The 60,948-nt window shown below is 38.9% G+C and overlaps 3 protein-coding genes across 4 annotated transcripts; 1 reads left to right on the forward strand and 2 right to left on the reverse strand.

The window, feature by feature from the left end:
• Positions 1 to 37,572: 37,572 nt before the first annotated feature.
• LLPH (LLP homolog, long-term synaptic facilitation factor) lies at positions 37,573 to 40,928 on the reverse strand. Of its 2 annotated transcripts, none has more exons than XM_020287540.2 (3): positions 40,802 to 40,928; positions 39,792 to 40,003; positions 37,573 to 38,206 (listed from the first exon to the last, which is right to left on the reverse strand). In XM_020287540.2, the coding sequence occupies exons 2-3, from the start codon at positions 39,994 to 39,996 to the stop codon at positions 38,028 to 38,030; spliced, it is 384 nt and encodes a 127-aa protein (XP_020143129.2). In that variant the 5' UTR covers positions 39,997 to 40,003; positions 40,802 to 40,928; the 3' UTR covers positions 37,573 to 38,027. The 2 variants fall into 2 exon arrangements, with proteins under 2 accessions (XP_020143129.2, XP_020143130.2); XM_020287541.2 differs by lacking the exon at positions 40,802 to 40,928 and adding an exon at positions 40,568 to 40,795.
• Positions 40,929 to 42,518: 1,590 nt separating this feature from the next.
• FHIT (fragile histidine triad diadenosine triphosphatase) lies at positions 42,519 to 43,305 on the forward strand. The gene has a single exon (XM_076007463.1). The coding sequence runs from the start codon at positions 42,519 to 42,521 to the stop codon at positions 42,963 to 42,965; it is 447 nt and encodes a 148-aa protein (XP_075863578.1). The 3' UTR covers positions 42,966 to 43,305.
• A 3,688-nt stretch (positions 43,306 to 46,993) lies between these two features.
• Positions 46,994 to 57,878, reverse strand: TMBIM4 (transmembrane BAX inhibitor motif containing 4). The gene is made up of 7 exons (XM_012782408.3): positions 57,528 to 57,878; positions 54,962 to 55,070; positions 53,821 to 53,926; positions 52,937 to 52,970; positions 51,012 to 51,129; positions 48,165 to 48,210; positions 46,994 to 47,258 (listed from the first exon to the last, which is right to left on the reverse strand). The coding sequence occupies exons 1-7, from the start codon at positions 57,622 to 57,624 to the stop codon at positions 47,052 to 47,054; spliced, it is 717 nt and encodes a 238-aa protein (XP_012637862.1). The 5' UTR covers positions 57,625 to 57,878; the 3' UTR covers positions 46,994 to 47,051.
• Between the last annotated feature and the right edge of the window lie 3,070 nt (positions 57,879 to 60,948).

Here is a 60,948-nt window from a genome sequence, read left to right on the forward strand (position 1 = left end):
CTGATCCTCTAACAGTCCCTTCGGTAAGTGGTATTAGCCCCATTTCGCAGATGAGGAAAATCAAGGCTCCCAGAAATTTCTGCAAGAACACACTGTAGCTGTTTTGTGGAACCTAGACATGGACTCTGACTCACTCTAAAACCCATATTCAAATTGACTTGATGATTTCGTATCTGTGTGAATTGAAAACTGTTCATATAAAAATTGGCCAGGTGTGAAGGCTCACACCTGAAGCCCCAGCACTTTGGGAAGCCAAGGCGGGAGGATCACTTGAGGCCAGGAGTTCCTGATCAGCCTGGTCAAATCCAAAGATGAGCCTGTAGAGACCTCATCTCTACAAAAAATTTAAAAATAAAAAATAAAAACTATAAAAAGTATGGCCTCTAGAAAATATGATTTGGGAGGTTGAGGCAAAGGGAGAAAAAATGCCTTATCATGAGTTGAGGCAAGTATTTAATAGATCTCGGGTTTCAGTAAAAATGTTGAATGCTTTAAAATCCCTGCTAACATGTTTGAGCTATCTTTATTTAAGCATCTACATTGCCAGATAGCACCAAAGCACCCTATGACAAAGAGAAACAAAATTCATAGTGCAGAAGGATGACATTAATTTTTTTCCTTAGAGAAAAAGAAATCAAATTTCTTTAAATGTCTTGAATACATGGTGTAACAGCATGTGCCCCAGATGAGAAAGGAATTTTCACTTTCAGGAGGAACGTGACCACCCACTGCATAGGTGATTTTATCCCTGTCCTGAGGAGTTCTCTTCCAGCTCTGCCTTTGCAGGGTGGATGCTCCTGCCTTGTTTTTGATGAAGTTGGATTCCAACGGGCTGCAGTTCTTGTACTGTGTGCACAAGGCCTGTTAAACTACAGGATTTTTATGAGTATGACCTTCAATAGACCAGATTAGTGGCTACTTGGTTAACCATTTGATCCAAATATAAGGCAAGTTCAAAGATGATGGAGATTGTTAGCAACCTGACAAACTTTGGTTCCAAGAGACCTTCGAGATAGAGTTCCAAGAAGATTTCTTGGGATAACAGCAATGCTAAGAATAGCCCCAGGTCATTAATTTTCCATGGTTTAGGATACAATGTATCTGACTGAAAGGCTAAATGGTAAAGATGTCACTTTGGCCTTTTGATCCTCTATACCCTATGCTACAGCTTGACCTTCAAAATGCTCCAGAATCTGGCCCCAATACCCCTTTCTACCTTCAGATTACATCCTAACCTTGAACCTCTGCTCTGCCCTTCCTCATCTTGCACATTCACCTGTGTTTCCTTTTCCTAAAATGAATTGTGACGAACAACGTATAAATCTCTTCGATACAAAAAACTGAAACTCACTCAAATTAGCTAAGAAAAGACATTTAATTGTCTCATAAAAGTAAAAAGTATTCTATTATCAGACACGGTGGCATGCAGGGACTCTGCTAATATCAATAAGATTTGTTCTTTCTACCTTTTGACTCTGGTTTCCTCCGTGTTATCTCATGCAAGCTCTGCGCTCACGTTGGCAAGACAGCTGCCAGGACTCTAAACTTACAGCCTATCTTCTCGACAACCTCAGTGGAAAGGGAGATTTTTTTCTTAAAGCTGCTTTGTCAAAAGTTCTGCAATTGAGGTTTATAGATCTGACTGGGTTCCATGTCCCCACCTAAATCATTCACTATGACCAACGCCAACGCTCTGTTCAGTCAGGCCTGGGCCACTGGCCTATCCCTTGGGTTTCAATAAAAATGTTGCATGCTTTTAAATCCCTGCTAACATATTTCAGCTATTGTTATCTAAGTGTCTATATTGCCCAGTAGTACCAAGGCACCGTATAACAAAAAAGAGACAGAATTCATAGTGCAGAAAGATGAAACTAATTTTTTTCCTTAGAGGAAAATAAATCAAATTTCTTTAAATGTCTTTAAATGTAGAGTTGGCACCCCATAAACTACAAGGAGTAAGAACAGAGATAGAAAAGTGGGGAGATGTTATTAGAAAAAGGGGGAATGGATGTTGAAGGGATAAAGCAAAAACAGATGTCCACTGCAAAAATAGGGTCCTCCTTACCCCAGAAGCCAAGTTTTGGGAGGGAGATATACACACAAACAGATAATTACCAACCTAGTGAAGTCCTGCAGATCTTAATATTTCCCAGAGAAATATATCTTTATAGTAATTATTGTCAAGAGCTTATTTTACTTCATTTTTATGAATTGCTGTTGTTTTGAGGCAGAAATTTCAAAACTGATTTGTGTGTAATTCAATAAGAAATTCTTTTAACTTTGAAAGAAAATATACATTATCCCATGCCTGATAATTATTCTTTTTGTGACTTTAGATTTTTGTTTTTATGCATGCATTTATTTTTATAAGTTGAAATCTTGGTGGTAAACAACACGTTGCATTCAATCTTTTAAAAGTTATATAATTATGAACATCTTTCCATATTTTTATAAAAAGAGCCTAATGATCTTGTTAAGTGATTGCATAATATTCCCTTGAGCAAATCTCCTATGATTTCTCTATACATTTGCCTATTGTGAGAAATGTAGGTCGTTTCCAAATATTTACTACTATACAACCCACTGCAATAAACATCTGTGTGTATGCAGTTTTTCCCCAAAGAATTACTTCCTTAGATTACATTTCCTAGAGCAGCATTACTGGGACAAAAAGTCAAAGTATATGAAGAGAGTTAAAAACATGGAAGTGGGGTGCGGTGGCTCACGCCTATAATCCTAGCACTCTGGGAGGCCGAGGTCAAAACCAGCCTGAGCAAGAGTGAGACCCCATCTCTACTATAAATAAAAAGAAATTAATTGGCCAATTAATATATATAGAAAAAATTAGCCGGTCATGGTGTTGCATGCCTGTAGTCCCAGCTACTAGGGAGGCTGAGGCAGGAGGATCCCTTGAGCCCAGGAGTTTGAGGTTGCTGTGAGCTAGGCTGATGCCATGGCACTCACTCTAGCCTGGACAACAAAGTGAGAATCTGTCTCAAAAAAAAAAAAAAAAAAAAAAAAAACAACCATGGGATTTGAAATCAGATATCTTTGAGTTCAAATCTCAGCTTGGTTATTTACTGTGACCCGAGTCATGTTACCCACCCAACCTTTCTGAATTTCCATTTCCTATCTGTAAAATGGGGATGAAGATGTCTAAGGTGGTTGAAAGGATCATGTGGAATCGTTCACATAAAGTATTTAGTATCATGTCTGACACACAGTAAACACTTCCACAATTATAGTTAATATTAGGGCTGTTGTCTTACGACTCTTGATGATATTAATAAATTGTCATATTGCCTTCAGAAAATTTTACTAATCTGCACAGAAATCTACCCAGCTCTATTACATTTGTAAAAGACATTTGCCAATTTTACCATTTACCAATTTAAAATGATACTGCAAGGGTATTTTAGTTGGAAGTTTTCTGATCACTTAAATAAATGAAACTTTACTCCATGTTTTTAAAACCAATTTGTTCTGAACTAAAAGGACACTATCCTCTCCAACCTCAAGAAGTAAGTCACTTAGCATTAATGGTTCTCAAGACTTTTCTAACCTAAAAGGCCTGAGGAATACAATGGATCTCATCAATAACAGTGACAGTTTATGGCAGGGTTTTTTCACATGAGGACCATATCTCTTTGAGGTTATACTAGAATTAGCAAAGACATGGTTCGAAGAAGTCTCTCAGGTGATTTACCTCATTCGGTTTAGAACACTCATCTAAATAAACATGTGCATTTATGTATTAAAGGTTTAACATATGAACACCACAACTTTTCATCCTCCTTGTTTTTCTATCTATGAGTGTGAGATTGAACAGTCTATAAGATTAGAGGACTAAAAATCAGGCTATAGAGGGTGGGTTTATGCAGGGTAAATCCCCCTCAAAGGGGACTTCAACATATGCTAACTCTGCTTCTCCTCAATGTGGAGGCTCAATTCTACCCCTACCCTGTAGCTGCAGTGAAAGCCACCAAGTCCTGGGGTGATGGAGAGGATGGTGATGTGGCCAGGTAAGAGACCCAAGGCTCATTAACACCTGGTGACAGAATGATGGATTTCCCCACCCTACCCTGACCCACGGATGGCCCCCACCTCAAAGGGCCTCTCTTCACATGGAGTCAGTGTTTGGGGCCCAGGTAGGAGAGAGGGGAGGATTCAGTGAAAACCAAAAACCAAAAAAAAAAAAAAAAAAAAAAAAAAAAAACCCAGTGGAATGAGCAAGAAGAGGGAGAAGAGAGGCCCACGTGTTAGAGTAGGCAGGTTAGTTAGATGTGAGCGTGAGGAGGGGACGAGTACACGAGAAAGATAAAGGGATTTTCAGGGAACTTTCTTGATGGGCCTGCAATACATTCCTCTCCAACCCCCCCATGCCAGCCGCTCCAGAATTCAAGGTGACCTCCAGAGAATTAACTTGTCCTTAGCATTGCAGTTTCCTCTTCCCAGCAGGGGACGGACACCATGATGTTTCCAGACAAGGCCATAAAAGGAGAAAATCTCTCCTGCCAGGTGCTAGGGTGGAGACAAATGCCCCATTGGACAATTCAAATAATGTGGCCCTTTTTCCCTGAGTGGAGAGGGTAAAAGCCCAGAGACCAAGCCAGCACCGATAGCCGGAGTCTACAAGGACAGGGGCCTGCTCCTGAACTGTGGAGTGTGCTTTCTCCACCTGTCAGCTTGCAATAAAGCCCTTTTTCTGCCCTTGCTTAGTCGCCTGCTGTCTTTCTCTGTGGCCGGTAGACAAGAACCGAGGGATTTAGGTGCAACTGGTAACACACGGTAAGGAGGAGGCAGAGGGCTTCCAAGCAGAGTATAACTGAATTAATAAGAAAAAATAGATAATGTTAACATCTTTTTTGCCATCCTCATCCCAGAAAGAGAAATCTATATTGAATGTCTAAGTGTATCAGTTGCCCTTATAGTACTGGCTCTCCAATAGCGCAGCCCCCACCCTCACTCGGGATGGGGAACAAGTAAGTATTTCTGCAGGTCATGCACACACAAGATGAAACTGAGTAGCCCTCGACATGAAAGTGTTGGAATTATTACTTTAAACCAGGATAACATAGCATGTCTGATAGCATAGCATGAAACAAGAAGCCGCCTAAAGACTGAGAACAAATTTATGGACAAACACATCAGAGGTGGAAGCACAGTAAACCTCACTTAGAAAAGTAAAATAGGCTTCTGGTTAAAGATAGCATTAGCCTCTGCTCTCTCCCAAAACTCCATTGAAGCAACAATAGGGAAAAATATTTCAAAGCCTACACCCTCAAGTATAAAAAGAAACAAAAAACATAACAAAATTTTGGACTCAAGCTCATGGAGAAACGGAAATGCATTTGGCAGACTGGAAAGCTAAATCCTAAGCCGACAACTAAGAATGCTGACAGGCAACTTGAATGACATGGGGGACCCACATGGCTCGATATTGGTGGTATATCGAGCCATATCAAATATTGGTGGTGCAACATTTCTGGTAGTAGAGATGAAGATGAAATTGAAAACAGAAGCAGCTGTTGGAAGTCTGTTTGAGAAATAATTACCCCCTTAGCAGATCCCTCTACTCCACCCCATATGGTTAATCAACTTCACTTCTTCCATCCCAGCAGAAGTCAGGAGGCTCAATCTGTAGACAAAGGGTCCCAAGACTGGAGAACACCAGGCTCAGTTGAGGGCAAGGGTATTGTGTTGGAAACATAAGTATTAAGTGCGAAGTGAAATTCTTTATTTGAGGCCACACAGCCTTCTTCCCCAATTGAGTCTCCAGAACTTCGAGATCCAGGCAAGAGGTGGAAAAGTCTTCTCTAGGTCATGTGATTAGCCTTAGAGAAAAATCCTCAACAAAATGGGTCAGCCAGCTCCCAGTCCACACACTGCAAGACCCTCCCACAAGCACAGAGATTCCAATCAGCTTTTCGAAGTTCAAATATTAAATATCAGCAGAAAATAAGGATCACTAGGCCTTTGAAGAAATCACGGATATAAAAAACTGGGCCTTCCAGCCTGAGAAGCACAGCAAGATCCCTGTTTTTACAAAAACAAAAAACTTAGCTCAGTGTAGCGTTGCATGCCTATAGTCCTACCTGTTCAGGAGAAATAAGTCATTGAGACCAAGCTCCAAGCTTTGCACTGAAGCAAACTACAAGAACAGAATATTTTCCTAAAAAGCATCAAAAAGCTAGCAAAATAGTGAAGAATTACTGAGCCAAAATCCAGGTGAAGACAAGATCCCAGAGAGGTAAGCCCAGCATTCAAGGAAGCTTTGCCCTGAGGGTATTTGCTGATTCCTAACAAGCCGTTTTGAAACTAAACTGCTTTTGAGTGGGCTTCAAAGGATTGAGAGGATGAAAGTAAAAGCCTGGAGCCTACCAAAGGCAAAGACTGAAAAACTCTCTCTTACTTTAAGATCAAGGTAAGGATGAAGTAGAAGTAATCCAGTCTTCACCTGGATTTACAGCCAGCATCATCTAGATTGTTCAGGAAACTGCAAGCCTTGAAGGTGGATTATGATGGTTTCAGACTGGTAGTGTTCCCAACCTACTGGTTGAAGCCAAATAATATACCGTAGACGAAGATGGAGTTTTAGGTCTCCAAGTAGTCTTACTAATAATTTTTTCTAAATATGGTGTCCAGCACACAGACAAAAATAACCAGGCACACAAGAAAACAAGACAAGACAATGACCACTGGAAAGAAATAACAGACACACACCCACAAACACCAAAGACATAGAAATTATCAGATGATGTTCACAAAAAAAAAAATGCTTATTTTTGATAAGGAAATAAAAACCAAGTCAGAAAATGTCACTGGAGAACTAGAAACTATAAAAAGTGAGAGATCAGACTTGAAAAAGAACCAAATAGAAATCCTACGATTTCAAAACGCAATAGTAAAAATATAAAAGTCAAGATATTAGACAAACATAAAGAACTATAATATCTATACCAGAGGCAGGACAGCTTATGGCATTGCCCTTCCTCCAGCTTGACAAATTTCTGCAGCAATAACTCTTGCAGCCAAGAGAGAATTCATATAATTCTTTTAACTCTTCTAGCTGTTTCTAATGGTTGCTGTACAGTCAAGGTCACATGACAGAAAAACTGCCTATGTGCAAACATGGAAAATACTCTGTCAAGTACCCACATCTTATCTGACTTTGGTTTGGATTTCTCTCTCTCTTTCTCTCTTCACCCCTCCCCACCCTTTTAAAGAATGGATTATTTCTGTTGACGGGAGCAGAAAGCTGAGTCTAGACCATTGATCTGTTCTATGATGTGAGGCAGTGCTGGCAAATGTAAAGACTCCAAATACACAGTCATTTTAAGGAGCAGTTCCATTATGAGATGTTGGGCCATAGTCTCCCACTAACTGCTTGTGTCTATAAGGCAATTTATTTCAGAATGTAGCTGGAATGGATCTAGATGAAAATTCAGAAAGAATAACAACAAAAAACACATAACTCTCTCTCTCTCTCCAACAATCTCTCTCTCCTTTTCTTTCCCTTTAAAATAGTAATAATCCTTTACTTTTTCACGTTTTTGCTAAGAGAAGAATAAGCTCTGTCTTCAGAGGACCCTGCAAATTAGGTCTGGTGCATGGACATCCTCAGCCTTTGGGGAAAATAGCTACATCCCCATTACACAAAGCCCTGAACCAGCAGCTATGGCATAAATAATTATGAAAAATTTTTTAAATTGACAAGCTGGGTTTAGAATATAATAGCCACTCAACAAATATGTATTAATGTTAATAATATTCATTACTAACATGCTTTAATCTTTGGAGTAAACATGATAATCAAACTAAGGCTCAGAGAAGTTAAGCAACTTGCTGAAAATCACACAATATCAATTGGAGAAACAACTCAAAACCAGATCTGATACCAAATCTAGCACTGTACAATAATCTTCTTTGTCGAAGGAACTGAATAAGCTCCCAGATTTTCCAACATCTTCTACTCCCCTGTGAGGTGGAAAGAATCAGACTTAACTTGTTTTTGCCATTTAGAAGCAGTTAGGTATATTTTTCTCCCTATGCTTTCTCCCCTTAAAAGTCTTCAACATTCCTGTGGACCCTACAGGAATATATTGATTTCATGATTAACTGTTTGCTGGAATGACGGCGTGGTCCCTTTTTGTGTATTTCAGGCAATTCCTCTATAGTCTTCATGTTTACTTTTTATGGTTTGCCATTTGAAATATCTCTTTGGAAGACTGAAAATAAAACTGCTTTTCCCACAGACGAGTTTCTGTTTCCATTTGGCAAACCCTCCTTTCTCCTCACATTTGGAATTCAGCTGAAGTTAACATGGCTTTGTTTTTGGCCTCCTTTTTGCTATTTTCATCCTCTTGCACCAGGAGGGACTCTGAGCATGAAAATGTGTCTACCTCGGGGAAGGGCGCTACAGACTCCTAAGGCTGACTACGTTTGAATCTGCTCCCCAAGGCCACATACCAGTGACACTAGAGACTCCATCACAGCTAACACCGGCCTTGGGTACTGGTACCAGTGGCCAGGATTTCTCTTCTTCTGCAGCTCCAGCCTGTCCTCCCCTCCTGCTAAACTTCCTGAAGGATTTCCTCAAACTGGCTTGCAACCCAAATGATTGAAATTCCCACAGACACCTAACACCAGCTCACCGTCTCTGGACATTCCCAGGGCTCCTACTTCCCTTTGATACCAGATCGCCTCAAAGAATGATTATTTATTTTTATTTTCTGCAAGATATAACTCTGTGTCAAAGCTAGAAATTAAATAAACTTTGAATTAACGATGGAAGTCAATATTTATGATTAAAAAGAGATCCGTAAGTCTGTCCCATGCTGTATACAAAAAGAAAGAGTGCCGTTGAGAAGGGCAAAGAGGTATGCGTCTTCAAACGGAACAAAATTACAAGCAAACACCGTTCATCCCAGGAAGCCAACCTTGTTCTCATGCTCACAGTTTGTGTGCACCTTTAGTTTTGAGTCTTGAATTGTTCCCACGGTTTCTCCTCTTACATGTACTGCTGGAACTTTGGTTTCTCTCGCGAATGCCGTTCTGATCATTGGCTCCCAATTTTGCTTCTGTTCCAAATACGGTTTGAGCATGTGACTTGAGTCTCTGATCCTCCAATGTGTCCTTTAGTTCTTGTTTGTACGCCACCACACCTTGTTTCACTGCTTACCCGGTAAGAGAATATCCACAAACAGTGGAAGGTTTTGTCCAGACTTCCCATTCAAAGCAATGTCTTGTTTAGCTAAGGGATAGCTTCTTTTCTAAACACTTTATTTACCACTGAATTCTAAGGGGTCATCTCCTGCTCTAAAATCTTCAGGTTTGAGGGTGAAGTAGAATCCACAACAGAGTAGCATTCTTATATTAAACCACTCATATATTTGCTAATCTTGATCAAGAGCTGTATGTGTTTGTGTTCATATTTCCATATGGGTGCATATATAGAAATAAAACATTTATTTACATTACTTTTTAAAAGCTCACGCACATGCGGGCACGCGCACACACACACACACACACACACACACACACACACACATACTGTTTTTCTCCTTCCTATACGAGCATGTTTTTTTTTCATTGGGGTATTTAGATAGCCAAAAATATTCTCTTGAGTTTCACTGAGCAATGGCATGACACATAACCACTAAACCTCATATTAAGAAAAAGTTAGCTTAAATAAGAAATTGAAAAATCTGCCTGCAAATAATGCTGTAAAAGTTTACAGACCATTCTAACCATCAAGGATATTTTCCATAACTTTAAGGTTTGATAGTAAAATATATACACACACATATGTATGTTTCTAATAACAAAGCACTAAAGTAAAATAAACCTGCTTGTCCAAATACGGTTGCGTTTCAGTCAAAGTTTTGCTTAATATTTTGAGAAGAGCTTTGTGAAGATAAATAATCTCAGCGTTGGATCTTAAATCAGATGCTCATGGTGCCATCTACTGGCGGTTTGGTAACTGACTCTTGATTGGGAGACCTAGATTTGGGAAATTTTGTTTTCTGTACAAACCAAACTCCATGTTGCCATTTATTCACAGCTCCACTGGTGGCCCAATTTTAGGAATAATGCCATCTGTGTTGATTTCCTTTTTCACAAAAAGACATTCAAATTGTTGAGTCTTGTCAGAATGAGAAGGCATCTCATTTCCAAACAGAGATATTTCTGATAATCCAAAGCCCAAGCTACGAATGTAGCTCTAGTGACAACAGGTTGTCATTTAACTGCGGCCTGATGCTTTGCTGTGTTTGGGGCTATCTGAGCATCGAGGAGGGGAGCAGGCCTGGCCTACCGGGTCTTCATGGAAATACCAACCCAGGAGCACAGAATGTTCCCAGTAGAGTGATGTTGATGAGAAAAGAGGTGTTGGGTGTCAGTCCCAAAATGGTCATCTCTCTGGAAAGAGCAATTAAGATACCTTTTTCCTCCCATTCAGGAGCCACGAGGTTGCTGCAGGCTGCAGGAGACAGTGCACCTGTAAGTACTGGGCTATAAGGACAATGGACACCTTCCAGCTTCTGTTTACTGCTTGTTTGCTAACCGCAAGGCATTATGAGTACATTATGGGACGCAGAGGAAAAAGACAAAGAACGCGAAACCAGAGTCTCTCAGCTAGGACCCGGAACCGGTTAGAGCCTATCAGGAGCAGGATAAAGTAAGAATCACTGTGGGGGTGGCGGATGCACAATCAGTGTGTAAACAGCTTAGTTATAAAAGGGTCACTAGCGCACAAAGGAGGGTCCCTGCCCGAAGAAGAGGCCACTGCGCTGGCACTCTGGGGGCTCGGACCCTAGCTCAAGCTAGACAATAAAACTCCTTTTGATAATTACAGCCTCGGTGACTCTGTCTCTCTGTCCTGCGGCCTCGTGAATCTCGAATATAACACACCTACTCCAGCGACTTTCTGGCAAGTTCTCTCTTGAGGACTCTCCTCCAAGAGCAGGTCCAATGTCTTCCTTCATCGTTTCCCACTGAGTGCATGCCCTTTTGGTGGCATTTGTCTTTCAGAAGCAAAGCCTGTTCCCCCTGCTAACATTTCCTACATCTCAGGTGCAAAAGGCTCTTGTGGACATTCCACACATCACTAATGAGCCCATTTATCATCCTGCCTGGCCCCCTTCTGGAGCTACTCTGAGTTCAGAGCTCCCACGGGCCTGGACGCTTTCGAAGGTAAGCCCACCTCAGCCACAGCAGGAGGGTTTCAAAGCCGCCCCAGCTGTTCTTTAAGCTGGGGGACTGAGCAGCCATGGTCCTTTTACACGAGGGGGTCGTCCACAAATCAGGAAGTGTCCTGTAGGTCTCTGTGTGAGGACCACCTGATTGTACTTCTAAAATCTCTCTTTTATTAAAAAAAAAATCTATGAAGAAAGTATTTTCCAAGAATTAAATTAACTTCCAAACCTGATGTGTATGTTGAGGCTAGAATCCAAGATTCTGAGAGAATGGGGTCCCTTTTCAAATATCAAATTAGCCTCTTTAAACTGCTGTGATTACCTGAGGTCTCTAAAAAAGATAATGTAAAAACTTTGCCAGACATTAGGAATCAAAGACAATTTCTTCACCCCTTCACATCAAACACAGGTCTACTTCTATGTCCTTAAAAATACATGTATGACTTATGCAACAACATCAGGAGGGTGCTGATCATTTTAGCAATCAGTCTCTCTCCCTGAGAAGTAAGAATGCAAACTTGGAAAGGAGCTAGGTGTCTCCAAGAGCACATAATATAAACTCCCAGACCCCAACAAAAATCTTAAACAATACGTTCTATAAGCACGAGTAATTTTTAAAATAAAGGTTGTTTAGAAATATCATTTTATTTTTAAAAGCCTGGCTTGCTTCAGCTGGCACAGAAAAAGAGAGCCTAGGAAAAAAATGGTTGTGTCCTGAAAGATTTTGTGACAACAAGGATAGTTTGCTACAACCCGACTAATGTCTCATGTGTCAGTAAGCAAATGGAAGATTCCTTACACAAAACAAAACAGTAGTTTTTCTACCTGAGATATCTGGACTACAAAAGAATCCTTTGAGAAAATTAGTCTTCAATGATTTAACCAAAAATAAAGCGATACAAAACAGATTTATGAAGCACAGAGAAAGAACATAAGATCACATCTTCAACTGTGTCCATTTGGGGCCCAAATCCAGCTGATATAATTTGCAACTTTTCAACTTGATATACTAACCTAACAGAGGTGTGGGGTTTAGTCTTTTAGGTCTTGGTCTTTTAAGGGTCCTCACCTGTTTTCAAATTTTCTAAACAAAGCTAAAAATTCATAAGTGCTGTGTTTACTACTGAAAGGAACCCAGGTTATTCTGCGAGAGCACCAAGAAACATGGCACACCCAAGGGAAAAAATGCTTCTGTTGAGCTGGAACCTCAATCATATGTGCAATGGCAGTGATTCGATTGTCTGTGTAGCAGAGAGGACTAAAGTAATTCATCTGCAGTGCCCTAACTTCCTACTATCCCAAGTGCTCTCTGCTCTGTTTTGAAAGAAATGTACCACACATTCTGGATTTCCTGAGGCTGATCCTCTTGTTTTATTCCAAAGATCTCCTGGTATCTAAACAGTGCAGCAAAGGAAAAGTCAGACTTGCTGAATTCTGTGAGAGAAAGGTACAGACAAGGGTAAGGAAGGGAGGGAGAGAGGTGAATACCCAGAGAAAAGAGAGAGATGGGGGAAAGAGAAAGAGAAAGAAGAAACAGAAAGAGAGACAAGAAGAGATGAGGGGAAAAGGCAGGAGAGGAGGAGAGGCAGAGAAAGGAAACTGAACAAAGAGAAGGTAAAGGAGGGAGGGAATAGAACATGAGAAAAAAAAAAGCCAAGAGAGAAAAAACAGTGAAAACTACAATCACATTTATGTTTGAAATAGTCAATTTGTGTATTATTTGGCATGGAGTCATGTGTCCTTCTGAAATATCTGAGGTCTCATTCTTTGTTTTGCCCAACTTTCTTGTGAAGAGTGAGGATCCACACTGACTAATTTGAATAAGTCTTTACTTTTTCTCTAAACAATGTATGATTTAGTCTTCATCTCTGCAGAATTTTGCCTTTTTCAAGATCAGACTTGTTCAACGTCATTTCCTTCCTTCCATTTGTTTCTTTTTGTGTGTGTGTGTGATGGTAGTTTTCACTGTTCTAGGAGCTATTCTAATTGATAAGAAATTATATTAAGCTAAGTTTGCAAAGCTAGGGTGTAAATAATTGAACAATTTAATGTGAACCTGATATTTCAGTTAAATTTCATCTTGATTACCCATAGGTGAAAGGTTCAGGAGTAGTTCTAAGATTTTTCTGGTATGTATTTTTGAAGTCTTAAAACATTTAGACATCATTTTACTCAGAAATAAAAATTGAATTCCTTTAACTTCAAAAAGAAAAAGAGAGAAAGAAAAAAAATTGAAAGAGCAGAAGGGCAGGTGGGGAGAGGAAGATTCCTAGTGAGGCTGAAGGGCAGAAATAATAAAAGAGTTATCCAGCCATTGAGAAACTCAGCAGGTCAGAGCTGGAAGGAATATTATAGAACATCTCACCCAGGCTTTCAGAGTACAGATTCAGAAATAGAGGCCCAGGGAGGTTAAATAACAAGATGGAAACCACATAACTAGATGTTGTTGTTGGAAAAAGTCATAGTAACCAAACAAATAGACACTCAAAGGCAGCTTTGTGAAAATGAAGGGCTGGACCCGCACCCCCGTCCCCTAGATGGACTGACATTGCGCGCTAGGAGTTGGGGGGAGCTGGGACGAGGTGCAGGGTACCAGAAAGTGGTCCGTATCTAGAAAGAATTCAGAAGCAATCGTTATTCAGCATCGTCTGATGTCATTACTTGGCTCAAAGTGAATTCCCAGTGCAACCGACAGCTCCATAATCAAATAGAAGTATCAAAAACAAAAGAGCAGGAATAACAAAAATCTAATCCCTCTGGTATTTAGGGGAGAACAAGAGCTTGAACTCCAGGGTCAGGCTGCCTCGGTGTGAAACCTCACTGAACCACTGACTGGGTGACCTTGCAAAAGCGTTTTCTTTCCCTCAGTTGAGATATTAATAGTATTTAGCACCCAAGATTGTGAGAATTAAATAAAATAATCTGTGCAGTGTGTGAAGCGCACCAAACACAAAGGCTTCCTGGACCCCACGCTGGATTACTCGAGCCTCAGCACCGCCCGCCCCAGCTGTGCTTATAGCATTGAATTGACTGTATTCTGGTTTTGTAAAATGCTCAATTAGGAAATGTCTTTGCCATTTATTATGAATAAATAAGAAGAGATGGTACCAGGCTGGCATGAAGCCACTGAGACCTCTCCCTGAGACAGCCACTTAGTGAGGTTTTCCGAGCCCTATTGACTTACCCACGTGTTAAGACCTAAAACATCCACAGGCCCGAATCTTAGTTATGAACTTATTGTGGTGTTGGACTTGCTCGGCTTGCAAAGCCACTGACGGCTGCTTGTTTTGAAATGAAAACAGCAAATGTAAACCCAGGCAGGACTTATGAACTGGCACACGTTAATGTTGATCTGTTGCTGTCACTATTAAAACAGCCTTCTATCCATTTCGGCCAGGGTGCTGAGCCCTCCGTGGCTGCTTCCGTGGCTTTCATGTCACTTCTGAGTGCTCCTTTATTACAGGAAGTGGAGCACATCAGTGGGGAGGCTGATTAGAATCCCTGTTAGAGGCAAGTGGATAAAAATGAGATTAGGGAATGTGAGTGCATCTCTAAATCACTGTGCTTGACCAAACCAATTACATTTAAGTGTGCCTTCTCACTCGATCCAGACCCGCGCTTGGTGATCCAGGAGAAAAGAGATCCAAACTCTGAAAGAGGTAAGCAAACGTCATTGCCTTTTCACGTGCACGCATGTGTGCCCACACACACACACACACAGGCATATAGGGGCATGCGTGATATTCCTCAGGTGAAGTGGTATTTTGCCTCTGTGAAACTTCTCCAGGTGTTCTTAAGTCTGCTTTTCAATACCATTAATTCCTATTGATGGTGTACTTTCTAAATGCGAGGCGCTGGGCTGGGAGTTTTACATGTGTAATTTCATTTAATCTCCAAAACAAAGTGGTGACATGCATATGGTTGCCCTTTTAAAGATGATGAAACTGAAGCTCAGAGAATAATAATATTAATAATCATACAAGCTACATTTTTTTGAATGCTTACATGTGCTAAATGGTTTTACATGTGCTGCTTCATCTAATCTTATTAACGATTCTGTGAGATAGATTTTTGGCCCCATTTTAGAGGCGAGGGAACTGTGGCTCATAATTATTAGTAGTTTGCAACAGCTACACTTCTTCCATACTAATTGTGTGCCAGGCACTGTGTGGTGTCTTTTGAACACAAAACATTATGTTCTTTGTAATTCTTACAACTTAGTAAGATAAATGTTATCCTCTCCACTTTACCAATAAGTAAATGAAACAGGCAGACAACTTATCCAATATCATTCAACTAAGACAAGCCAGAATTTTAACCCAGAATTTGGTGATTTCAAAGCCTAAGCACTTAACTTATATGGGGCATTGTACCTACTTTCTTGTTTTTCTAATTTTGCATGTATTATTTTCCTTTATCTCTATTTATAGTAATGTAAACAGTATAAGGAAAGAAACTCCAGCCTTAAAAGACATAGATTCAAGAGCTGTTTAGAGGAGCTCCCACTCTTCACATGTGGGACAATTTGAGAATCAAAATAAATAATGACAGTAATATAACCTGTTTATTAAATAGGAATTCATAAATCCACACTGATATGAATGGATGAAGGCATGCATGAATGAGTGAATGAAGGAGAAAAGACAGCTCTCCCTTGAAAGCAAGACAAAAAACATAAAAAGAATGATAGAATTAGAAAGCCACTATTTGCCAACTACTCTAGTAGTAATTAACTCTGGCAAGAAACATGAATGGACACAAAACTGATGGGTGAAAGTGGAGTGAGGAATGAGATTTTATATGATCTCAAAGTATCTACCTACAAAACATTTATTAATAACAAGGGGAAAGATAACCTAACAGTAGAGAGACCAGGCAGACATTCCAATCCTAATTAAGAGGTCAAAGTTAACACCACCAGTAGTATGACAAATAAACATCACATTTCTGTCAATAAGATGCAGTGAAAAGAACACAGTATCCATAATATCTTATCTAAAAATGCATACCATGATTAGGTCTAATCATGAGAAAACATCAGAAAAACACAAACTGAGAGACACTTTACAAAATGGTGGCTATATAATCTTCAAAAATGTCAGTCTTCAGGAAGAGACTGAGGGTTCTGTTCCAGAATGAAGGGACTAAAGACACAATTGAGTATAACATATATGTCCCTGGATTGGATTTTTTTCCTGGGAAAATTAGAAAAATTTGAATGGGGTCTGTAGGTGAAGAATATAGAGTTCTTTGCATCATTTTTACAACTTCTTGTTAAGTTTGAAACTTGTCAAATAAAAAAAGAATTTTTTTAATCCATCCACTTTCTTTGTGACCTTGGGAAAGTCATTGAACTTCTTTGAGTTTGTTTTTTGGGAAATTATTTTGGGAAAATAATTCAGTAGTTTTGTTGTGATGATAAATGACACAGCATATATGAAAACACTTGGCCTTCATTAGATGATGGATAAATACTAATTTCCTTTTCTTTTCAACCTGCTTATCTAACACTTTGAACTTGATCTATCTGAGCCAGGGAGAAGAGTATGACTTATTTTGGTTTCACCAGGTGAACAAGTAACAGTGTTAGAAACATCCCAGAAATTTCAAGCTCAGTGCATTACTTTGGGTGGCCTTATAAACTGTTTAGTAATTATTCCATATGGCAGTGTTTCCCAAAACTAGGGCCCATAGATGTATTCTTAGAAGTCAAAGTTTACTGGAGTTGTTTTTGGGTGTTTTCATTTAAATTACAATAAAAATTAATATAATTTTATCAGCATTGTATTATAGTTGAGTGATTTAAAGTGTCCATGTTTGTAATTATTTTTGAAATTTCAGAGCCCACACTTAACAATTGTTTAGAAACCAAAGAGTCTTCCTTTTATTATAATTGGCTAATGAGAAATAGAAGTGGACTCTCTGAGTAATTTATAAATTTGCATCAAGTAAAGGCTAGAGAATGTGTGTGGCACCCTTGTGTGAATACAAAAAGGTACACCTTACTTCTGCTTTCAGACAAATTGTCCTGCTATAAACAATAAAGATAATAAATTAGTAAATTACATATTTCCTAAAGGTGATAAGTGTTATGAAAAAAGAAAAAGTAGAGCAGGGTAGGGGGAATCAAGAGTACCAGATCAGGGTTGGGGAGGGTGTCAGGTTGCAATATTAAATATATGGGCCAGAATCGGTCTCATTAGGAGGGTAACCTTTGAGCAAAGACTGGATAGAAGTGAGGGAGATAGCAACAGCAGATGTCTAAGAGAAGTAAATATCTAGAGGAAAAGAGTTTGAGAAAGAGAAAGGTACGTTACTAAGGCAAGAATAAGGCTGATATGCTCAAAGAACAGAAAGGAGTCCCGTGTAGCTGGAGCAGAGCAAGTGAAGAAGAGAATGGTAGGAGACCATTCCCAAAGAAACAAAGGTGGAGAACAGATGATATAAGGAAGTTTTGAGCAGAAGAAAAACATGATACGAATCTCATTTCGAAAGGATCACTCTGCATAGGCTGTAGGTGGCAAAGGCAGAGCAGGGAGGCCTCTTTGGAGGCTGTCTTGTGGTCCCCAGGTGAGAGGTGACCAGGGCTTACACAAAGGTGACACTCAGGGTGCTAAGAAGTGGTAAGATTGTGGTTCTATCTCTGAAGGTAGAACCAATTGCATTTGCCTGGAGATTGGATATGGATGTGAGAGAAAGAGAAGACTCAGTGACAACTCCAAGGTTGTTGGCCTGAATGATAGGAAGATGGATTTTCCATCTTCATGGAAAGAGAGGAGGCTGTAGGTAGAGCAGCTCTGGAAGAGACATACCGAGTCTGAGACATCTGTTAGGCATTCAATAGGATTATGCATCTGGAGCTCAGGAGAGCTGGCCGGAGATGGAACTGTGGGTGTCCTCAATATTTACAGCCGTGAGAGGAGTCAATAGAGAAGAATGCAAAGGAATGAGCCCTGGGACTCCCCAGTGTTGAGTGTTTGTGGAGAGGAGACGGAGCCACAGAAGAAATTGAGCAGGAATATCCAGTGAGGGCAACAGAAACCCATGACTGAGGCGTCTTGGAAGCCAGATGAAGACGGGGCTTATTGGTCTGATTCTCCATTGCTACGGTTTGAATGTGTCCCTTCCAATGGGATTAGGTGCCATTATAAAGGGTCTTGATGGAGGGAGTTCATCCCCTCTTACTTTTCTACCTTCTGCCACGTGAGGACACAGCATTTGTCCCCTCTGGAGAATGCAGCCATCGCCAAACACCAGACACTAGCAACTTGATTTTGGCTTCTTCCCAGCCTCCAGAAAAGTGAGAAATAAATTTCTGTTCTTTATAAATTACCCAGTCTCAGGTACTTTGTTACAGTAGCACAAATGGACTAAGACATCCACTCACCTGCAGTGAGAGCACATATTCACACCATGTGGCGTGCAACTTCACAGTGCCTGCCCACCACGGGTGGAGACATATTCCCACCCCACTCCCACTTGGCTTGGGCACATGACTTGCTTCAGCAGGTGCAGATGAAGCAGAGGCTTCAAGGGGACTCGCATGGTTTGTTTTATCTCTTGCATTCCTGGCATGTTGCATGGAAAGGACATTTTCTGAATAGCTGCTGGTTGAAGGAGAATGAAAAACTCATGGGGCACACTTGAAACCAACCTGTAGCCTAAGCATATCTGCCCCATCTAACCCGTAGGCCTGTGAGCATAAGAAAGAAATGCTTATTTTTTATAAGCCACTGGGTTTTTGTTATAAGCCATTGAGCTTCCTCTGCAACATCATTGCAGCAATAGCTAACTATTATAACCACAGAAGAGTTCCAGGGAATAGTTATAGCACCCAAAGAGAAGGAGATTCTCCTTACCTTGGTCAGAACTGCCTTCATTTGGTTTAGAAAAACGTAACATTTCTTGAACCTGCATGATGTGGCAAAATTTTGTTCTTGCCTGTGTGTGTGTGTGTGTGTGTGTGTTTTAATATTTCACAGTTTTGATGCTCATTGTCAGTCTCTGGAACCTCTAGATTAGATAATCTTGTTGGGACCCAGAAAACGATACCCAAAAGTGAAGGCCTCAGAAATGTCTCTCTGACCTTCTCCTGCCCTCTTATCTCTAAACCAGAACCCCTTTTCCTCAAAACCAGCCATAAAACCTAAAAATATTTCTCTAACTCTCTCCCTGCCTTTCTGTGTAAAACCTGGCCATAAAGAAATTCTCTGACCTTCTTACTTGACTGTAGGTGATAAGACCCCCATTCCAGAGAGGGCCCTGCCCACACCCAGAAGGAAGAAAGGCTGCTCAGAGAAAGAATCTAACCAGACAGGCCTTGCAGGGTTTCCCACTCAGACTATTAGCAGTAGGCCATACTCTTCTTGTCCAGCCGCGTTTCTGTGTGGCTGTCCATACTTTGTTGAACCTAAGAGTAAAAATGGACAGTTTCCCCCGTGTCTTTGGATCTTCACTCTGAAGGCTCCTGTGTTGCATAAAACTATGATCAAATACATTTGTGTGCCTTCCCCCCCATTAATCTTCCTTTTGTCAGTGATTTGCAGTGAACCTTCAGAGAATGAAGAGGAAGTTTTCCCTTGGCCCCTACAACCTCTAAGATTTCTTCCAAATCTAAAATGTCATGATTCTATATGATCCAGCTCATGCCATTCATTCATTGCTTCACATGTAGTTCCTCCATTCTGGCAACTTCTGCTTTAAGTTAAGGGGAGATCACTCTCTGCCCTTCTGGTTAGTATCATTAATTCTCGGATCCTTTGCAACTGGAAAATGCAAGAGGCCTCTGCATTTTCCAAAGGTTTGTATTACAGCCTTAAGATAAGGGGAAAACAGATGAGTATGGATATGGAGTGGGACGTGGTATGAGTGACCACACGGTGTGGGGAGGAGAGTAAGGGACAGTGGGTGCTAGAGGACGCCAGCCTCCTATCCTGGGCTTCCAGATCAAATGGCTGCTTGCAATAGATTGGGTGGAGGTCTGGAAATAAGGCAAAATTCAGTTAATAGCACAGATGTAGAAATAAAAGTACCATCCTGGAAATATTGGATAGATATTAATATTTAATAGGTACTTAATAGATTTGTCATTTGAATAGAGAACATATGATAGAGGGAAAAATGAAACTATGTGGAATATTTGAAAATCTCATCATCATGGATGTCCCACTACGTCTTGGAAATTCCTAGACAGGGCCTGACCTTAAATGTGGGTGTATTAGGAGATTAATTGCTCTCTCTCTCTCTCTCCCTCTCTCTCTCTCTGTCTAGCAAGCTCTCTACGACTTCTGGGGAGCATACATAGTTAATGGCATATAAATTCCATCTTTTGGGTAACTTCTGAGTACTTTCAGTGTTGTAATTCATCTTAATCAGGCATCAACATGGAAAGCAGGCAAATATTCACATTAGCCATGAAAGAATTCCTTCTATCTAAAGACCTTGAAGTTTACTGGATTAAAAAGGAATTTCCATCTTTATCTGCAGAGATTATAGAATTCCTTCTTTTGTTATTTCCTTTTCTTTCTCTCCTGGAAAGCTGATCTAGTCTTACTTCTTTCTTACTGATCCAAATCCCATCCTACTCCAAAGAGTTGCGTTGAGGTTTAAACAGACCACGACTGTATTTCATTGTCCAACTACTGTAAAAGAGGCACAGGAATCCTGTGAGCACTGCTGACCTTTCTTGACCATATGGAGACCCTGGTATCTTTTAATTCTAGCTCAAGTGGATCTTGAGCTCAAGTGGATCATATGCGTGCGTGTGTGTGTGTGTGTGTGTGTGCATACATGTGCATGTGTTAGAAATGATAATATGTTTTTAAGGCACAAAAGAAATTTTTTGAAAAATGCACCCAATATTAAGTCCCTCTGGGAAGCCATGTGGTTATTTCAGTTTTGAGGCATTTATTCATCATAAGATTTTAGAGGCTGGCTACACTGACAAGAATATGGTCGTTTGACAACATAATCTTTATAAGGTTCATCAGTCTTATTTAACTGAATATATCAGTTAAATAAAGCAATTTCAGCTAACTAAAATTGTGGTACATACATCACAATGGAAAGTATTTCCAGCTCTGAAGCTGTTAAAAAGAATTATTTAGCTCACCTCCAAGATACATTATTAAGTGAAAAAAGACAGGCGCAACAGTGTGTTTTTAGTGCACTACCATTTATGAGAAGAAGAAAGAGAATATATATGTACATGCTTATAAAAGTCCAAAATATTTCTGAAAGAGTACATAGGAAGAAATTATAACTGTGGCTGCCTGTGAAAGGGTGGCCAGGAACCAGGCTTGGAAAGAGACACATCTATTTGTGACTGTGTATTTGAGTTTATTTATATGTATGTATTTTATCTATTCAACAACAACAAAAAACCCCAAAATAATAAAAAAAAAACCAACAATTTAACTTTACTCCCATTTTAGTAGTCATGTGCTAGAATACTCCACTGATTATAAGATCGGGCTTTGGGGTCAGATGGATTAAGATCTGAGTCCGCATGTTAACTGGGAGCCTTCCTGTAGGTCCTTTAACTTCCCTGACCATACAACCCCTTCTCTGTAAAATAGGGAAAATGAGAAGCACCTTATAGGATTGCCTGGGGGATGAATGAAAAACAGTGAAGGGAAAGACACAGTAGGTACTCAAAATCATAGTCCTGTTTCCACCCTGTACGTAGGAAAAGGCCTACTTTGGTCATATGATTTCCTTCATAATTTTTAAAGAGTTAACTGATTACAGCCTGCTCTTTGCCATCTGTGTCGCATCCAGAGGTTATGAACAAACCTTCGATAAGAAGTGCCTCTCTATGCCACACGGACAGATCTTGGGAGCAGATCTCCAACCCTCAAAGCCAACATCCTGGTTGATGGATTGCCTTGGAGGGAAGGTGGGTTTGAAGAAAAAAAGAAAAGAAGGGGGGAAAAAAACACTTTTCTGCTTGTCTTGGTACATGAAATTTCACCATTAAAGTCTCTCTTTTATATCTTGGTGGCTGATAAATCTCTAGCAGCCTTCATAAAGATGATATTTAAACCTCATCTGCTAACACTTTGCAGGGAACTAGTTTAAGCAATTAAAATCTTCCCTTTCCTCAAACGCCACCACCCATAAAACAGAGGACTGTGAAAGGGAAGAACAACCAGCCTCCAGTCTAGTCCAAACTGTAACTTGATGCGAATTCAGAAAGAACTCCTTCCTCGAGACCCTTTACTGCCATCTGCTGGAAAATTGTAGGTATTTAACGTACAGATTGCCCCATGACTACGAGACAATGGACCCCCAGGGACTGTGCAAAACACAGCCTTCACAACTGCACAGCTGTGGGAACACCCCATAACAAGCGTCACAGTTTTGCCAAGTGCTGGCGCTACTCCTGCAACACAGGCACCCTTGATAAGCACCTGTCCCTTCACGTGCGTGTCCCGTGTGAATTCTTTCCTGCAAGGACTTTCCTTGGCAACTCTTGCCCATCTATGGTAGTAGACTGAATGTTGGTCCCTTTTTCCAGGACTTCTAGAATGAAATACCTGAAGGGCCCCTTCAGACCATTTCAAAAGACCACTTTAGGGGTCCATGACCTCCCCAGGTGAAAAAGTTTTTAAGGAGTGTGAATTCATTTTTCCATCATTGCTCGAGGCAGTACCATAAATTGTGGCAGTCAGTGGAGGCCTGAAGGAATGCAGCATCGCATGCTAACTCCACGGATGGGAAACAGATCTGATTAGGTGCCATCAAAACAACACAACTGGCCATGGCGAACTCAGCCGGGGTCTCGGGTGCTGAGGAGCAGGAGAGGAGAGGAGGGGAAAGAAGTCCTGTGGGGCTCACACAGCCGGCCAGCCCTTCATCTCAAGGACAGAAATGATGTTTGGCTTCATTCTTTTCAGCCCACTGATTGCTTTATTTCAAATTACCCTAACTACTTAGCATGGTAAATTAAGTTGAAACCCCCAAAACTTTGCAGAGAATGTCATCTAATCTGATTGATTAAAAGGAATAGTCCCATCACAAGCTAGGAAGGAAATGGAAATTACTCTGAGTGCACTGCTATTAAATAATTTGCATAGACTTGCATATGCTCTACATCAGAAAAGCATATGCTCTTTAGATTTAATGGAATAATTTTCCCTCTCTAAAGACTGATGTAGTCTCTGTCCTTCCCTATCTGTCTTTTCCTCTTCCCATCTGTCTCGTTTTGAATGTTAAAATTATTTCATGGGAAGGGCACATACCTATGCACAAATTACATGAAATATGTTAATAATCTTCCTGCTGGCAGTGCTGGGAGGCCCTGAAACGGCATTGCCAAACTTCCCCAATGCCCCCCTTGTCAATCTCACATAATCAAGGGCACCCTTTACAGTCCTTTAAGGTTCAGCTTGATTCATTTGGGGATTCCATTGGTGGGGGTAGGGTGGTTAAAACCAATCCTTTGCCTCTACCCTCCAAATAATGTCTTCCTCACCCTATGGAATAGCAACTAAATCCAAATGAAAATGAAAGCAAAAATCACCACCACGCTGGTGTCATCCACATTGGTTGAGTCTATGACGCTGTCATTGTGGTTGCACATGTACAATAATCCGCCTGCAGACATTTCTTGTGCCTGCTCTGCTCTTCAAGTTTCAAAACCCTTAACAAATGTTGGCTGCTGTTAAAGCGTCACCCCCATTTTATCAATGAAGACAAGGAAGCCCCGATAGATGAACATGATGGGTTAGTGGCCAGTGGCAGGGGAAGAGGAGGGGGCAGGGGATGAAATCTATCTATTTTTGTATTCTCTATGGATAGTCACTAGTTTTTTGGTAATATTTTAGCAGATCTCATGTTAAGTTGTAATGTAGCCAACAGAGGAATTCTAGTGAATTCCCCAACAAAATTACATTAGGATCAAATGTGATCGTTATAAACACTATCCAGATGTTGGGGATGGACTGGATATAACTCTTTAAGCCCCAAATTACAGTATAATAAATGCAAGCATGGGGATCTGCCAATACATCTGAACTTTGTGTCGGAAACCAGGTCTGACCTTAATTTAACTCTATAAGGAACTAAGAGTTTCCCCACTTGTATAGTTAGGATGCATCCAAACATCTCCAAGTGCTATATTGTCACAAGTTTTATCACTTACTTGAAGCATGACCATATCAGATTCTGGAGTCGAGCCAATCTTAATGCAAGCATTTTATTAACACATTTAGAAAGGAAACGGAATCACAACTAGAAATAACTACTGAGGTTATTAAACAAACCTGTGAAGCGAAATACAATATAATATTAAGATCACATTTGTCCTTGGTAAATCTCAGGGAGTTAAGATGCTATAATAAGCACACACTAAAATATTCTACTATGTAAAACCAGTGACGCAAACTAGTACAGGCCCACAAAGAAAGATAAAAATTTGGTAAGAAAAAACTTCATCCTCTGCCCCTGAAATGTTTTTTTCTGTTAGCAGGGTTGTTATAAACTGATAACTTTGTGTGCTAGCTCAAGATCAGTAGTGAATATATCATTAGAATGTCAATGGTTATAAAGGAAGAAGAATATTTCAAATATTCTACTGTCAAATATTTTAAAAAATGGCAGACACTTTGGAAAGCTGGAATCAAGGAACTATCCAATTTGTTAAGTGTAAACTATAGCATGACTACTGTCTGTGTGATATTTTGTTGGATGATGCTGGAAGAAACAAAAAGTAAAAGGAAACATTTTAAGGAGGGCAAATATGCATCGAGTGCTTTAAAAATGTATGTTCTTTATCTGATTTTAATGTTGGATATACTAAACCATAGAATAGTCTCCACCCTAGAGAAACTTAAAATATAGTGTCAAAGATGTAAAAGACACAACCTTCCCTCCTCCCCCCGCAAAAATTCAGAAGTTAAATCACCAAACAAAATAATAGATGTCCCAAGTTAGCATAAGTAAAGTATTGAGGGTCTCTGCACATAACCCACCACCAACTTTCCAGATGAAAAAAGCTATTTGAACAGTTAAAAAGTATTGAAAACATGTGAAATCAGCTACTAAAGTATGTGAAGCTTAGGTCATGATTATAATTATTAACCAAAAATATTTTTTTAATCATTTTTTTTTTTTTTTTACCAAAACTGTATCAGTATCACTCCTCTATGGTCTGTGATCTCTCCCTTTGCTCCTTGCTCCTTCCTGCCCCCCATCTCCAACATTTTTGTCACTTGATATAAGACTTTGAGTCAGATAAGGAGTAGACTAGCTAAAAGGAGTTTTGAGAAGGAAAAGTTGTCTCATAATGGAAAAATTAGATGAGCTGGAACTGTGGACCCCAAGATATCATTAGTGGAACAACCCACGTGTACATCGAATGGATACACAAAATGTGGTCTATACACATAGTGGGATATTCCTTGGCCTTAAAAAGAAATGAAATATTGATAAATGCTACAACATGGATGAACCTTGAAAACATCATGCTGAGTAAAAGTAGCCAGACACAGAAGGAAAAATATTATGGGATTTATAATTTATATTATGCACTGAGGGTAGTCAAATTCAGAGACAGCAAGTAGAAAAATGAATACTAGGGGTTATCCACTGGGGAAGAGCAGAATGGAGAATCATTGTTTAATGGGTACAGTTTCTGTTTGAGATAATGAAAAAGTTCTGGAAACAGTGGTGATGGTTGCACAACATTGTGAATGTCCTTAATGCCACTGAATCGTACAACTTAAAAGTGATTAAAATAATAAATTTGTGTGTTAGGTCTATTTTACCACAATAAAAAAAAAATGCCTTATGGGGAAAAGCAGTGCAGACTAACTCTGGAGCACGCAGGGACAAGAGATTGCTGAGCGTGAGTAGAGCAGATTTACCTAAGGCAGCTTTCCTCCCATGACCAGTCAGATAAGTGTGTTTCAAACAAAAGGGAGTGGGGATAACTGTGAGAATTTAGGAGTGCCCGGCCTATCTAAAGGCAACAATCCAATCGAAAACAAAGCGAACACTGTACAAAGTCTCTTCAGGGCAAGGGTACCAATTTTTCACTCCTGATGTTAGACCTTAATACCACATTAGACCAACAACAAATATTTCTTACGGGGTTTCTATTTCTAAGCATGCCTTACCAGAAAGTCGAGGTAGAACACGGGGAGGGAGCGGGGGAGATAAGAAAACACACAACAGCACGATCCCCGCCCCCACCATTCGCAGCAAGATCGCTGCGTGCGAGGCCCCGCAATGCGTTCTACGTGTATTTTCTTATTTATTCCTCACAGCCACCTGTGAGGTCAGGGACTACAATTATCTCCGTGTTATAGATGCAGAAACAGAGGCGGAGAGTGAGTCGCTGGCAGCGAGGCCAGGAGAAGAGCCAGCCGCTATCTGCTCCAGTCTAGAGTCCCTGCCCTTGAAGGCGTAAGAAAAGGGTGGACCAGTGACCCTCGTACTGCACAACTTTTCAAACAGGGTTCGTGAGTCGTGAGAGTCAAGACTGTGAGAGTGAGCGACGTTGGCAGAGGCAAGCACGCTCCAAAAGGAGGTGACAGCGTCACAAGTTCCTCTCACATCCGTGTTGACGCGGAAAATGAAGGAAGAGAGCGCAGTGGGGGGGGGGGACTCAGGGGTCCTTGGAGAAGAAGGAGGACACCAAGAGGGTTCATGACACCACGTCAAAGGAAAAGGGGGTTTCAAGAATCTGAATAACGTCAAACGCTATGGAGAAAAAAGGACTGAGGTGAGAGTTTCACTACTAGGTTAAGAGTCCAAATAGAAACAACCTCATCACCTCTGGCTTTAAGAAAAACAAAGTCTGACGCTTGCTCCGGATGCTTTTCCCTCCCTGGTGGACTGGGGGTGCCTCTGCACAGTGATGGCTCTTTCTCGGGCACCCAGGCTCGTGGAGCAATGAGTGTCTCCAGCATTTTCCTTCCCCGGGGGAGAGAGGTCAGGAGAGTGGCTGAGGAAGGCCCGGGTCCCCAAAATGGCGACATTGCCACAGCAGCGCACGTTGGCCAAGGTCAGTCACGTGGCCACATCAAAATGAAGGGGTGGGGAAGTGAAACTCCACCATGCGCCTAAAAGGAATCAGAAATGTGTGTTGAACAGCACTAATAACTACCACGCTGCCCCCAGGAATAGTCTCAATAATAATACACGCCCTAACGCGTACCTGGTGCCCCACAGATGAAAAAAACATTTCTTACATATATTATCTCACGGGAGCCTCACAAATCAAGGTCTGTTTTATGATTTCCATTTTAAAGCCAAAGATACAGGCTCGAAGAAATTAAGTTACTTGCCCAAGGTCACATACTAGTAAGTGGCAGGGCTGGGATTTGAACTCTGGTTTCCTAACGCGTAGTCCAGTCCAGGGCTGTATCCTTGATGCCTCCAGGCAGACAGCTGGGGGCAGATACCAGATGGAAGTGGTGCGAGAATCAGTAGGAAGTGAAGAAATGGAAAGAGTCCACCTAAGAAGCTTAGATGTGATCTTGCAGCCCTGGGAAGTTTCCTAGCAAGAAGGTGACCTACTAAAGGAATGTTTAAAGGCCTTAAATTTTACAGCCAGCCCTTCAAGGGTGCCCCAGACAAGCCCTCACACACTCCTGGAAAGATAATTGATTGTTTCAGCCTTGCAGGAGAGCAGTTTTGGCAACATGGATAAGGAGTCTTTGTAAGAAATGTTCATATTCTTCTAGAACCCTTCCATAGGAATAGAATCAGATAAGGATTAGATTTACACGTGAGGCCATTAATATTACAAAGAAGTATTTTAATAGCAAAAAAAAAATATTTTGGAAAAAATATAAATGTTCCAAAGTAGACAAATAAGAAATGTGTAGTTTACTACAAGAAAGACTATGAGAGAATTTTTCAAACAACACATTTAAAAAATTTCCAGTAGCATGGGAAAAAAAATTCTCATAATATAAAGTTAAGAAAGCAGGATATAAAATTATACAGTGTTAAGACAATTATGAAAATATACACACAGCTACACATTCTCTGGGTGGTTGGATTATGAATGATTTTTATTTCATTTATGCTTTCCTGGGTTTTTTAATTTTCTACAACATACATGTGTTACTTTTATAAGAAAAAAAAGCTATAAAAAGAAAAAGATGTTGACAATCACACAGGATGAATTAGAAGAAAAAGAGTAAAGACAAAAGAAAAAACATTTTAGCCTTTTATGGGGGCATAGGGGAAACAGGGAAACCCATTACTGTTGTTTTGTTTTGTCTTGTTTTGTTTTAGTTAAGAGATGTTACACCACCTGTGAGACAAAGAGGCACCACTACCAAAGGGAAAGATTTGGTTATTGTGATAACTACAGCAGAAATAGAACTACAGAAAAGGTCACCAGTCACACACCATAGTTCTATTTAGCAGCCCCTCTTTCTATAGAAAAGAATACAATTTTGACATTAATCTGAATGTTACCGTTTGTGTGGCTAGTTATTGTTGATTTATGGTTTCAAAAAGGTTGGTCTGTGAATACAAAGACTGGGATCCTGGACTCTGCCACAAACTACTAAAATCAGCCTCAGTTTCCTCATCTGTTAAGAAGCACAGGATTGAAAAAGGTGATCTCTAAAATATTTTCCAGCCTTAAATGCTATGACTATTTTAGTTCGTATTTATTTCACATTCATGAAACCAACTTGTAAGTGTATTTGTATAAAACATTTTCAGCTAGACCACCCACCAAATCAAAATAAATTGAAATGCCTTTACATGTGCCAGTATTCTAGGTGCCATATTAAATTAAAACAGAGTTCTTTCTCCAGCATTTGACATTTTCAAAAATGGTTGGTAGACTTAAAGGAAAAGTTAGCTATGAGATTTGTGAAAAGCTTTACAATGAAACTATCTCTTTTTTTTTATCCAAAAACTAAAAGGAGCCCAGTTGGAGGTGGCAGACTGGGAACACACTTAAACACACAAACACATCACACACGGCAACTTTTTGATTCCACCCACCCTTGCTTTGATACACAGTGAGAATAAGCTTAATTGCCATTTTTCTTTTGGATACAACTGTCTTTAAGTAAAAAATTGGGTGTGGGGGGGAAATTTTCAAATATAAAATGCAAGAGGATGGAGACATAAAACAGATCCAACTCATTTGAATTTCTAAATAAAGAACAAAAGTCTTCATTTAATGAATAGAAACTATTTTAAAGCAGGAGTCAGCAAACTTTTTCTTAGAAGGTCAAATTGTAATTCAGGCTTTGCAGACCACAGGAGAATCTCTGTCATGACTATTCAATTCTGCTTTTGTAGCACAAATTAGCAATAGACAATACATAAGCAAGTTGGCATGTTTTGTGCCAATAAAATTTTATTTACAAAAAAACCTGTCAGTCCATTTGCCTATTTACTATCTTAGTCCATTTTCCATTGCTATAACAGAATGCCTGAGACTGGGTAATTTATAAATGAAAGAGGATTATTTAGCTTATGGTTGTAGAGGCTGGGAAGTCCAAGATTAGGCTGCCACATCTGCTCAGGGCCTTGTGCTGCTTCATAGCACGGCAGAAAGGAGGAAGGGTGAGCATACATGTGTGGAAGGTGCAAAACAAGAGGGGGAACCTGGCTTTATAACAACCCACTCACACAGTAGCTAATCCAGTCCTACAAGAGCAAGAACTCACTCCCTCCTACAAGAATTAACCCAGTCTCTTAAGAGTGGTAGTAATCCTTCTTAATGATGTAGTCACCTTCCAACAAGGCCACACCAGGGACTGAATTTCCAACACATGAATTCTGGGGGACACACTCAAGCCATAGCACCTAACCCTGCTGCAAAGCATTTTTCCTATTCATACTGCATCCAGTTAACGTTAGAAGATGAGGGTGAAAAAGAAGCGTAAGAAAAGCCTAATGAGTGGAGAGACTGCAGTGGAAGGGGAGGAGCATGTGGGAGGTAGAGTGACAATGGAAGAAGGGCAGTGATCTGAGCCAGCGGAGGAAGTTAAAGTTAGGCCTACACAGAAGAGGTCAGGGCAGAAAGGGAAAAAGACAGAAATGTAGAGGAAGAGAGAAAGACAAAGTGATGAGGAGAAACAGCACAGAAGCAGGAAACTGATTTCTATTACCATTGCTGGGCCACAAAAGAAAACACTAGGGGTCATTTGTGGACAAAAAAAATAACTAAATTTGGTGGGATTTTTTTTAAATATTTGACTCACAGCTTTAAATCTTTATTTAAAAAAAAAAACAATAATAAAGCAACATGTAAGAAAAGCAGACTGAAAGAGAAATACTAAAAGTAAAAGCATGAACAGAAAAGAGGAATGAGAGGAGAGCACCAAATGGTGCAGGGGCAGGGGCAGGGGCAGGTACAGTGTCAGGCAGGAGAGAGGAAAAAAGAAAGGGTCCATTTTTCCTGTCCTCCCAGTCTCTGCTTCCTGGAATTCAAAGTACCAAGTTTGATCTGCAAGCCTCTGGCCTTGCTGGAGATTTCCTGGTCTATATGGTCAGCTGACACATACCCAGGAATGATTTGGCAGCCGCCCCCACTCTGCAGCCCTCCAGCACTCAAAGCCAAGTGGTCTCAGCCTACCACCCACTTGCCCTTCCAGAAATGGCTCAATGTCAAATCCCTCCCTGGCGCTGTGAGTTCAGTGTGTATCCTGAGAGGGTGGAAAATTAACCATGGATCAGTTTCCTCATTCATTGGTCACACTTTAGCATTTCCTTTCAATTAAAATTTATATGGAAAGGACTTAGGGGTCCTCTAGCACTTTGGTTCTAATGACTAAAGTATACTCTTCAGTTCTGACCTTTTGAACCTCATAACCTAAGGTGTGGGTGTGAGAAAGGAGAATAAAGGACTCAGAACCACTGGGCAGAATTACATTTAAGCCATCTTAATTAAATGGGGATTAATCTCTCTCCCTGTCCCATTCCTTTTCTTTCTCTCCCACTCCATCTCTCCTCCAGAGACAACTCAACAGCTTCTTTTCAATCCATACCTTGCTTTAAATAACACTCACATTCAGGAAGTTCTTCTTTACATTTAGCCCAAATCCTTTCTGCTACAGTTAAAACCCATTTCCTCAGTGGAGATTTGGAACAGCTGGTTCCCATTCTCTTTATGGCAACTCTTCTTAAAGATTCATGGGCTTATAAAGGTTGTCCATACCAACCTCACCTGAGCCATGTAACTCCCTTTTCTTGAGTATTTTCCTGTGCATTTATCAATAACCAATTGCTGAGTCTTCGAAAATCTGACTCATTGAGCACATTTCTGCAGCTCAAGAAAAACAACAGCTTTGATAACTCAAGGAGCAAAGGGGTATAAAGGCTGTCAGTTTTTACTTGAATTACTGAATACCTGCTTTTGTGAAGACACTGCCAATTTGAAGTTTGGGACACAAAACAAAGATTAAAACTAGAGCAGATTGCTTATGTCTAAACAGAGAAGCATGTGGGGACGACCCATCCTCAGCCAACTGCCTACAGCTTTGCTCAAGAACATCACCTCTGTGTGAGCAAGGTGAGGCATTTTAGAATTTGAACAAACAGCACCCAATGTTGGTCTCTCAATGAAATTTGTAACTATTTTCTCCCCATCACATATCTCAAACTGTTTCTTCTCTAAAGCATTAAAAAAATATATCCGGAGTAATACAAAAGATCTTCGGCTGACTTTTAGGAGCAAATAACATATGTTCTTGAACATCTGTGTTTTTCCCAAGCTATTTTTTCCATTATTGTCAAGAGAAAACTAGTTTAGTGGAATGTTTCTCCACAGAGGCACAAGTCTATAATACTCCCTGTTGATTACATATAAAAGACACAAAATATTAGTTTATTAAAAGCAGCTTCAACTGTTGCTGTACAAAGCAGTTCTCTGATGGAACAGATTTATGAAGTAACAGCTGAAAGGTATGCAGATCACAAGATACATGACAAATGTACTTTATTACACGGATCAGAAATACCATATGTACTAGCAGTTACTGTACAATGATACACAACACCCAACTAAGACTATTTAAAAGTTTTGCTGATATTGAAAAGTATAAAGACACAATGTGAGGCTAAGAAAGTGTTTCATAAGATAGCATAATACCAAGACAATTCATCGCTTTAGGAAATTAAATACATTCTGCATATTAAAAACTTAATGTATTATAAAACTATGCCATTCTTCAAATTAAAATTTGAAGGACTTTACCCCATTCATTGTTTAAAGCAGATGTTTGTAACGTTTTCCCATACTTTAAAGTGGGACTTAGCAGAATGAATACCAGACTCAACATTAACAAAATTAAGATTTCATATTTTGTTATTTCCATCCAAAAGATACTTAGGTCTACAATCATGTAGTGCCAAGAAACTATGTTGAGCAAAATAAGCACAATACATATCAAATACAATGACTTCCTACAAGGCATTTCTTGGCTGGAAAGGACTTTTACAGCTCTCAGCCCAAATTTCAAGTACAGTCAACCTTGTGTATCTGTGGGTTCTGCATCCTTGGATTCACCCAACCAGGGCTCAAACATTTTCAAAAGAAAAATGGATGGCTGCATACGTACTGAACATGTATAGAATTTTCTTGTCATTATTGCCTGGATAATGTAGTATTACAACTATTTATATAGCATTTACATTGTATTAACTATTTTAAGTAAACAAGAGATGATTTAAAGTACAGTCATGCACTGCATAACGGCATTTCAGTCCGTGATGAACTACATATAGATTGTGGATCCCATAAGATTATAATGAGCTGAAAAATTCCTATCATCTAGTGATATCCTAGCCATTGGAACATCAAAGTACAATGCATTACTCACGTGTTTGTGGTGATGCTGATGTAAGCAAACCTACTCCACGGCCAGTCATATAAAAGTATAGCACATACAATTATACACAATACATAATACTTGATGATAATGGCTATGTTACTGGTTTATATATTTACTATACTATATACTTTTTATTGTTATTTTAGAATGTACTCCTTCTACTTATTTAAAACAAAAGTTAACTATAAAACAGCCTCAGGCAATTCCTTCAAAAGGTATTCCAAAAGGCATTGATATCATAGGAGATGACAGCTCAAAGCATATTTTTGCCCCAAGACCTTCCAGTGGAATAAGATGTGGAGGTGGAAGACAATAATATTCATGATCCTGACCCTGTATAGTCCTAGGCTAATGTGTGTGTTTGTGTCTTAGTTTTTAACAGAAAGTTTAAAAAATAAAAAATTCTAAAATAGAAAATCTTATAAAATAAGGATATTAAAAAATATTTTATACAGATGTACAATATGTTTTAAGCTCAATGTTATTACAAAAGGATCCCAAAGTTTTTTAGAAAATTTAAAAGTTTATAAAGTAAAAAAGTTACAGTAAGCTAAGTTTATTATTGAAGGAAGAAAAAAAAATTCTACATTTAGTGTAGCCTAAGTATATAGTGTTATAAAGTCAACAGTAGTGTACAGTGATGTCCTGGGACTTCACATTCACTCACCACTCACTCACTGACTCACCCAGGGCAACTTCCGGACCTATAAGCTCCATTCATGGTAAGTGCCCTATACAGGTGTATCATATTTTATCTTTTATACCATATTCTTACTGTACTCTTTAACTATGTTTAACGACTACTTACCATTGTGTTACAACTGCCTACAGTATTCAATACAGTAACATGCTGTACAGGTTTGTAGCCTACAGCAATAGGCTATACCATATGGCCTAGGCGTGTAGTAGGGTACACCATCTAGGTTTGTGTAAGTACTCTATGATGTTCATACAACAATGAAATCACTTAATGATGCATTTCTTAGAACACATCCCTGTCATTAAACAACACATGACTGTATATGGGAGAATGTGCATAGGTTATATATGAGGGATTTGAGCATCCATGGATGTTGGTATCTGAGGCGGGTCCTGGAACCAATACCCCATAGATACCAACGGACTACTGTACAATGTTTGAATCCATTCTGCTACATTCCAGTCAAGTGTCTGTCCAGCCTTAGCCTGACACCCCCAAGGCTCCCAAGGCTGCCTTCTTCTCTCAACATCTTGGTTAGAAGGTTCCTCCTTAGATCAAATCAAAGTTTGTCTCTCTGTAGTTTCCCATCATATGTATTCATTCTAAACTGTGGGACAGCCTTGCTCACTGCTTAACAGTTGTGTGACTTCAAGTAAGTTTACTTACCTTCTCAACCTGTTTCTTTATCTGAAAATAGGAATAAGAGTACTGATCCCACAGGATTGTTTTCAGATTAAATCATATATGTAAAGCATTTAGCAGAGGAAGCATTCTCTAAATGTTGTCTGTGGTGCTATTTTTACTATCATCCTACCAGATGAGTCTTATTTGACAACACATTATATTTTTTCCCCTGCTCTAAAATAGGGGTAAAAAACCCTTGGCATTCAACCATGTTAAATTTAGAGTTTTTTGTAAGCAGGCCTAAACCTGGCCTGGCCCTCCTGGCTACCGGATAGGCCCCTGGGGACAGCAGAGTGGCCTTTAACCTGGTGTAAGTACTTAACAGTCCCCCCTCACCCTCAAACATTTCCTTGTAAAATTGGTATGTGTCTGCTGCAATGGTGTTTTTATATGCTGGCAAATACAAGGGAAAAGGAGTATATGTAGTGCCTAGCATAAACTTGAATCACTCTGCCAGATGGCATCAAAGTTAGTCACTTAGCTAGTAAGATCAGTCAACAGCTCAACATCTGCATTTCAATTTATTTATAAATTTGGCAATTCCTTGAGATCTCTTTAGATTCTCCCTAATTTTATCTTGTGGCTAGCATTTCACTAGTATAAACTACACACTGCCACCCCTCACCACCAGTCCATTTCAGATACTTGTATCATGTATAGCTATTTTTTCTTCTTCAACTCCCATAAACCATATCCCAGGTGTAGATATTTTGAAAACATCCAAATTTCCTAGTAAGCAAATATATACTGCTGCATATTTGTTTTATGCAGCATGTGAACTATATAGTGACAAAAGAAAAAATATATTAATGTGACAATAGGAAAAAAATGTGTGGTCAAAACCTCTACTTCATTTTATCTTAGAGTTTCAATTGCAGTTCTCATTTCTTCACTGTATTAGTAGCTCAGGCACTATTGATCATGGCCTACACCTTTCCCTTTCGGGTTGGACAGCCCATTCCTGTTACCTCAATTCTGCCTCAGGCCTAGACATTTGAGGAGGGTAAATCATTTCTCTACCAAAACCTGCTCTTTATGCGATCCTGAGCTTGCGTCAGCCCAGTCCATTATGGTTTCTTCCCTAAAATTACCTTTCTCTCTTAGCAAGAGTTTGTATATCCTTGAGAGGCAGAATGGCATTGTGAGAGTATAGATTCTGCATCCAGTCTATTTGAATTTAGTTGTACAGCCTGTGTGCCTGTTTCCCTATGTATAAAGGGATAATATTAGTATCAAAACTCATAGGATTGCTGGGTGAATTAACAATTTAAGAAATTTTGATTATCCTTAAAATATTTTAACTTTGATTTATTTAAAAACAAAAATAAAATGTTACATTCCATTCCTAATGTGACTTAGCTCAATCTAATTCCAAAAATGATTTCGTACTTAGCTTGAGCTCCATCTGGTGGTTTTACAACAGCAATTCTCTGGAAAACATCAGTCAAATGAAAAGATGACAAATTTCAAAAAGATAAGCTAACCACCTAAAAGATTAAAGGACTACTCCATATTTCTCAATTTATAATCTTTAAGAATAAAGTGAAGAAGTCATCAGACCCCGGCATTAATTATAAAATACCAGTTTAAATTTCCTGCCAAAATTTGAAGGTGGGGAGAAAATCTTACTGACAGTGAAAATCAGGAATTCAGTGTCTTAGAGGCTACTCACAATGGCCTTAGTCGGGTAAGGCCATTTCTTTTTAGTAGATACCTTCCCAAAGGCCATATGAAACTTGAGAACATGATTTCCCAAATAAGTTTTATGGTAGTGCTGTTTTGCTTTTTGATTTTATTAACTTTTAAACTAAATCCTGACTGGACAAACTTAAGTGGATTCCTAACTAACATCGAGAGGCCCTGGATGAAAGCTCAAAGCTACTACCCTGGCAGTCATCAGGCACAGAAAGAGTGAACTTGTCTTGGTCTCTCACTTGGACTTAAAGAAAATCCAGTTAGAAAATACCTGACAATACTGCCAAAATTTAACTAAGTAACAAGTATATAACATCACTAATGTAGACAATTCCTATGATAAAAAAAAGGTAAATAATCCAGCTAGTATATTTAGGCTGATATTATCAGTGGCTTAATTGGAAAATGTATATAATTTTTAACTTTATAAACATGTATCCACTTTTCTCTAAAAAATGCTATTGTTATTCATAACTATACCAAAAAGCATCATAGGTCACAAATGACATCCATTACTCAACTTATATCTTCTTTCTTAGCTTTTAACAAAATTTATCATAAGTATTTAAAGTTATCCCCTAACTTTCCAACGAACTATTAAGTAGACCGAGAAAAGCCTATTAAAATAATTTCAAGAGTTTACTGGCATTAAATTTCACAGATTCAAATCTCCTACAAGATTTGAGTCATGTCCCCCTTTTCAGCCTAGCAGTGTGCCTGGCACAAAGTTTGCGACCCCATGACCAAGTGACCTTATTCTAATATATTTCACCTTTTACTTGGTTTTCCTGTAAAGTTAACATCTTCTGACCAATGCACAACTCTCAGCCCTATGACAGCAGGTATCTTGTCTTGTTCCCTGTGTCCCTAGCACTTGGAAAAGTCCCTGGCACACAGGCACTCAATAAATATTAAACTGTTCCGGTTAACATGATCACAGTGAAATTCCAGAGGGAATGCTTACATTGCTTAACTACATTTAAATAACAGTGAAATCAGCAAACTGTAGCAAGATAGATTTAACTAAATCATTTCATTACACCAACATTTCCAGTAATACATTCTATGTCTCAGAAAACTAGTTTCGAAGAGTCGAAGTTAAACAGGTATCTTTACCTCTAGATCTCCATAAAACTATACTAATCCTAAACTAATCCCTTTTGTGAATCTTCAAGTGTGTAGCATCTCCCAAATTGATGTGACTACAATTTTTTTTAACCAAGCATCTGGATAAATTGATTCTGAAGAATATACCCTAAAAAATGCTGCATTATATATTAGGATACACAGTATTAACACTAAAGAACATTAAATTAGTTTTTGTGAAAAACCTGAGATGTCCTAATTTCCTAACAGCACACTGATTTGTACAATGTAATATTCTACCTAAAATTATGACTTTAAAAAAATTGAACAATGTGGTCTTTTTTAGGACTAGAAATTCTTAAGGATATATGCAAGAAAAGATTAAACTTCAAAGTCCACACGCAAAATATCTTTTACTTTGAATTATACAAAACCAAACTCCAAACAAGTAACTGTTTATAAGACCTACTGTTACGTTTTTAGGTGGCATGATTACATAATAGCTTTCTTTAAATCTGCATTACACTCTTATTTGTCAATATAATATCATCTGTTTTATCCTTCTATAATTAACAAGCTGTAAGAACAAACAATTACAACCACATTAATACTTGACAGAGTTTGGATGTCTGATAACACCTGGACACTGAGCAGCATCCAATTAAAATATGAGTATAGCTTTCATCCAAAGAAAATATTTTATTCCAAGTTCCCAAAACAAACTTCAAGACTTATGTTGGGTTTGAACTGAAGAAACAGGCCAAGTTTTTCTTGGGTGGGAGCTGAAATCAATGTATACATTCTAATCAAACATCTGTCCTGTGTCGCACTTTCCAAGTTGTTAAGAGTCTACCAGGCCAACCCCTTTGCTGCTTTCACTGCTTTTGCTTTGCTTTTCCCCTTTTTTTTCTCTCTCTTTGCCTTCAGCCTTTTTCTTTGCCTCTGGTTCATCCATACTGGGTACTGTCCATGCTGGTCTAGAAGACTCTTTTTATTTCTCTTAATGTCAGTCTCCATTTTCATGTCATCTGAATAAAAAGATGGAAAAACTATTAACACTCACATATGGAAAAACAACCCCTGTGAAAGCCTATTAATGTATTGTAAACATCAGAACTGAGGGTAGTCTGAAACCACAAGAGAAAAAAAATTCCCCATTTGTGGAATGCTCTTTGACTAACACCCTGAAAACTACTTACAGCAAATTTGATGGAATCAGACACATGCTGCCACATACTCCTGCAACCATGGAAGACTTAAGAGGTGTTTGTGAGAAACTAAGGACACTGAGAAACTTTCTAAAGAATGCTGTCATGATTGTCCTTCTTTGGAATAGTAAAACCAAATAGGAAACATTTAGGATGTATGGCTTTGAGTTAGTACATTAGTAGATAAAAGGTTCTGAGCACACGTGAGTTATAAGAATATATCTCATATTAAGTGATACCTGAGTTAAATAAAATATAATAGTTGAGCCAATAAATGCATCCATACTTCTAATGAACTGATTAGGAATGATTGGCCATTTCTAATTAACTTGAACTAAATTCTAATGAATTTAGAACTGAGAATAGAACTTGATGTAAGAAGAAAGACCTGGACACATCCTGGGGCTGCCAGACTTTTTCTACCCAGATAACACCCAGAGATCCAGATCTATCGATGGGAGACTTGGCAGGAAGTTCAGCACAACCATGACGTGGTATATCCATCACCAACCTTTTTATCTATTATGAGGGATGTCCCTCCCTAGGACCTTACCATGGTATACAAGGTATATTATCTCTAGTACCTGACATTATATTAGACATTCATCACTGTTTCCACAGGGCCTAGAATAGTGCCTGGTATATAACAGCCTCTCAATAACTAGTTGCTGAATGCTTGCTGTAGGTGCTGTTCTAGGTTCTGGGGATACAGTGGTACAAAGAAGCTCCTTCCCCTCATGGAATTACAATGTTGTAATTGTAACCAAGTACTAGCCAGGCCCGACCCTGCTTAGCTTCCGAGATCAGGCAAGACCCGACCCGGCACGTTCAGGGTGGTATGGCCATAGCTGAGTTTACAATATCCTGTTGAAGAGAAAATAACAAAGCAAACAAATAAAAGGATACGCATAGGCCAGTAATCCCAGCTACTCAGGAGGCTGAGATGAGAGGATTGATGGGGGCCAGGAGTTCCAGGTTGTGGTGCACCACGATCATACCTGTGAATAGTTATTATACTCTAACCTGGGCAACAAAGCAAAACCCCATCTTTTTTTAAAGAAAAAAAAAGAAAATTTCAGCTTGTGGTAAGTGGTTTTTTAAAGAAGTACTAGAAACAGACCTCGTAAGCTCTGGTAGGCTCATGGAAAGACAATGAGGTTTTAAGCACAGAAGTGATATACTCTGATTCACATTTTTAAAAGATCATACCGATTGAAATATGGAACTCAGAATGGAACAAGAGCTGAAGAGAGAAGTAAAAAGGCTACTATTATGGAACAGGCAAGAGATGGCAGGTTTTTAGGGAGCAGGTGTGGGTGGGTAAATGACAGTCAAAAAAGTAAAAAGATCACAAAAGAAAACTGATAGAATTATTATTGTTTTTTAACGAAGCATGTGAACTCACCTTTCTCATCTTCCACCACACACTCCATTTTCTCTTGGCAATGTTTGGGTACCACCACAGTTGCTATCTCTTGAACATCTTTCATTAAAACATCACTGTCTACTTTAAGAATACTTTTAAGTCTGCTGAGCTCCTTTGGAGCATTCTTTTTTCTCTTTTCAGCACGCATCTTCCTTTTCCACTTACTCCGTAAGCTTTTAGCCATGTTTTACCTGGAAGTTAACAAAAATACACATTCAAAAGTAAATATTTAGTGTATGTATGTGTGTATATGTGTGTATGTGTATATATATAAAAAATAAGGCAAATCCTGTATCTCATCTTACTGTCCACTACCCACGGCCGCAAGCTCCACCTATACGTGAAAAAGTTCGAACTACGTCCAATTCAGTACCTTCACATTTGCAGTTCCTATGCCCGGGAACTGCTCTTCCCAAGGTTGCTACTTCATTCAGTATCTCAGAAAGGACTTATCTGACCTCCGTAAGGTCCCTACTTAATACGTGTTACAACCTGAAACTATTTTGTTTGTTTTCTGTCACACGCCCCTCCTCCCGTGGACTACAGACTCTACGAAGGCAGAGGTTAAGATCTTGTTCATCAATGGATTCCCCAGGTGCACAGAGCTTTGCATATAGTAAGTTATATAAACACTTGTCGAACGGATGACTAGTTGAGTAACATTTCTTGAACGCTAACAAACACAAACTCATTCTGCTCCTTTGTCTACAATAACCCAATCCTTGTGAGGGGCTAGAACGGTCGAGGTGAACAACCTTGAGGGCCGGAGTTAACCTCAGCGGGACGGAACCACAGGCGAGGGCTCCACTTCGCTCAGGGCGCCAGAGTTCCGACACCAAGACCACCAGGGACCCTCGTCCCCGACCGACGCCTGCACCGCCGCACCGGAGCGCAAGCTTGGGCAAGCCACAATCAAGACCTGAGACGAAATTTCCTATGGGCGACAAGCCACACGACCCAATGGACCCACGAGGCCCGCACTTACTCACCTAAGAAACTCACAAACGCACACTCCGCTGGACCACGCCGACCGGAAGTCGCCAACTTCCTCCTTCCGGGCAGGGCCGTCCCAGGGCGGGCGCACTGCATGCTGGGAGCCAAGACGTCCCGGAAAGCCTAGAGAGGCGGGGTCTTTGGTAACCCGGCGGTTACTCGCCTCTCTCATTTGGTGTGAGCGCGGACCTTTAAATTTGGACGGTGCCCGTCAGTTATAGAAGTCGGATTGAAGAATACAGAAGAGAGTTGGCTCCAGGTAGGCCCGCTTCCTGGACACAGGCAGGGTAGTCCTGAGACTTTAACACAGGGAGTGACCCGGCCGGAGGACCCAACCTGTTAGGTGGGGAGCTCGGAGCTGACGTTAGATCTGGCCTCACCATTCACTTGATACTCTTGGATTTCCTTAGGTCGACTCATCCTAGATCACGTGTTCTTCCAGAGGCCGTATTGAGATCATCTTTGTTTGCAGCTTGTAAATTTTCCGCGTGATGGTCTTACGGAGGTACACATACGTCAAAACTTATCAAATTGTACAATTATATGTGCAACTTATTGCATGTCAATCATATCTCAAGGTTGTTACCAAAAACAGAAGACAAGCCTTTCCCACCATAAAAAAGTTTAAAAGATAAAATGATCACACTATGTCATTTCTAGTCTGATCACTTACATACCAGACAATGCTATGCCTGGAATGATTATCTTAAGTCATGAACAACACTTATTTTACATATGCTTCTGATAGCATAGGCTTTGGAACCAGAGAAGTCTATGTTGCATTTGGTTCCAACACTTGTGAATGATATAGGTGAGTAATTAATGTCTTAGAGTCTGGATGTCCTTGTCCCTAAAGTGAAGGTAATGCAACCTAACTGATCCTATGCAGGTGTTAAAAGCTCAACAAGTGGTAGCCCTTTTTTTACATTATGCTTTCAAACATATAGCTACACAATGCTATTTGTAAGCAGTGTTTTCTACAGATCTACACTATATACCAAAAAACAGGAAAGGAATTGTCTTTAATGACAGCCTGGTAAATTCCTGCTGGTTGTTAGTAAAGGAGAGTTCTTTCTGAGACAATTTGTGGGTACCTGTTTTCTTTAAATTTATGTCCGTTAAGAAACCATGCATAGTATGGAAATTATTGAATTCAGATGATAACAAAGGTTTTTTTGTTTGTTTTTAACAGAGGCTGAAAACAACTTATAACGTGGTATGGAAAAAGGAAGCATGCCTGGGAAACCTGATTTCTTTAAATGGAAGATTAAGTTCTTATAGAACAAATGAATTTCTATTTTACAAATTAACCATATATTAGACTTAGCTTTTCATTAGAATTTAGCCACCTTTCCCAAAAATATATGTGTACATTGTATTTTAGATTGGAGAGAGCTCAAATTCAGATAGTTCAAATTTACTGCATCTTGTTTAACATACCAGACCAAGACTTTTGAATGGACATTTGGCACTAGAAAAGAGAATAACTTACCCATTATGAAAATGTCAAGTTGTTAAAATACATGCTACAATCCAGCATTACAAATGCTTTAAAAAGCTGAATCAGAAGCACACAGAGAAAAGGCGTTGTGAAGACACAGCAAGCAGGAAGGAAGCCAAACACAACAAGGAGAGAGCCCTCAGGAGAAACCAAACCTGCTGACACCATCATCACAGACTTTCAGCCTCCAGAACTACTTCAATTGTGAGGAAATGTCATTCAGATTTGGCCAACATCTCATCAAGCCCTCTGTGGTATTTCTTAAAACAGAACTGTCCTTTGCTCTTGTGAATAGGAAACCTGTGGTACCAGGACATGTCCTTGTGTGCCCGCTGCGGTCAGTGGAGCGTTTCTGTGACCTGCGTCCTGATGAAGTAGCTGATTTGTTTCTGGCAACCCAGAGAGTTGGGACAGTGGTGGAGAAACATTTCCAGGGGACCTCTCTCACCTTTTCCATGCAGGATGGCCCCGAAGCTGGACAGACTGTGAAGCACGTTCATGTCCATGTTCTTCCCAGAAAGGCCGGAGACTTTCAGAGGAATGACAGCATCTATGATGAGCTCCAGAAACATGACAAAGAGGAGGGCTCCCAGGCCTCTTGGAGATCAGAGGAGGAAATGGCGGCAGAAGCTGCAGTTCTGCGGGTCTACTTTCAGTGACACAAGTGTGAAAGTAACTCGAACAAATCCCAAGGTATAAGGAAGTGGTCCTCATTCTCTAGGATTCTGCAGCATTGGAAATGAAGCTAAGCAAAGTTCATTACATCTTACAATTCTGCAACCTATTGCAAAGCATTTTATTACACTTGTGGAAACCATTGGGGTTGTGTTTCAGTCATAATGACTGACAGGCTAACTTCAAAACAATAGCATCAACAGCCCTTCCACACTTCCTTGGCTATATACTTAGAATAGACCCTTTTTTAAATTGTCCCTTGGCCTGGATGGAAATAAAATGTAGTTAAAATAATAATAAAAAAAAGCTGAATCATGGACTGCATTATTGAAAAAGCCTTTTTTTACTTATGTTCCTCACTAGTTTGTATAAAAGCAGTTATAACAGAATAATTAAATGGCCTTAGTATATTTAAAAATCCTTATTCATTCCCTCATTCATACATTTGAATATGCATTCTGTTATAGGTACTATGATGAATCTACAAGGGAAACCAAAGTCCTGTGTTCAGGAAACTTTAACCCCTGATGGAGAAACGTTGCTGTGGCTCCTCAGAGCTGGAAGGAGCCTATGGAACTAGAGGCACAGTGGGTAGCACTGAGTACCTGACAGGAAACAGACTGATTCCCCACCTAAAGGGTGTGCTACCAGTGGTCCCCAACCTTTTTAGTACTAGGGACTGGTTTCATGGAAGACAATTTTTCCATGGACTGGGTAGGAGGGATGGTGAGTGATAGTGAGCAGCTGTAAATACAGATGAAGTCTCACTTGTCGGCCACTCAATCCTACTGTGCAGCCTGGGTCGTAACAGGACATGAACCAGTACCAGTCCATGGGCCGGGAGTTGGGGACCACAGTGGCTCAATATAGACACCAGTCCGTGGGGTCCCTGCAGTCAAGTCTTTCCCATGGAATCCCTGATCTGCATAATCATTTAGTAAGAAACAGGAAGACTTCTGGGATTCAGATAGTGACCCTGTGTGCCCATTCCCTAGGACTTCAATTCAAAGCTCTATAAAAAATGAAAGCACAAAGCAAAAAGTTCCCAGCTGCTCCACAAAAGGCCTACAGCTGGCTATTGACACCACTAATCGCAAGAACTCCATTAAGAGGATCAAAGCCAGGTCTGAGGCCTGCAGAGAAAAATGAAGGCAAGTACACAGGGCCCACTGCACCTCTTTTCCCAAATTACATTCAGTAAATACAGAAGTTCTCAGATACTGCTCTTTACTTGTTTCCTTGTTTTCCTCCTACCTCGTTGGCTGTTCTTCCTTTGTCCCTTGCACATGGAGTTGCCTGTTGTGTCCAAGTCCTGCTAATTCCACTTTCTTAATATTTCTGGAGTCTGTATTTTTACCTTTACCTGATGTAAAAAAAAATTGAAGTTGTATCATCTAACGATGCTTTAAAATGTTGTAGGGATATTCCCTACCTAGGTGAACTTATACCTGTGCACAGTGGGACATATATAGGGACTTACATAGCACCACTGATTATGATCATAAAAAAGGAAGAACCATAAATAAAATTCATTGACAAAATTATTAATAATTATGATCCATTTATAAAAGATAATATTCTATACCTGAGGTTTTCAAACTTCTTAGTCTTGGGATCCTTTTATACTCTTAATTATGGTATCAGAAATTAAAATAGTTTTTTGGAAAATTTAATTAAGTCATATACAAAGGATAAATTCATTGCATGTTAAAATTTTTATGGAAAGTTTTCTTAACCCCCAAAAAAATTTAGTGAAAAAAAGGCATCACTGTACATTTTTTAAATGTCAAATCTGCTTTTGCTTATTTAGTGTCTTCAGTCCATTCTGTCCTTTCAATTGAAAATACTATTGGCCAGTATTACTGTAAGTACTGTAAATACTATTACAGGCTCACACCTGTAATCCTAGCACCCTAGGAGGCCAAGGCAGGAGAATAGCTTGAGCTCAGGAGTTCTGGAGCAGCCTGAGCAAGAGTCAGACCTTGTCTGTGCTAAAAATAGAAAAATTAGCTGGTGGTAGTGCATGCCTGTAGCCCCAGCTACTCAGGAGGCTGAGGCAGGAGGACACTTGAGCCCAGGAGTTTGAGGTTGCTGTGAGCTAGGCTGATGCCATAGCACTTGCCTGGGCAACAGAGTGAGACTCTTGTCTCAAAAAAGAAAAGAAAATAATGCTGTTAATACCAGGAGCTAACATTAAGCCTTTAATTTATTTGATATATCTATCTCATTTAATCCTTTAATAGCCCAATAAGCTAGGCATTATTATTATTCCCACCATAAAGATGAGGCAAAAGACCTAAGTAAAAAAGGATAAGTAATGTGTCAAATGTCACATAGTTGGTTGCACAGCAAGAAATCTGATCGAGATGCTCTTACTATACTATGTTAAAACTTGATCACACTGCATGATACACTTAGGTATCCAACAATAAATTGATGATGATGGAGTCAAATTTATATCTAAAAACCACTTGAGGTTAAATCAATACTACTAACTTATTTCAACATAACTGGGAAGTGATACATAGTGAGTGTTATAGGCTAAATTGTATCCCCCCCAAATTTTATATGATGAAATCCTAACCTGCAGTACATCAGAATGTGACTGTATTTGGAGACAGTACATCAGAATGTGACTGTATTTGGAGACAGTACATCAGAATGTGACTGTATTTGGAGGTCTTTAAAGAGGTACTTAAGGGAAAATGAGGTCATTAGGATGGGCCTTAATCTAGTATGACTGGTGTCCTTAAAAGAGTAAATTTGGACACAGACAAGTACAGAAGGGAGACCATGTGAAGGCATGGGAAGAAGATAGCCATCTACAAACCAAAGAGAGAAGCCTCAGAAGAAACCAACCCTGCCAACACCTTGATCTCGGACCTTTAGCCTCCAGTACTATGTGAAAATAAATTTCTGTTGTTTACACCAGGTAGTCTGTGGTACTTTGTTACAGCAGCCCTACCAAACTATACAGTGGGGAATTTGACAAAGTTTCATTGGTTACTGATACACTGATCTAACATGATGTACAGACCAATACAAATGAAACCACAAGACACAATTTTCCAAATATTTTTATTTTGAGATGTATACACTTAATGGCAGATGAACTATTATATTTGGGGTCTTATAACCACATTAGCATGCTATAATTTAAAATATATACTTTAAAATGTAAATAATTAACTATACTTTAAAATATAAATAATTAACATCAAATTTTATGTCATTAATCTGATTTATTTTCTTCTTTTTCGAAACAGTCTTGCTCTGTTGCCCCGGCTAGAGTGTATTGGTATTATCATAGCTCACAGCAACCTCAAACTCCTGGGCTCAAGCAATCCTCCTACCTCAACCACCCCAGGAGCTGGCACTATAGGCATGAACCACCATGCCCAACTAATTTTTTCTATTATTTGTAGAAGTGGGGTCTCATTGTTGCTCAGGCTGGTCTCAAACTCCTGAACTCAATTGATCCTCTGCCTTGATCTCCCAGAGTGCTAGGATTACAGGTGTGAGCCACAACGCCTGGCAATATCTGACTTTCAATCAGACCTTTAATTTTACCACATCATTTTATAATGAAATGTCATTAACATTTTAATACTAAAGAATTCTTTGTGGAATTTATCTTTTATATTTTTTCCTTTCTAAATGAGATTAAAATCTAGCAAAAGGAAATTTATACTTTATAATGGCAAAGACACTACTACTTTAGAATCAAAATAAAATCTAATATTATTTAATAATTCAGGGAAAATTTAGATAAAATCACTAGACAAAGGTAAATTGATACTCTTAATCTAACCTACTCATAAAATTATTTTTGAATTGCAAATTAACAGCTATGTATGGCCAATTCAGGATTGAAAAAAACTTTTAAATGGAATTTTGATATCTCTTGAGATTCTAAATCAAGGATTTAGAGATGAGATATCATAAAAAATAGTAAGATTTTAAAGCTCAGACATATAAAGAACACAAATAATGATCATGGAAGTATTCAATATTTAATTATATTTCAAACTTTATTATTTAATGAAACAGTTTATACATATTGCTTCCAATTACTTTTTATTAACTGCTTCCAGAAACCTTAACAGGTGCAAGAATAGATTGATGATATCCAAGTAGAGGCTGATGGCAGCTAATACATACTCTTCAGGTGACAGTTTATGCATCAGTGAGTGTGTGTCATGGATGATGAATCCACAAAAAAGAAGTGCTCCTACAGCAGCCAACACCAACTCCATTGTCTCATTATTAAAATAAAACTGTAGGCAGAAAATAAAAATTTGTTGATATTTAAGAACAGTGTTAAGCATACTTAAGTTACTTCCTCTGATGACCCTCTACAATATACATATTTAATAATAGTATAAAACTTTGGATACCAATGTTAAAAGCAGGAAAAAGCCAGTCAAGTCCAGGCTTGCTTCTGTTGGATGGAAGGATGAATGGATGAATGTGTAGATATCTTCCTTTCAATTACACAGCCTACTTGACTCTAATAGTAGCATTCCAAATATTAATTATTTAAAAATATATCTTTTTTCAGAATTAAATGTGCCATTGCAGGTTGGCAGTTAAAAGTGAAGGCCTCTTTCTATGTAATTTAATTCAATTGTTCATCTTTCTTTGCATTAATAATAACGATCAACACAAGACCTTGATTTTTTTTTTTTTTTTTTTTTGAGACAGAGTCTCTCTTTGTTGCCTAGGCTAGAGTGAGTGCCATGGCGTCAGCCTAGCTCACAGCAACCTCAAACTCCTGGGCTCAAGCGATCCTTCTGTCTCAGCCTCCCAAATAGCTGGGACTACAGGCATGAGCCACCATGCCCGGCTAATTTTTTCTATATATATTAGTTGGCCAATTAGTTTCTTTCTATTTATAGTAGAGACGGGGTCTCGCTCTTGCTCAGGCTGGTTTCGAACTCCTGACCTCGAGCAATCCACCCGCCTCGGCCTCCCAGAGAGCTAGGATTACAGGCTTGAGCCACCGCGCCCGGCCAAGACCTTGATTTTTTAAAGAGATTTTTCTATAATTGTTCTATATATAAATGTTCTAGATAGTTATAACTAAATGTCCAATCATAAGTGTATCTCTTATAGCTTCTTGAGGTTATTTATATGGATACAGCCAGATTTTATTTCAATTTAACCATTATAATACAACTCACCTTCAAGAATCCTGACAAGCACAAAATCCACAAACCAGCAAACAGCCTATAAAAATAAAATTTTAATAATTTAGAATATTGTTCCTTATGAAAAGACATTGTAAACCCATTCAACATTTTCTGAAGAAACAAATGCATCCAGATTTTTGCCAAAAAATAATTAAAATGTAAGAACTCATAAATATACAATGATATAATACCCATTTTGAATTATTTTAAATTTTATTTTAATTTAAATTTTATTTAAATTATTTTAAATTTTAAATTATTGAATTATTTTAAAGAAACTGAAAGACAACTATCTATTCAACATTTGTTTTTATAGTTACAAACCTAGTTAAGAATATCATTTTTAAAGTTTTCAATTGGAACACAAAGAAAATATTGACATAAACATAAATATCATTAGATTTTAATTTAGAGGTCTACAAAAACTTCTTGAAAATATATACATGAACAAATGAAAAATGATTGCATTTTTAAACCAAATAATAATAGCAAGTTATTATGCAAACATGCATATTAAAGTTCACAATGTACTTTCTATCTTATTCTTATTTATTATAGAACTCTATTTATGGACACAAATTTGACAGTGCTATAATTTCATGAATTCCAATTGTTATATATATAAAAAGTATAGTTATATGACAAAGGACATCTAAGAAGTCAGTGTTTCATTATCAAATATGGGACATATCTGTTGCTTCAGGCCACAAGGAATTACAGAGGCCAAATTTATCCTCCCTCCTTAAATAAAACCAGACAGAATATGTGAAACAACGGCTTTCATGCACTGCACAGCAAGCAGCACAAGAGTGTGATTTCTGAGATAAGGAAAACAAAGAAGGTGAGCTTTATAATTGCTCCAGCTAGGGAGTTTCCAGGCCATGGAGTCGGGACAGGAACCCATACAGAGCCTTGTAGTCTTGAGTTGAGACAAGAATTCAGAGCTCAGGGAGGCCAACGTGGCTAGAATTTGCAGGGCAGAGTACCAGGGAAGGGATAGCTATACAGAGGGAGCATGCATACACACATTCTGGTAACATGCACAGCATTCCCCTGGAGTCTCTAGCTGAGTTCTGCTTAACGCATACATGTGAGGAAGTGACCAAGGCTGGAGAAAGAATTGCCACAGAAAAGCAGGCAAAAAATAATCCTTAGAGCTTACACAGGGCTGGAAACAGTTCGCATTCACACCAGCCGAGGAGACAGACCTCCTAAGACATGCGCTGAGTAGTCCTCAAAAGGGTAACAAATAGAGTTATATGAACCCTAAACTGGAAACTGTTCTGGACCCGCCTAATGGAGCCTCAGAAGGTTCAGTTTCCAACTTAACTGAATCCTAGAAGAACAATGTCCAAAACATTTAAAGTTAAGACAAAAAAATTCAGCATCCAATAATGTAAAATTTATAATGACCAGCATCTAATCAAAAACATAAAAATCTCATTCAAATATCTCATTCAAAAAATGAAGGAGATATGACTCATAACAAGGAGAAAAACCAACAGATAGAAACAAATCCAGAAATGACACGATAGGATTCATAGATAATAACATTAAAAAATACACTCCCCCAATGTTCAAGGAGATAGATGACAAAACAATCACGAGGCAAGAAAGATACTATATACACACACACACACAAATGCACACATATGCACATGGCACACACACTTAAAAGACAATTTAATTCTATAAATGAGAACCACAATATATGAAATATCAAAAATAACCAAACACAAAAGGAAATAAAATACCACAAGAATTAACAGAAATAGCAGACAAAGACTTCAGAAATATCTGATCTCAGATCAATATATAATAATTGTAACATCAGTTGTATCAATAAATGTAAATTTATTACAAAGAGGCTGAAATATAAGGAAGGTTGTTTATCAGAACAAGAGTTCGAGAAACAATGCTAGAAAGGATGGGAGTAAGGGAAATAGTTACAGATTAAGATGGGAAGCGGATGCAGTGCAAACCTTTAATCACGTACACCACACAAGTATGTATGAAACATCTCCCCAGAAAAGGAAAAGAAAAAAGAAAATGTTGCCTTTCCCCAAATCAAACTCCATTCTAACAAAATTATTTAAGCAGCTTGCATAACTATCAATGTTGGCTGACCAACTATATTTTATCCCAATAGAGATTTCTGATAATCTGGATTACCAGAAGAAAAGGAGGGAGTGGGTGGAAAGAAAGTTTTGCAAGAGTAGACTTTTGTAAATATTCTGTGTTGTAACAGGAAAAAGAACAGAAAATGGTTGGGTGAATGTGTGCCAATAGGAAGCCATTGTGAGCTTAGAACAGAGTCTATACATTCTTACCAGGTGAGGGCAACACAGTACCATTATCCTAATATAAAAGTATCATTCCATGTTTGTTTGAAGAAGCATACAAGTTAATCCAGGTGGATCAAAAAGGTTTTTAAAGTTCATACAGATATTTTCAACATCTGAGCTAATTACATTGTTTTTTCCACAAAGATGTGGATGGTTTGGGTAACATTTATGCTAAGACAAAGACAGAAATCATTCCAGTAAATTCCACACTGTTCATGAAGCATACAAGCTTAGTCTATCTGGAAAGCTGATGTTCTGTTTTTGGCATTTACTTCCATTTCAGCATACAGGGGAAGGAAATGACTCAAAGCCACTTTCCATCTCCTTGTATGTTCTGGGAGAGTAGGGCCTAGCCCTAGTACTCAAAGAGATGATCTCTTATTACCCTACATTTTAAAAGGCAATACTCAAAGCCAATAGTATAGCACTTCTCTCAAAACCACCTAAAATATTAAAGACATCTATCTATTATATCCAAGAAAATATAACTTACCCTGCTCCAAATTTGCTGAAATCTCTCTTAGATTGTAGAGTATATGCAGTCAAACCAAGAAATACTGCAGTAGTCAGTATAAAAGCTTGCAGAACAATATAGACATCATAGAAAGTAACTGTAAAATTAAAACATTGATTGAAATGAATACAAACACACTCAAAATAAAACAATTCCCTTCTGTAATTTTAAAATAACCATCCAGGTCACCTGACTAGCTTAGTCGGTAGAGCATGAGACTCTTAAAATGCCCATCCAGTTGACTACCAATATTATAATACAACTGCTTAACAATTTAAAAGAATGCTAAATTATAACCTCTTTAAGGAGGTTAAGTGCTTTGAACCCAAAGCCACTTAAGAAATTTTTAATTTTTCAGAGATTAATTATCCATGTTATTTCTATTCCTAAATAGAAAAGATAAAACATGAAGTCAATTTTGCTTCTTGTCAGTAATTTCAGTATATGATTAGGTGGAAAAGATATTACAATTAATGAGGAAATAATGTTCTCAGATTACCCCATCTATGTCTTTCTACCCTCAATTCTAATAATCTTAAAATAAATGTCTTTCCTACATTCCTTATATTCCTATGGTGGGGGCTAGAGAGGGGAGAGATGAACTTGATAACATTAAAATTAAGTGATATTAATAATACTTCCCATGTTCAGAAGCTTGCTTCAATCCTAATTTAGTATTTATTACTATTTTTACATATTCTGATTCTTTATTTAAAAAAGAGGTAGATTACCAAAAAATATATTCAACAAAACTGGCACAGAAAAATTAAAAACAGTGATAGAGTGCAGTGGCTCATGCCTGTAATCCTAGCACTCTGGGAGGCTGAGGCGGGAGGATTGCTTGAGGTCAGGAGTTTGAGACAAGCCTCAGCAATAACAAGACACCCATCTCTACTAAAAATAGAAAAAACTAGTCAGCGTGGTACTGCATGCCTATAGTCCCAGCTACTTGGGAGGCTGAGGCAGAAGGATTGCTTGAGCCCAGGAGTTTAAGGTTGCTGTGAGCTTGGCTGACACTACAGCACTCTAGCCCCAGCAACAGAGCGAGACTTGAAACTGTCTCAAAAAAGAAGAGGAGAAGGAGAAGAGAAATTAAAAACAGTGGCGACAAAATAGGAAGAAATAAATATATTAATCATAAAGATTAACAATTTGCATTATTGAGAGTAACAATTTAAATATTTCAAGTAATAATTTAACTCTGACTTTTTTGGTATTCAAAGTTAACCATTTTGGGACAATCAGAATTTTTATTGAAATTTTTTACTTAAGGCAGTACATCAAGTAATTATAACAGACACTTGGCCTTCAAATACATATTTAATATGAAGTACAGAATAGAAATTAACACTGTTTCTTTTAGTGCCATTTGGTAAAATATGAGAATGGAACATTTAAAGCACAGTTCAGTATAGGTAACTTAGAGGAGCTGAACTCAAGTGATTTAAGTACATGGTCCAAAACATATATTCTTGGTTTTGGTAAGGCAGAGGGTGGGGGGAGGAATGGCAGGGGCAATATATGTAACCCTAACAATATTTGTACCCCCATAATATGATAAAATAAAAGGAAAAAAACCCCCACATATTCTTGGTTACTCTAAGATCCCTTTAAATTAAGGAAAAGATTAACTGTATTTGTCTTAATTTTTATAATGAGTAAACACAAATGCAATATTGTTGTCTATTTTCCTTAAACTTTTCCACTTCCTCTAAGCTTAGCTGAAATACATAAAGTATAAATATCTGCCTTTTGTTACTATTTTAGGAATTCTTCATCCCATGCCATAGTTTTGAAACATGACATTCCATGATAGCAAACTTTAGCCACAAACACCTTTTTGCCAGAAACAGTATCCACATTAAAAAGTTAATGTAACACACAGAAGTGCAATTATGGCTTACCAACAACAGCCACAGTCAGAGCTTCCAACAGTGTCTGATAAAAGAAAAAAAACCCTGAAATTAATAATGCACGTAAAATTTATACTATCTCATGTTCATTTTCTAATTTCTAGCAGTTCAATGTGTTCCCACATGAATGATCTCATCTGAGTTTGAGAGGAGCTCTGTGAAGTACATGGGGCAGTTATTAAGCCCATCATAATAAAAATGAGACCTTGATATACTGAATGAGAATATTTAGATTCTTATTATGATTCCATCATTCTTTAAGCTCTAATCTAATTTTTCATATCTGTAATGGAAAGAGTATAGAAACAATATAGAAAAATTCTATTCTATTCTATTCTCTATCACTCTGTATTAAAAATAAAAATAAAATTGCAAATCATATGCACATTTATAAAAAACCTTAATATCTCCCAAAACACAGGAACAAAATATTTAGGTAGTATTTTGGTGTGGCAGTCTTGAAACTATCTCCCAATATTCATTCTTTCTTCCCTAGTAACAAAGTTTTTACCTGGACACAGGGCTGTTCAGATTAAACATTACATTTTTCAGTCTCCCTTGCAGTGAGGTCTGGCCATGTAACTATATTCCAGCCAATTTAATATGAGTAGAAAGGGGTACAAATTTTTATTTCAAATTAGCATTTCTTCTACTATGTGCTAATATTAATAGAAAAATCTTTGAAATTGACAAATTGCTAACAATTGTAAAATACTACTAAATCATAAGTAATTTCCTAAAATACTCTAACTAAAAAAAAAAAACCACATTAGTTTTCTTCTGCCATTGTATATAAGTACATGTGTTCAATCAAATAAATAGATTTAAAACTCAGGAATATATGTTAAAGGAACAGACATTGTCAAAGTACTCACAAATCCAAAAAGCAGGTACAAGTTGAGGGGATACTTATGTCTGTTTAAAGTCAATGCAAAAAGCAAACCCAAAGATCCGAAGGCAAACAGCAAAATTAAGGCAGGACTGAAAGAAATTATTAGAAGAGTTTCAAGTTAAAAAAAAAAAGAAAGAAACCAGCATAAGCAGTATTATCCAATTTAATAAAAATTTATCTACTTTAGGTATTTATGAAAGTACAGGGGGAAAAATCTAAAATGATCCACTTCAAACTATCAAAAGAATTTATTTTATATCTGGAAAAGAGGACAAAGAAAAGAGCCCACAATGAAGGGGAGAAGACTTTTCCTTTTTACTGTATTAACTTTTATCATATTGGAACAATGTTTGCAATTAGCGTACTATTTTTTGTAATGAAATACAATTGAGAAAAGATATAAAATAATAACTTTATACCTAACCTAATAACTTTATACCTATACCTAACTTTATACCCTATACTTTTTTAGGGTATTTACCATATGGCTGTAATTCAAATTAAAGAATTTTACCCCAAATGGCAAACTAATAGTTCAAGACTGTTTTGGGAGTCTTTAGGGAGAGAGGGGATAAAAATTCTCTCCTCCTAAGAAAATACTCATTCTTTCTTTTTCCTTTCCTTTAATATAAAGAAACTATTATTTTTAGCCACAGAAATAATTATGCTGGTAGTCAGATCTTTAATTAGAGATGAATTGAATGAAATTCTTTTGAAAACTTTTCGGTGAAATTATCCTAGTTATGACCCCAAACTAAAATGAATATACATTTATTAAGTACCCTTATTTTTTAAGCTTGAGGGATAGGGCGTACAATCTAATAAAATTTAAAAAAATGATGACTTAAAAAAACTGCAGGCAGTAAAAATTCTTAATGCTATTCCAGGAAATGAGGGTTTAACCCTAAGAAATTGTAAGCTAAAAAGTTGAGAGGTAAACACCACATTGTGAAATATTTTTCTTCATCAAAAACAAAACTAAGCTGACTTATGGGAGTTAATGAAACTTTTTTGCATTTTTAAACTCAAAAGTTAATAGAAAAGAAAATGAACTTTGCTTATAATATGCCCTTTTGATCATATGCAATGTCTAAAAATAATTCAGAATCATCTTATTACCTTACCTTTCGTGTACAAATGTCCGTACAGACTCAAAGTATAAAAAAGCTGTAGAAGTCACTGTAGTCAAGAGAACCTGCAGAGAAAGGATGCTGTAGACTTTTCTTAGAAAGGCTAAAAGAGAAAAAAAATTACACATGACTATTTTCTTAAGCATTTATCAAAGAACAGTACAATCAAATTTCTTCTTAGAAAAAGTACATTTTTTACATGCATTCTTTCTTAAATCTTAACCTAAATGATGTAATCTGTAACTAAAACTAGACAAAAAGAAAAAGTTTCCAAAGTAATTCAAAAATTATAAGGGATAGCTAACCCTCCAAAAAGCATGAGATTAAAAAAAAATTAAGTTAACGGGCCAGAATATAAATGTTTTCATCAAAATAAAAAGAAAGTATTAAATGCCTATTTGTACACAAGAGCATAAAACAAAGCAAATGATTAAAAGCAGAACATCTTTAAGAAATGATTATATCCTTGAATCTAAAAAGCAGAAATAGAAAGCATATAAATTTTTTTAAGTCTTAACTTCCACAGCAGTAAAAATGTTTTCCCAAAATGAAACTTATCCTTAAAGGCAAATAATATATAAACTTACTTTTACTCATCTATTTTTATTTCTCATCTGTAGTACTTCTGCCTCTAGTTTCAATAGAGTAGGAAATTCTTTCTTTCATAATACTTTATGAGCATCCATAAATTACCTCCAAGGCCAAGTGATTAACACATTAACTGCCATGTGAGTTGTAGATAACTCACACTAGTTTTGATCCTGGGGCCTAGGGAAGCATATGTAACTCACATGTCTCTTTACGTTTGGAGCTGCGTGGTACATTGGCAACTCACACTGTGGCATACATGTTACATGATGGGTGGTCACCTGGGCAAAACCCTGCAGTTGGTTGGTGAAAATCTTGTTGATGCTCTTATTGTTACAATTAATATTGACAATTTAATTGCATATAACTCACGTACAGAAAACAATTAAAAAATAAGAAATTTTTCATTAAATTAGAAAGGATCAATGTTTTTGAAGTTTTTATTCTATTTTTGTAATAAAACAATGTGGACCCAAGGGAGAAAAACTGGATGCACAACAATGTCCACATACTTAACTCTATTGAACTCTACACTTCAAAATGATTATGATGGTAAATTTTATGTTATTTGTATTTTACCACAATTAAGGGTTTTTTTTTAAAAAAAAACCTGAGCTTATGCCAGGATTGGGAGCTCTCCCCAGTAATCCCAGCAACTGGGGAGGCTGAAGCAGGAGGATCACTTGAGGCCAGGACTTTGAGTACACCCTGGGCAATACAGTAAGACCTCATCTCTTGAAAAATAAAAAAATTAAAAAAAAAAAAATAGTGCCTATAGTGCCTACTACTCAGGAGGCTGACAAGAATCACTTGAGTCCAGGAGTTTGCGGTTGCAATGAGCTGTTATCGCACCACTACACTCCACCATGGGCAACAGTGCAAGACGCTTGTCTCAAAAAAACAAAAACAAAAACAAAAAATTCCAGAAATATAGATGCTAGGCACCAAGATTTTTAGTGCATCTTCATAATTCAAGAACTTGAAAATCTGGGGCAGCTTCTACGATCAAATAGAGTCCACTGCATACTATATAATAACTTAAAACTAACATCTTCTGATCGACTTAGGAAGCTTCCGTTTCCAGCAGCTTCCTCACCAATACTCAAACATATGTTGAGTTCTAGGCCCTGCAGAGAGAAAACAGTGAAGAGATAGATAGGATCTCTTCCCTCACGGAAATTACAGTCCAGCAATGGAGACAGACGAGCAAAGAAAAACTCGTAAACCCCATAGAGTAAAAACATCAAGCAAGTAACTCCATTCGGGTGTGCCTCGCAGTGATCATAGGAGAAACTTGTTTTCACCAAAAAAGTAACCCTTTGTTTCTTCTTTTCGCGACAGAGTCTCGCTCTGTCGCCCCGGCTAGAGTGCCATGGGGTCATCCATCCTACCTCACTGCAACCTCAAACTCCTGGGCTCAAGCGACCGTCCTGCCCCAGCCTCCCGAGTAGCTGGGACCACAGGCACGCGCCACCACTCCCGGCTAACTATTTCTATTTTTAGCAGAGACGGGAATCTTGCTCTTGCTCAGGCTGGTCTCTGAACTCCTGGGCTGCAGCGATCCTCCCGCCTCGGCCTCCCATAGTGCTAGGATTACAGGCGTATGAGCCACCGCGCCCCGCCAATCCTTCGTTTCTTTTAAAGATGAAAAAATAAAGGCTGCTGAGGTGTTCACTTGTGTCTTTGCACAGCGCGAGCCCAAGCTCAGGCTCTGGAGCTCACAGCTAGGGGAGCAGCAGGCCTCTCGGGAGCCGCGATCTGCCCTAGAGCCCTGGGGAGGGGAGGGAGCTCTGCCTCCGGCCGCTGGGGGCGAGGGAGGGCGGGAAGGGTAGGCGTGCTTAGGGGAGAACTTTCCCTCCGAATCCTGAGAGATGGGCGCTCTCCCTCGCCGGTGAAGCCGGAAATCCGGCTCCCAAGGCCGACCGCGCAGCAGTGCGGCGAGGGCCGCAGCGGGGCGGGAGGGGCGACGTACCCATTCGGATGTGCACACTGGCAGAGGCCACGCAGCTGCCATAGTTGAAGTCGTCCTCGATCGAGGAGCAGGGGTATCGGGGGTCAGGGTTGGCCATGTCGGCAGCAGAACCCCTACGGACTCCAGCGAGCCGCTGAGACGACACCCACCACAACGGCCCTCAGCTCACTTCCGCGATGAAGCTCTCCAGCCCGAACTAGCCGAGCCGCCTCCGCGGAGCGAACCTCGAGCTAGTCGATTATCTCGCCTCTAGAATGCCGGCTGTGCCGGACGCCATGGCGCGCGGGCCTGGGGTCCCAGCTGCGCGGGAGCGTCGCTTGAGCCCAGGAGTTCCGGTCCAGCCTGGGCAACGTAGCAAGACTTACCTTCCCACTCCGCCTCCTTAGAAAATTTCCAGTTAGGCAGAGGAAGCGGAGATTGCGTCAGGTTAGGATGGGAAAGAAAACGGACATTTCCAGCGTCATCTGAAATGAAATTTTTCTCAGAGTTTCCACAACGAGCTTTTAAAATCCTCTCACCTGGAGAGTTGCTAGCGGAGAAAGAAGCGACGTCCCATTCACCCATCCATTCAACAAATACCCATTTCATTCATCCACTCCTTAAATAATCATACCGGGATGCATTTTTACTTCTTTTTAATAATAATAATCTCTGCATGTATTGAGCACTTCCTATAAACCACGCTTTCTAAATGAGGTAATACTTAATCCTGAAAGGCAAGCAGGAGCTAGCCAGAAAAAGAGTAGTCTAGGTAGGTTCCAAGGGACCAGCATCTGCAGAGAGAAAGCTCAGCTGGTGTAGGGGGACAGGTGGCAAAGAATGAAGCCAGATCGATAAGCAAAGACCAGATCACCATATGCCAAATGTAGAATGCACTGGAGAGAGTCACGACCAAAGGGTTAATCTAAGAGAGAGATGATGATGATGGTGGTAAATACAATGGGTCAGAGTGAATATTTATGATACTGTTGTCATCCCAATACAAAGATGAGGTGTGGACAACCAGTGTAGTATCATCTCAGGGTCCTTTGGAATCTTTTTTTTTTTTTTGGATGAGTTTACTTTGATGCACACACATGACCCAGTCCTCACTTGAACTGAAACAGCCCAGAGTCTCGGCAAGTGGAACTCAGAACAGTCTATACTGAAATTGAATCCTTAAACTTGATGTTATAGGAAGCTTTTGTCAAAAGAACTAACCTCACTTCCATAATGACAAGAACAAAAAAACTTACCTTTTACAATGTCACAAACATTTCATAAACATATTACTTATCTTAATACAAAGCCACAATAATAGGATTTATTACAGAGGACAAACTGCAATTGGACTGGGAACTCACTTTTTATTGACTAAAAACAGCCTTAGCAAAGTTTGATCCCCTATCTCTTACCAATCACAAAAATAAATTCCACACAGATTGTGAATCTAAACATGAAAGGCAAAATAAGAAAACTTAAAGAAAATGATATAGAAGAATATCTTTATGATTTGGAAGAAGACAAAGATTTCTGAAACCAGATACAAAATAGCACTTAAACCCAAAGAAAAGATTGACAAGCTATATTAAAATCGGGAACCTCTAGCAATCAAAATATGTATAAGAGAGTAAAAAGCAAGCCATAGAGTAGGGTATGTCTGCTACATGTATACTCTATGTAAGGTTCCTTTCCAGAACATAAAAACAATTATTACAAATCCATACAAAATAAGACAGCCAATTGAAAAGTAAGCAAAAGACTGGAACAAGCACCTCAGACACACACACACACAGAGCCAACTGGCTAATAAACATATGAAAAGATGCTTACCCCCATTAATAATCAAAAATGTAAATAAATGCCAAAATGAGGTATATCCCTAAGCACCCACCAAATGGTTAAAATTAGGAGATTGACAATATCAAGTTTTGGCAAGACTAGATAAACTACAACTCAAACCAGAGCTGGCTTCATAGGTGTGCAACCTGTGCTGTTGCACAGGGGCCTGCACTATACTTGGTTTAATGCTCAGCTGTTGCCATTTTGAAATTATTAATAATTTTGCCTTTGTACTTGTTTAATAATTTAAAGTCTGAAAAGAAAATAGAGCATAAACACGAGTAGAAGAGGTTCACACAATATGGGTGTCTACTCTTCCCTGTTAACCATTTGCAATTAGCATTCAAGATCCCCAGGAGCAAAGAATTCTGTTGCTATGCATGGGAGTTAAGCTAGACTCAAAGCCAGTACAAGACAAGCACATCTTGTCACATCTACTATTGAATAAAGGCATAGGAGGGGAAAACACTGACAGCCCCAAGAGGCCAAGATTTTCCAGAACTTACTTTGAATACAGAAAGAAGGCAATGATGTTCCAAGAAACATGAATGACCAAGAAATCGTTACATATTCTTTTTTACTTGTGTTTCTTTCTTGTATTAGCCAACCACTTACACTAAGAACAGAGACATAGAAAGAAAGGGAAAGATAGGGCAACCATAGTTCCTTTTCTTTTCAATCTATCCTTTTCAATAAACTGAAGGTACAGAGCTGTCATTGGTATAATGTGCATGTATCAAGAAGTGCAATAAAGGCCGGGCGCTGTGGCTCACGCCTGTAATCCTAGCTCTTGGGAGGCCGAGGCGGGCGGATTGCTCAAGGTCAGGAGTTCAAAACCAGCCTGAGCAAGAGCGAGACCCCGTCTCTACTATAAATAGAAAGAAATTAATTGGCCAACTGATATATATATATAAAAAATTAGCCGGGCATGGTGGCGTATGCCTGTAGTCCCAGCTACCCGGGAGGCTGAGGCAGAAGGATCACTCGAGCCCAGGAGTTTGAGGTTGCTGTGAGCTAGGCTGACGCCACGGCACTCACTCTAGCCTGGGCAACAAAGTGAGACTCTGTCTCAAAAAAAAAAAAAAAAAAAAAAAGAAGTGCAATAAAAAGTTGAGTTAGTTTTATGCAGCCTTTACACAATTCTTGTAAGAATGAAATACATATGCATGTATAAGCTATGAAATACAAACTGTGTATTTTCAGTGTTTCCTTACTGAGTTAAATGCTTCTTTATATTTGCATTGCAGGCTGGGCATGGTGGCTCACACCTGCAATCCCAGCAATTTGAGAAGCCAAGGCAGGTGGATTGCTTAAAGCCAGGAGTTTGGGGCCAGCCTGGGCAACATAGCAAGACCCATCTCTTTAAAAAATGAAAATAATTAGCTGGGCATGGTGGTATGTGCCTATAGTCCCAGCCACTCAAGACACTGCCAAAGTATCAAGTTGAGGCAGGAAAATCACTTAAGCCCAGGAGTTCAAGGTTGCAGTGAGCTATGATCACGCCACTGCCCTACAGCCTGGGTGACAGAAGGAGACCCTGTATCTAAAATATAAGTAAGTCAGTCAGTAAGTAAATAAATAAATAAATTTGCATTGCACA

The sequence above is a fragment of the Microcebus murinus genome, chromosome 10 (assembly GCF_040939455.1).
Source record: "Microcebus murinus isolate Inina chromosome 10, M.murinus_Inina_mat1.0, whole genome shotgun sequence".
NCBI classification, from domain to species: Eukaryota; Metazoa; Chordata; class Mammalia; order Primates; family Cheirogaleidae; genus Microcebus; species Microcebus murinus.

Bases quoted from the DNA above. Each gene is read 5' to 3' on its own strand.
- TMBIM4 (XM_012782408.3), bottom strand. From the start codon at position 57,624: ATGGCCAACCCTGACCCCCGATACCCCTGCTCCTCGATCGAGGACGAC. The intron at 51,130-52,936 runs GTAAGCCATAAT...TTAATTTTACAG, and splicing joins TCTGACTGTGGCTGTTGTTG to TTACTTTCTATGATGTCTAT. The intron at 47,259-48,164 runs GTGAGTTGTATT...TTCTGCCTACAG, and splicing joins GCTTGTCAGGATTCTTGAAG to TTTTATTTTAATAATGAGAC.
- LLPH (XM_020287540.2), bottom strand. From the start codon at position 39,996: ATGGCTAAAAGCTTACGGAGTAAGTGGAAAAGGAAGATGCGTGCTGAA. The intron at 38,207-39,791 runs GTGAGTTCACAT...CTTTTTATTCAG, and splicing joins TGTGGTGGAAGATGAGAAAG to ATGACATGAAAATGGAGACT.
- FHIT (XM_076007463.1), top strand. From the start codon at position 42,519: ATGTCATTCAGATTTGGCCAACATCTCATCAAGCCCTCTGTGGTATTT.